Below are 72,089 nucleotides of genomic sequence, written 5' to 3' on the forward strand. Positions count from 1 at the left end.
GAAAGAACTAAACTCTTAGTTCATGCTGAATGCAACTGGTTAGGGATATGAGGTTGTGTGTGTGTGTGTGTGTGTGTGTGTGTGTGTGTGTGTGTGTGTGTCTCGCTCCACAGGTGTAATATGTCCTGTGCTGTATTGATCGGTTTCCTTCCAGACTGAATGAATGAATGAATCCATATCGATCTCAGCCATTACTCAATCAGTGTGTTGTTGTGAGTGTGTGTGTGTATGTTTCTGACTGTCCAAAACAAATCAATATAAAGCAGGATGAATGCGTCATGGCTAAGAGATTAACTGTCTCACACTTCATTTGACACAAAACACACTCCTTTAGCTCCAATGAGAATATAAACCAACATGGACATTTACAACCTCACGGCGGCTCATTGGGCACATCTCTTAAACAAGGTCATTTTTTTACAGCAATAATCGTGAAATATATTTAATGCTACCATGATCAAATAAAAGAACTGTTTGAAATGACATGCACTTATAGAGGCTTGAGTCATATCACCTCATGATGACCGTCATGTTGAAGCCCATGCATTAGCCTACTGTAATAAACATACAGTAAGAATACATAGCCATTATTAGATATATTTTTATACCATATTCTTCATTAAAATTGCTATTTTTCTCATCTTAGACATAATGGATGAATATTTTTCACATAGCTTGTCACATTCTGGGATTTCATCCCAAAATCATTGTATTTGATTATTTATTACTCATTTGGAACAGCTTTTGCGCTTATGATGCTCAGTTGTCTAGTTAGGGAGCTCATAGGGACTGGAACAGAAGTAGTTTATCACTGTTCATCTTTGTATTTGTCCCACAGTTAATGAGAGAGAGATGGAGGTCCACATAAATAGTCATTGATTGAGAGTTTTGAATGTTTTATTTCCTTGAGCAGGCCTGTTTTTCACTGCAGCTCACATGACTTATTCATAGAGACAGAAAACAAAAGACATTTGGCTGCCCAAAGAAAAAGAGAAAATCTTTACAAAATCACTATCACCAATAAGAGCGCAGAACACACACACACACACACACACAGTCTGCAGGGTTTATATTGTCCTGTCATTTCAGTTCAGGTTTTTAATGCCTCTTTTCTCTGTCTGAGTCTTTGTTTATTGCACATACTGACAATAAAACACAGAGAATTTAATTTCCAGTATATTCCCAGGGGAATGAAAGGCAGAACTGTGTGTGTGTGTGTGTGGTGGAATGGGGTCGAGTGTGAACCATCACCGCATCTGTCCGATGTGTTGCCCATGGCAACAGCTGAAGAAATCGTAGTAATTGAAAGCACCGCAGACACGAACACAACAAACACATTCACACACAGACTTTGACAAACCATTTGCTCATTTTGTTCAACATCAATTATTGAACACACACGCATTCCCGCTGCAAGACAAAACTGGAACACACACGTCATTAATCAACAAAGACTGCTACACTGCAAATGAGAGAGCTGCTTGTTTCACATGTAGTCCTAAAATCACTCAAATCTAAAGGAAATAGTGAATAATATTCTGTATGAAAAGAGGATTATGTCTCACGTGGAACGAAGAGCATTAAGTATAAATGGAGAAAAGTAGAGCACGCTTTATTTTTATGACAACAGTGCTAGGAAAGCCAGAAGAGAATTATACTGTAGCATTTTTAAGCCATGGTTTTCTTCAGAAACTGCAAGCCGAGGTTGTAAAAAAGGTCTGTGTTTAAAATTTAAAAATTTAAATTTAAAAAACATAAGTTAGAACCACAAAAATGGTCTGATTTATCTATCTATCTATCTATCTATCTATCTATCTATCTATCTATCTATCTATCTATCTATCTATCTATCTATCTATCTATCTATCTATCTATCTATCTATCTATCTATCTATCTATATATCTATCTATCTATCCATCTATATATCTATCTATATATCTATTATGTATTAAAATATACATTCAGAATTGCTATTGCTAAAAAATATACATTCAGAATTGCTATATATATACACACATATATATATATATATATATATATATATATATAGCAATTCTGAATGTATATTTTAATTAATATATTTATTATATAAAATTTTGTAAAATAAATAATTATTATTGGTATTATTAATTATTATTGATATACATGTAATTTAATGTTTTAAACTATTTATGTGGCAGTAATAGCAGATTACATGTAAGGGTAAATTATATATTTTTTGCATTTATTAATTATTTTATTACATATATTTATATATTATTTAAATAGTTATATAATTATACATTGTAAAGAAGGAAATATATATATATATATATATATATATATATATAAATATATATATATATATATATATATATATATACATACACACACATATATATATATATATATATATATATATATATATATACATACACACACATATATATATATATATATACACACACATATATATATATATATATATATATATATATATATATATATATATATATATATATATATATATATATATATATATACATATATATATATATGTATATATATATATACACACACATATATATATATATATATATATATATATACATGCATACATCATATATTTTAATTTATTTATACATTAATTACATTGTATAATATATTATATTATTTGATTAAAAAACAATAAAATCATGCTGCTTTATAGAAGCGAGAACTTGAGCTACAGCAGTAGGAACAGAGATGGGAAGAGAATCAGATCATCCAAAAATGAAACTGATGTTATTATTTTCTCACCATCATGTCGTTCCACACGCGAATGACTTTCATTCTTCTGTGGAACAGTTTCATTTTCATTTCTGGATGGACTGTCCCTTTAATTACATTTTCTTGCACTTACACAAACCTTTCTGCATTTTTAGATTTTCATTAACACGTTATTTATGCAGCTGTTTCCTCACTGGGACTTTGGCTGCTTTCCACAAGGGGAGTTATTTTAGGTTTCACTCTTGTTTGGGAACATTTGGTCTCCGGAATACAAAAGCTGACCTACACACACATCCAGCGTGCAGCAGTGTTTCGTCCTCATATCACTTGGCTCTCTGTACCTGAGAATCCCTTCAGATATGTTCTGACATCTCAACATGGAGACTTATTCACACAGACCCTCTCCGGCCCAGACGCTGAACAATCTGGCAACCTGTCCGCGAGGCTCTGTGAGGGTGTAATTAAGAGACGAGTGAAGACGGATCCCAAGCCCCCTGAGCACAGAGAGTGTCTTTACTCTCTACCATCAAACACGCGCACATCCACACACCAACACATGCTCCCCCTAAACCAAACCAGCGTAATGCCTGAGGGTGTTTACAATCTGTCCAAAAAGAAATAATTCAGCCACAAATTTAAATAAAGACATGTCACGGCAGGTTTATCATTTTCGATGCTCATTCAAATCACAACAATGGCATTTAAATGTTACAGCTGAAGACTTCCAGTAAGTTTGGCATTCTCCATGCACAAAAATCTACTTGGTTTGAAAGTGATTTTTTATTTTATTTTTTTGTCATCCCAGTCTCCATCCACATTTATTAATCTATAAAAGAGCAGCGTTAACATTCTCTATCCTTGACAAAAATGCGGACGCGGCCATTTACAATTTGAATGTGCAAGACTTCCACTCATTATGCTGCTTGATAATGCAAACTGGTGTTTTATCATAATATTTGAATGTATTGTCTTAATCATAAGCACACTGGATTGCAGCACAACTAGTTTTAAAGTTAACTACCTATACATATAGTGGCTAATGATTTAGATTTAGAAAAGGGTGTAGCCTTCTTTGGCAGAATAAGGTGGTGGATAACATCTTTTGTGTTGCACAGAGGAAAGTAAGTCTTATGGGTTTGGAATAACATGAAGGAGAGTGAAATTAGGCCATAATTTTCATTTTTGGCTTAAGTATTCCATTAAGGTTTCCTCGTCTTTTACAGTCTAGTGTTTTATTTCTTCCTGATCTCATTCTCTCTCCGTAACTGGGAAGCCATCAGTGACCTACATACACCCCGGGCATCAATACTGCATGTAGAAGAGTGTATCTCTCTCTCTCACACACACACACACACACACACACACACACACACACACACACACACACACACACACACACACACACACACACACACACACACACACACACACACACACACACACAAAGAGTTCTGTGGTTTTATATGGATCCAGCCCAGAGGAAAAGTTTATTGCACTTTTAGCTCATGAGACTTAATTAAGTTTCATCAACTTTGACTCTTAAAATCCTTCAGGAGGAAAAAATGGGCACATTTACATCCGCAGCTGTCATTAAATAAGAGTAAAGAGCTATAGAATAAATATGGAGCAGCTCAGATCACTTGGAGAATGTCATTAAATGTTTAATATGCAATCAAATATGGAAATCAGGATAAACATCTGAGAATCAGACTCCTCATTTGGTCTTCTCATGCTCCCCATTTAATCTCTAATGCAGTCCAGGAGAGCCGGTTGAGATATTAAAGCTCTCATTCTGATTTTCCCTCCTGTAGGAGATTGAAGTGTGTTGTAGAAAAAATGAATCACCTTCTGCATTTTCATCTAGAAGCTAATCACATATTCGTCTTTCCCAGCTCCTCCCTTCCACTCGTTCTGTGTAAAAGAGACGCGGTCAATCCAATCTTCAATCCATACATGCTGGAGATCTCCCAATTAGTATATAACTTTAATGACTATTGAACACCAACATCAAGTAAATTACCGGCGAGGGATTTCTAATCTGTGCCCGAGGGCAATCCCAGCCTCTGTCCAACACGAATGAACAATCATAAAGGTGTGCTAGAGTTCAGAGCCACCCAGAACAACCAGAACATTACAGCCTTCACTGCTTTAAACGAGTGTGGAGACTCTCCATAGCAAAGAAATGGAGAAAATGTGAGGAACTTTTACAAGACATGGCATGATGTTATATAGAGGCTAATTAGCCGTGGTTCAGTGTGAGACAGAAAAAAAAGCAATCATTGGTTTTTGTTCATGTTCTTAAGACATCTTGCATAATCATTTAAACCGAAGTTACATTTTGGAAAGTTTCACAAATAGTGCAGACATGGGTTTGTTGATTTGCTGACAATCGCCTCTGATTCTGAGTGTGATTCTGACGCTGATAAACACGTGCTCATCATGATGTTTGTTTGTGATTCACCAATAAAAATGAACTGTTGTTTCAAACTTTTTAATGACTGAACATTAAGAAAACATTAGCGAAAGAGTTGCGAAACTTACTCCCATGCAATATCTAAAAGTAACACTCAACAAGCACCAAATGCGAGTAAAAATGGACTTTGGTGAGCAAATAAAATGGAGTTACTGGACAGATGAAAAATTTACCATCAGCAGTAAAGCAGCAAACCAAGCGTTTTTCTTTTTCATTGCCATAACCACAGAGCACCATGTGCTGACACATTTGTGGCGCCAAAACAGAAATATAAGCAAGTAAATTGGGATGAGACTGGATATTTTTGTGACTGAGAAACTCACTAGTGACTGCGGGAGACATGATGACCTTTGCTGTTTGTTGCAAATATGCAAGCTCAATAAAAACAAAATCATTTCTTTGTCTGAAACAATATATTCCTAAAATATTACACTGATTTATTGTAACACAACAAAATGTAAAACATTGGGGATGTTAAAATTTGAGTTTAAAGTCTATTATGCTTACAAAGGCTGCATTAATTTGACAAAAAATACTGTGATATTGTGAAATATTATTATAATTCAAAATAACTGTTTTCTGTTTGAATATAGAGTAAAAGGAAATTTATTCCTGTGATGTAAAGCTGAATTTTCAGCATCATTACTCCTTTCTTCAGTGTCACATGATCCTTCAGAAATCATTTTAATATACTGATTTGCTGCTCAAGACATTTTTTTATTATTATCAATGGTGAAAACAGTGCCGCTTATATTTTTAGAAATTATATTACTTTATAAATGTCAATTGAATGCATTAATAAATAATGCAAAGTAGGCTTCACATGTGGTTTCCAATTGGAAAGGCAGAAAGAGAAGAAAGAAAGGAAACTGAAAAGATAATGAATATGGAATGGAGGAAACTGGTGGAAAGAGTAAAGGTGAAAAATGGGGAGGAAAAATTGGGAGATGGGAACAGCTAAAAATAGAGCGAGAAAAAAGGAAGAGAGTACGGTGAATGTAGGCCAGAGATTGACAAGTGGAAACGAGAAAGATAAAGAAGATTCCAAATTCCAGAATATACATCCAGATTCCAGATCTCATCCTTAACTCATGATAACTTTGCTTTGGTATTTTCACCTGACGCAATACGCTTGTAGTGTTGAGAGACACAGATGCATCATTTCTCACCGATGTCTTGGCCTGCATCCGTCTAGTTTGACGAGAGAAAGTTGGGCAAAAAATAGACATGGAACATTCTGGATCATTACGAATATGCATGAGGGCCACATGACATCAGGACGTGGGTGTCGGCATACAACTGTCAGTGACTGGCCCTTTTCCGTCCATAAATAACGGATCTCTCTGACTGCGTGTGTACATCTGAGTGTTTTCCCAGCGCTGTCAAGGTTCACATTACAGGGATCCTGACAAGGTGAACGGCCTCATTAAGATCTCGTCTGATGTGTTAAACTCCCCCAAGCCTCTTCTAATCAGCAAGGTCGAGTGCACTACGCTTAGACTGTTTAATGCCTTCTAATGATTGACAGATCTGGAGGCCAATCATGAGCATGAACATCAACATGAAGCGCACGAGCTCCAGCTCCAGCTCCAGCGGTGTATGCTGTAATATTTATCATCTGCTAAATCATAAATACAACTAGATTCTGGTGGAATTGTGGGTGGTGTTTGTCAACGCAAAAACTTGCCGCCACAGTGAGTGTTGTGGATGAGTCAAAAGAGTGGGCCTCAAACTTTCTGTGACATCCTGGGGAAAATCTGAAGAAAAGTCTTACGAAAAATTCTAGGAAGGTTCATAAAAGAGCAATACTTGAGAAATGTTCTGTAATATTTCTTATTTAATGAATAAAAAGACTTCAGGCTTTATTCTTTGATGATTTAAGACAAGTTTGGCGTTAACTAAGAGTTCTAATTCCAATCTTAAGAAAAAGAATTCATCAGTGTATGAATGAGATCGTATGAATTCACCATAACAGAAAAACATATCAATAAATCACCTGCTTTAAGCTGTCATTCATGTCTGTAGCAGGATTAGTTATGCACCAAAGTTTAGGATTGGTGGTTTGTTCAAATAACTAACCGTACATGAGCGATAGCAAAGGTGATGCTTGCGCTGGAAGTCAGGAGGAGCCTGTACGAAACGATTCAAATGATCTCTGACAGGCTGAGAATCCGTAAAGCTCAGCATAAATCTTTTCTAAGTTCAAAGCAAACCAACTTTTAGTTGAGTTATTATCCACACCTCCGTGTTTCACTGGTTTTGACAAGAATATCAGGTCTCGTAAAGAAGCGTAAATGTCAGAGCGCTGCCCGTCTGTCGGCCGGAGGACACTTAATCACACGGCAAGGCTGAGAATTACACAAGAATGGACTGAGCCACCAAATCACACATCATCTCCACACCTGCCTTTCCTGATGCATGATGGGTAGCAAAATATATGAACATATCCCCACCACTTTATCCCATAGCTTATTTTGTGATACCCAGTGCTGGGAAACTACTTTAAAACTGTAGTTTTAAGTTAAAGGTGAAGGAGGGGGATGTGATATGTACTCAAGAATGGTGTCCCTGAACTAATGGGCCTAATGGTTAGAGAGTCAGACTAGTAATCCAAAGGTCATGGGTTTGAGTCTACTGGCAGGGATTGTAGGTGGGGGGAGGGACTGACCAATACAGAGACTCGAACCTGTGGCCTTTGGGTTACAAGTCTGACTCATTAACCGTTAGGCCCATTGTGACGAGTGGGGCGGGGCCGAGGGACATGGGAGCGAGGCCGGTGGAGTGATTGGAGATGAGCTACACCTGTTCGACCCGCCGGTCTCGAGGCCCACGGAGGAGATGGAAGGATATAAAACTGGAGCGACGACAGTGAAGGACGAGAGAGGACCAGGCCTGGGCTTTTAGTTGTGTTTTGGTTTTTATTTGCGCGCACCAGTCGTCCGTGAGGGGCTGGTGCGCTGTTTTGTGTTTATTTTGCTTTATTAAAATGTTGTTTGATTGTCCACCGGTTCCCGCCTCCTTCTTCCCGATGATTAGCAAGGTTTAATTCATTACAGTGGTGTCACTGATTTGCCCAATCACTGCCGGCCTCACTCGTGTTCCCACGTCCCTCGGCCCCGCCCCACTCGCCACACCCATTTACATTAAGTGGTACTTCTGAATAAGTATTTACAAACAATACAATACTGCAATACTAACAAAAACAATACAAAAGAGCTACACTACAAGCAACTAACAAAACACTGCAGTGATTTATTATCTTTTAAAATATATGGTATGATGTAATTTATGATTTAAGAACAAAAAAGATTGGATATAACTGAACTGTAAACAGTGTTGAAAAGCAGGGTTTAACATGAAAAGACACAAAGACACTTCTGTGCAGAAACAGCGAATCATTTCTTTTTGAATTGGTTAGTTTACATATTGTCTAAACATCCGATTCACCATAACAAATATAAAAGAACTTTCCAATACTACAAATGCCATAGAGAGGACTTTTTAGGAGAATGCATTGAATTATTTATATATATAATTTAAATTTTTTTTTACAAAAAAATATCTCTCTCGATAAATAATTATAATGAATAATTAGTTTTCATTTATTAATAATTCATTATTAAAGTTGTGTGCAAAAATGCTATTTTAGGAGAAGGCATTACATTTATTATTTTAAAAATGACTAACTAGCTTTAATATTATTGATTAGTATTAGTATTTTTGATTAATAATTAATAATAGTTTTTTTTTAAAATAATGAATTAAACTGTGTGCTATGAAAACCAGAGGAAATTTTAGAAGAAAGTTAAATAATATAATATTAGTAATTCATATTTACAATTAGTTATTATCAGAAATAGTAATTAGAAAACTAATATTAATAATTAATAATTAGAATTAATAATTTGCTTCAATAATTATGATTGATTAATAATAATTATTAATGCAGTGTGCTACAAACGCCAGTCATGTGAAATTTAAATATAAAAAATAATTATCAAAATAATCAGTTAAATCAATTAAATTTGTTCATAATTGCTTTGTTTGTTATACAGATTTTGCCCTGTGTGTGGATGTTTGTATATTGATCTCCATATTGATCTGTTAATTGTGAGTGATAAGCTCTGGGATAAGAGTGTGTGTGTGTGTGTGTGTGTGTGTGTGTGTGTGTGTGTGTGTGTGCGCGCGTGCGAGATGAGTGCTGAAATTAGCTTTAATAGGCAGGACTGATCTTCTCTAAAAGGTCAGGACTCAAAACACTGCTCACACTTGATGCAATTAATCACTTTTTTCGTTCTCTTTCACGAGCGGGGGAACATTTGTCCTCTTACACAATGATTCTTCTGTTCCTCATTCTGTCCAGTTCTTCCGAAACCGATTTTTTTTTTCCTGTTGCGGCCCATTTAAAACGCAGATGTTAACACTAACTAGGTCACCCCATCTCATGATGTCTGTCAAACCATAATTAGAGATATTTTTAAATCTGAGGAAGTAAATTAAGCCCCTGACAGACACTGCTGAATCCGTAATGGATCTCTATAGGGAAATGCTTCTCACTTGTACAAAAACTTTTGATCTCTAGCACTGATGTAACCACATCAGAATAGAGAGGGACCAAATATAATCATTCAAAGTGATAGATCACCCAAAATATTTAATTCTGTCATCATTTATTCATCCTCATGTCATTCCAAACCAGTATGACTTTCATTCCTCTGTGGAACACACAATAAAAAAGGAATATGTTGAAATCAGTTTTGTTCATCCATAAAATGAAAGTCATTGGAGTCCAGTATTGTTTTGGACCCCACTGACTTTCACTGCTTGGACAAAAACAGCTGAAGCTTTCTTTAAAATGCCCTCTTACGTGTTCCACAGAAGAAGGAAGTCAGTACGGATTTGGAACATTTCTAAATGCATATCGGGTCTTGCATCATCATCCCTGATCTCTAGATGAACACCTCTGCTTTTCCCTCAATGCCTCAGACTCACAGACCCTCTCAGATTATATTATTCTGTATTTTCAACCAGATTTATGCCAAAAAATAATAAATAAAAAAAATCCTATTGAGCCCAATAATTTCTGAAGGATCATGTGACACTGAAGTAATGATGCTGAAAATTCCCCTTTCATCACAGGAATTAATTGCATTTTAAAATATATTGAGATAGAAAATGTTATTTGAAACTGAAATAATATTTTACAATATTACTGTTTTAATGATTTTTTTATCAAATAAATGGAGCCTTGGTGGGCAGAAGGGATTTTAAAAAACATTAAAAAAAAGAATCTTCCCAACCCTTTTAAATGGTAGCACAAATATCAGAAATGTTAAGATCATATTTAAAATCTATAGACTAGAAGCAGGTCATATGTCAGGCATTAGGTTAAAACTGACTTTGGGGCCCAAATGTACACATTTTTGTGCAAGGAAGCTCATAATAAACAACACTGACTGTCATGTCAACTGCAAAATCTACGGTGGCAGCCCTTGTGAACTCTAATGCAGAGACATCCTATAAAAATCATGCACAGTTAGACAAGCTTGCCTATGAAAACAGCAAACACCATGTAAGCTCAAGATCTTGAAGCAGATTTTCTCTCTTTTTGCCTCTGGCTAAACAGAAAATTAATGTTCAGACCTCTTTGAGAAGCAGCAGAGTGACACAGTTTGTGGGTGGCTATGTTTGTCTTTATCTGTGTGACCAATTCAGGATGGAATCAAAACACCCAAGTTACATAATGTCTGGCGGCTACAGTCCAAGCAAATCACAGAGAGTCTGAATAAGAATGAGAGAGAGTTGCAGAAAGCCTATAAACACTATGTGACTAACAGAGCATGCAACACACATGCACGCACACACACACACACACACACACACACACACACACACACACACACACACACACACACACACACACACACATACACACACACTCAACTTAAAAATGTTATATAAAGCATTCACTGCCATACATAGACATGTGAGCGAAGATAGAGCAAGCATTTGTGCCGCCTTTATTTCGTTTCATTAAAGCATCCTACAGTATATGCAGTTTCTCAGCTTGATCAATGCTCAGAACACAGCGTGCAAAAACACACACGCATAAAGATATTTTACGAGTGCTAATGTTCATAAACCAGCCGGCTGAGATGAAACCAATTAGGCTGTGCTCCCATGAGAAACATTCCCAGTGTGGAGATTGCCACATACACGCGGAGAGTCATAGAGTATAAATTTAAAAGCACCCAGACAAGTTCTGTTCCTTGTGTCAGGACAGAATAAACTGCAGCTACGCAGGAGGATCTGAGGTTTTCTGTATATGGAGTTCATATTGACATTTCTGTAGAGAAAAATCAGTTTTGGTAAATCTTTCACAGAGAGAGATCATTACAGATTTTCTGTAGCATGGTGAGACATTAGTAAAATAGTAAAAGCATCTTGTTTAGTCCAATTTATACGATAAATGTGCTCCAAAGTCATGCTTTCCAGAATTATAACTGCTGTAAATGTTAAATGGCGTGAATAAAACTGAACAAGGGTGTTTTAATAAATAAGGTAATGATGTCAAACCCAACCCTTCTGTGACATGAGGTTGCATTCACACTCCATGAATTGCTGATGAATTTCAGCTGGCCTTTAAAAGCAGAGACCAGATCCCTGTGCACCTCCGTGCAAATATAAAAGTGATTAAAGGAATAGTTCATCCAAAAATGAAAATTGCTGAACATTTACTCACCCTCAGGCCATCCAAGATGTAGCTTGTGTCTTTGTCAGAACAGATTTGGAGAAATTCATCATTACATCACTTGCTCCCCATTGGATCATCCTCAGTGAATGGATGCCGTCAGAACGAAAGTCTAAACAGCTGATAAAAACATCACAATAATCCATAAGTAATCAATACCACTCCAGCCCATCAATTAATGTCTTGTAAAAAGAAGTGAAAAGCTGTGTGTTTGTAAGAAAGAAATACAAGTTTTCTATCCATCATATTGCTTTCCCAAGTGAAAAAGTCAACTTCTCTGAATCGGGAGAGAAATACGCACAGATTAAGCACCGTTTACATGCAAAAAAATTTTTTTGATGAATTTTGATGTGAGAGGACAGCAGGGGATGGGTTTTTTTTTCACCGGAAGAAGCATTATAATTAATTATGGCCAGAAGTGATGGCTTAAAAACATGCATCTTTTTATTTTACAAGACATTAACTGATGGACTGGACTGGTGGGGATTACTTGTGGATTATTGTGATGTTTTTATCAGATGTTTGGACTCTCGTTCTGACGGCACCCATTCACTGCAGAGGATCCATTGGTGAACAAATGATGCATTGCTTAATTTCTCCAAACCTGATGAAGACTAAAACTCATCTAGATTTTGGATTGTCCTGAGGGTGAGGACATTTTCAGCAAATCATTTTTAGGTGAACCAATTCTTTAAACCTTCACACTGAATCACTGATAATTCATGTGAAAGGTCTATAAACCGCACTGGATATATTTTACCAGAGTTTATTAATGCAATATAAGGACAGGGATTTTCTTGGCTCCTAGTCTCAGTCTGGAAAGGCTCATCTTATGGTCAGTGGGTTCTTATCAGTCCACTGAGAAGCACAATCTTTTAAAAAGACAGTAGAGGGATATCATAAAACATTTCTGTGGACGAACTAATCATCATATTGATGTTTAGCATAAAATCTTTAAAAGAGGCACTTTGTAGCATGCAAACCAGAGATCCATGAACAGAATTGTATATTGTTTCTGTAAAATAATAATTAGTACTTATTACTTTTGGACAGTCTTTATATGTGTGTGTGTGTGTGTGTGTGTGTGTGTGTGTGTGTGTGTGTGTGTGTGTGTGTGTGTGTGTGTGTATATATATATATATATATATATATATATATATATACTATGTATATGTGCATGTGATAGGGATAAATGGCTTTGATATATTTAATAAGGGTATCCTTCTAATAAGGGTCGATCTTATAATACTCCATAACACAGTAAGAGATCTGCTACTGCATATTGCTTTCCCGATCTGGGCTCAGATCTACTCCACACTATCTTATCCTGAAGACAGCAGACATATAAATTGAAACTCATAACAGAGACACTTTTAATATATATCCCACTGTATGACTTCACAAACAAAACTGCAAACTGGACTAGTACTCAGAAACTTTTACAAGTATGCATTTTCATTCATTCATACAAAAATGATTTGTATTCGCCATTTTTCATTTTTTCATTTTAAGTATTACATTATGCTTCTGATGGCTAAACTGCATTATAATATGACTTCAGGATACACCACAGGAGATCAACTTCTCACCCTAAAGTTATGGATACATTGTGAATGAATGAAATGATAATTTTCTCATTGCACAACCAGTATCAATAGACCAGCAAGCTGACGTGTTGCTCGGCAACAGAACCTGTTAGAAATTTATTAATTAATCAAATAAATATGCTGCCAAATGTTTGAATGGTGATGTCACCCAACATTTTGGCAAACCGGCTCAGGCAAACAAAGCGGATAACCAGTCTTGTCTAATTGAAAACATTTTCTATTACAAAGTAGGAATTAAAACTTCCTTTGCAAACAGAGCCAATAGTTTTGTAATGCAGCTAGAGAAAGCATCCACTGAAGATTAATGGCAAAAGCTAAATTGCATATACAAAATAAGCTGCACTACATAAATTTACATGTGATTGTATTTTGTCATAACATAAACACATCAATACATGCTTTACTTTCTGCAAATCTTTGTTGGTCACAAAGATGTGAGTTTATTTAATAAGACAAAGATGTTAGAAAAGCACCTGCTATGATTTTATTCATAAGCACTGACACAAATTTCTAAACCAAACTGTATCATTAATGCTTCTACTGAATCGTAATATGTAGCCTTCTCATAATTATATTAAATCCTGTGCTGCTGATATGAATCATGTTAATATATTACCATATTTTTAAACACCTTACTATATTATCTCCATGGTTGCTAGTCTGTATGTCTTAAACATGCTGAGCACATTACTCGTCGATTCTGCAGTGAAATAAAGGCATATAAATTTGCCATAATAGATTCCAAACACCAATCAATAATGCACAGGACTGGAATAATGATGCTATTGATAATATAAATCTTGCAAACTGACCACAAACTTTCTACACACACACAGAGAGTAGACCTAATATATATTTGGATACTTAATATGTCTGAGTGTTATTGGAAAGATGATAAAATATCAATTTAAGTGGCATCTTGACAAATGCTGCAGCATCTTTTCAGGAATTACTTAAATTTTCTTCATTTTTGCTCAATGACTTGTAACTTTAGTTTTTAGAGGACCAGTACAGTAAATCTTACAACGTAAACTTCTTTGTGTTAAATGTTTTGCTTGAAAAGTGTTGTGTGCTCACTTTATTCAAGATAAATGACACTTAGTGTTATATTTTGTAACCTAATGCAGTTAAATCAATATATACTTTCCAGTAAGTGTGGCTTAAGTCACACTTAATAATCTCACAAAAGTGTAAAGGTCATTATACAGTACATATGCCATGCTCACCTAGGCTGCATTTATTTAATCAAAAATACAGTAAAACTGAATATTGTGAAATATTATTATAACAACAAAAAGCACCATAAAACTCCCAAGTCTTGTTTGGTCAAAAAGATCTTTTTTTTTCTTTTATGCCAAAAATAATTCGGATATTTAGTAAAGATCATGTTCCGTGGATATATTTTGTAAATCTCCAACCGTAAACATATCAAAACTTTTGAGACAGCTTTAAAGGCGATGTTCTCAATATTTAAGCTTATTAATTCGGCTTTCAGATGATGCATGATTCAAAACAACCCTTTCGGTTTTGTGGTCAAGAGTCAAATTTTTGTGGAAACTGTGATACAAGAATTACCAGATTATCTTTATATACCATCTGATTTCGTTTGAAATAGCCTACGTTGTAAAACGCCGTAGATAAAATGTCCTTACAAGTGTATTAAGACTGTTTTGACGCAGCAAGGTTCGACCAATTAGCTCAGTCGCGCTCTTCCTCCTTTTGCTCATCCCCGTTGAATTTCCCACGCGCGCCATATGTCACATCCGGTTTCAGCACCTAGGACAGCTCGCGCTCGCGCTCCCCAGTCTCTCCGCCTCACACAACCAGATACACACAAAGTTTTGGGCTAACCAGACCTCCCTGCGTGAAGCTAGACCTCCAGAGCCGCTCATTTAACGGGAACGGGAGTCGCAGGGACGCTCTGCGCGCGAGATGCCCATAGACGGCTGCGCGAGACCGAGTGCTGTTTCTCTGTCATTCTGTTGCTGAGAAGAGAGAGAGAGAGAGAGAGAGAGAGAGAGAGAGAGAGAGAGAGAGAGAGAGAGAGACAGCGAGAGACCGGGGACAGAGGAGAGAGCACCGAAGAGCGGGTCTTAACGAGGCACCGGACCGGATCTGCATGCGAGAGCGAGACCGAGCGAGCGGAGGCGCGAGATGCAGCGCGTGAACAAGCTCTTGAGTCTCATCGTGCTGGTGCTGATGGGCACGGAACTCACGCAAGTAGGTCTATCGCCATCTTTACCTCCCACTTTCTCTCTCTCTCTCTCTCTCTCTCTCTCTCTCGCTCTCTCAAACATACACACACAAATCTAACACAGATCCGACTGCGGTGAATTAGCCGAATTAATGGGCAGAAGAGATTAACGAATGGGATTACAAACCCAGAGATATGAAGAGTCCATGCTTATACTCAGTGAAAGCTCACAGCAAACAATCAACGCACGACCAAGTTGCACGAAAAGCGAGTTATTTACATATTTGCACCTTATGTATTATAGCAAACATTTATGTTACTGTGTATTCAGCCCTTTTGTACTGTTTAATCTGACTTTGCATTCTTTGTTTGGGGTCCCAGTGACTCCAATTCTGTAAGCATTCAAATAACAATAGCCTAGTGAAAATCTTAACCATATATTAAGGACATGTTAATATTACTACTTAAATGTATAATTACACTGTAGCAAGGACACCTTCAAATAAAGTGCAACCTAAGCTTTTTATATGTTCTTCTAATGAAATCAACCCCATCCAGCAGATATTATCCTAAATACAACATTCACTTTACAGAAATGTGACCAAATGCTTCTGTTTGGGGTCATTTTGAGCATTGAAAATATACATTTGCAGAGAAACACAAAACAAATCTAGCAGAAGTGTATTTTATGTTGCATTTCATTGCACGTATTCATGTTTCTGAGTCCTAAATTATGTTTTGAGTTTGTTATAACAAACTCACATGTATAATATATCAAGCTGATATAAGTACGTTTTTAAGCTATTGAAGGCCTTGGGAGAACCCAAACAGAACTTGAGAAGTGCTAAGTAATATTAATGCACTTCAGATTTTGTAGAGCTGTAATTGCACATTTCTATTATTAACACTAATAATTACATGAAAGAGAGTATTTTGTAAAAGTGCACATTAGGGCCTAATTATGATTATTTCGCAAAAAGAGAGGGAATGAAAATTGAAATTTCTCAAATTGGGGCTGACAAGTCACCACCTGTCATAATGGTTTCTATATACCTTGGGACATATGACATATTTAATTATGCATGAATGAAAATATGATATCGATGTATAGTGTTGAATGGGTTAAACTGTACCTCTATGTTTATTTTAATTGTTCAGCCAATGCAAAACTCAAATGAGACACACACACAAACACACACACACACACACACACACGCACGCACGCACGCACGCACGCACGCACACACACACACACACACACACACACACACACACACACACACAAACACACACACAAACACTGTGATAATTAAACATGCCAAAACAATAAAACCTGTAAATGTCCATTACTTTCATTCATGTCATATTAAATATGGCATCTCCCCCAAAGGTTTACATCCCTGGTGAAATGGACACTAATATGGTAAAGTGTTACAAAAAGAAACTAGAGCTCTGCACTAGAGAATTGAAGAGCATTTGGCCGCTCTTACTAACATTACCCAGAGCGCAGTGTTCTTGGCTCCTACATATGCAAACAGGGCTCTTCACGCTTCAGTTATTACTTTAACCAGCATCTCACTGTAGCATGTATTTTCATATTGATCAGAAAGGATGAGCATGTGAACCATACAGCCTGTGTAAATGTTGCATTAGGCTCGCAGCGGGGCAGCATGCTTACTCGGCATGTGCGCACAAGTAAATCTCAAACTGACTCTGCCAAACCCATCAATTACCGCCACGTGGCTCTGTTCATCTTCTCATCTCTGAGATTTACAGCCCATTGAATCGGTGACAATTTGGCATTTTCCTCAGCTTTAGCCAGTTTGAGAAGAAGACCTCGCAAAATATACACAAACACATCAAATGTATTCAAGTATTGGATTAAAGACATGTCATATACAATCATTTCATATCCAAAATCATAGCTGTCCCATAAATACACAAGGACAAAAACAGTAAAACCCCATTCTGTGATTAATTTACTGTCAGTGTTAAATTAAACACATAAAGTACCTTTGGAGCACAGGTGTGAGCAAACACAACAAAGTCATATGCTCATCTCTCACAAATGCAGTGATCTAGTTTCAGACTCAGGAAATTGTCATTGTTTGGTAATTGTGCTGTGGAAACTGAGTTGGCCTTCAATTTGTGTGTTTAGGAGGAGCTGAGATGAGTCACAGGGCCCATTTTCTGTTCTGAGCATGGCCTACATGCTTTATTACTGGATTCAATGTTTAGAAACCTAAGAGTTTTATGGATTAATGTCGAAGGAGAGTCTTCTTAAGTTCCTCAAAGAGCTTTTTATCTTTTAGCTCTTTAGAAAACCAGTCGTGTAGTGGTGCTTTAATGGATCATGAACCAAAGCACTTACCTCAAATATGTATGATGTGACTTCAATATCTTCCAAAGAACACTCTTAAAAATAAAGGTTCTTTATTGGCATCTACGGTTCCTTGAAGAACCTTCATGGATCAATTCTTAGAAAATGTTTCTGACAACAGAACTGTTCACTGAAAGATCATTTGGGGAAACAAAATGGTTATTCTTAAAAATAAAGGTTCTTTACTGGCATTGATTGTTCCATGAATAACATTTTACTTCCATGGAACCTTTCCATTGCAAAAAAAAACAAAAAAAAACCTTTCATTAAAATGTCCTTCATAGCTAGAAAAAAGGTTATTTTAAGACCTGATTACTGAAAGGTTCTTTGGGGAACCAAAAAATGTTTCTTCTGTGGCATCACAACAAAAAGAAAACCCATTTGGAACCCATTTTTTTAAGAGTGAAAGATAAGAACTCAAGAAAACTACACATAAAATCACATTGATGGTTCCATGAAGAACCTTAAACGTCCATGGAAAATTTATATTCCACAAAGGGTTCACAACAGTGGAAAAATGTTCTCTAGATTTTTAAAACGCTCCTCACACTAAGAAAAAAAAAAGGTTCTTTTAAGAACTGATCACTGAAAATTTATTTGGGGAACCAAAGATGGTTCTTCTATGGTATCACTGCAAAATCACGCTTTTGGAATCTTTATTTTTAAGAGTGTATCAATTGTTTTTTTCTTATCAAGTTGAGAAAAAAAACCTATTTAAAATCTTTATTTTAAAGTGTGTACAGACCACATCCTAACACCACCTTCAAAAAAACAACACTCATTACCCTAAATGCAAACAAATACAGTACATGGACCATGGTTCCTAAAACACTACTTACTGAACACCATCCACAAACATCTCCTAAAATGTAAATACTCATCACAGTACACCCCTAAACACACACAAAGCACTGCTTAAAACTGCTTACAGCAGCTGAACCAAAACTCAAAAGCTCAATAAGTACACCTACACAACCCACAAAACATGGAAATGGAAATACCACTCACTGGACACCAGTAAGAAAAAAAGCCCATAACACCACCCACAGAACAGCTGATGGATCTCATACTACAGATTTCCATCATTTCACCCACTCATTATCAACTAGTTTCCAACCTGAAACCGTTTGACAGAATAAGGTCTAAACTGATCTCATTTGAAAATCAGTAACATTATTTAGGTCAGAATGCAAGCTGGAACAAAATATTTCCCCTGACCAAGTTATGCACCAACCATTGATTGGATTCAAATTGATCCATACAGCAGTTTTTCTAAAGGGCTTAATAGACCTAAAATGACTGTATTAAAGCATTGAGTTGGTCAGATTACACAAGATGACCCCTCACTGTGTGATCATGCAAAGCACCACTGATTTGAGTTTGTTTGACAGGAACTTTCAGATAGATAGTGAGAATAGAGATGAGAATCCGATCTTCCTAGCCAGGATGGATGCTGCACACTAGTGATGGATGAGGAGATACTCCCTGTCTATGTAAAGCGCTTTGAGTGCCTAGAAAAGCGCTATATAAATGTAATGAATTATTATTATTATAGGAGCACCATGCACCACTTAAAGTCCTAGAAGACGTAAGACCAAAGAATTGTCCTCATTTCTAATAAATGAATAGCTCTTTATTTGTATGTTAGATATGTCCCACCCAAATGTCCTGTTTTCAATAGAAAAATCACAACTAAACTTGACAGCCAGGGATCATCATGAATTTTTCTGTATTGAAAATGGTCTTGTGACATGAAGCCATAATGACAGAATGTACTTTTCAGAATGACATAAGTGCAACATTATTTTTTAAACTTCTAGTAATATTTATTTGTATTTGCATTTATATATATATATATATATATATATATATATATATATATATATATATATATATATATACACACACAATTTTAATACATAATAAAAAAATAGTTTAATTGGAATTCATTTAAAAGAATCTTAATTAAAATAAATTATATATACACGTTATATAAAGCTGTATAACACTTAGCTAATAATTCTGGCACATGCACATTTAGTTTCAGTTGGCATGATGCTTCTTTTCCCAGCGGTGCTTATGCTGTATTTTCAATTTGTATTAATGTCCTAATCGTATTTCAGTATGTAGCCCAAGTCCAAATGTAGAATCCATTCAAACTTCCATTAACGAGAGAGAGAGAGAGAGAGAGAGAGAGAGAGAGAGAGAGAGAGAGAGACAGAGAATGGGGATAATGTCTCCTTCTTCACCAGCTATAGAATGAATGAGATTAGTTTTTGATTACCACGGTACAGATACACATCTTCTATGGTCTTATCACCTTCATGGAGATAAAGGTCATCACTACGCTCTCATAAAAGAGAATAATCTAGCCTGTGGATGAGAAGAATTATCATATTAGTAATGGCTCTTCCTTTTAATCGATTGTGTCTGGTTTTGACTATGAAAGGGAGATAAAAGGAAAGTGTGTTCCTTGCGTTTAAAAGGAAACACAAGCTGTTGTTTATATGATGGCATTTCACCAGCAGTGACACTCATTGTTTCTCTCTAGTAACCCATAAATCACATGCACACACGTTTTTTTGAAATCACCAATCGATAGCAAGACCAATCTATCATCAGCATGTGCTCAATCTTTATACTTGTGCTGTCCATCATATAATTTTGTAGCATGTGAACTGTGAAAGGGCAAGTGTGTGTGTCTACTGTTTTGTAAAGAAAGAGACAGACAGCAGGAGGATACAGAGACACATGGAGTTAACCACCCTAGCAATTGCAAAAAAACTAAAACAAATTACTAAGCAGACTTTAATAGGATAGCAACGCCCAGGCAACCACCAAAAACACCTTATCAACCATCTGCAACACACAAACAACTATTCAAAACACCTTAGCAACTGCAAAGCAACATAATATCACTAAACACACTTTAGTAGCATTATACCACCCTGGCAACCACCCAAAACACCCTTGAAACTCGCCTGTAAAATTTGCACAGCCGAGCACCACTCATTTTCTTCAAGGAAATGTAAAATCTACCATCTGTTCACACACAAACACACATCGCTCTCCTTCCCTTTACCAAGATATAAAATAGTATTTTCCCCAATCACAAAATAAACCTCTATGTTCTGAAGTTTCTGAAGCAGATATTCTGTAAACTATCACTGAAAACAGCAGGAAGAACAGACTGCTTGGAGAGGCAGAGGAGGAGGTGCAGGGGTAGGGGAGAGTAAGTGTTCAAACAGCAGGGCTCCGTTCCAAACACCTCTGCAGTATCACGGGCACCACCAGGCAGACCATTTGAAGTTGTGCAGAATAAAACTTTGAAAAACATGGGCTTTACTTCTTCCTCCTCTTCCTATCCACACTGCAGAACCATTGGGGAGGTCTTCAGCACAGACGATTGATAAATCACTCATATCGCATTGGACTGTTTTTTTACGCTCAGCCTCAAGCTGAAGGCTTTACAGACCATTACAGATGAGTTACTGCTGCCACAGTCTCCTTCTGTCCACCAGCTCAGATGGTTTCTGCTGGTACAATCTGAACCAATCATCATCCAGCACTCCTGATCTCCAGGATATTATCGTTTTGCTGGGGGCTGCAGAAATCGCACAGCCTACACATGAATTAATAAAAGATGATAAAAAGCAGAAAGAACAGTGTTAAAGGGAATCCCAGCTCAAGATTACGGTTTTGCTGCTCTCACATTGATGAAAGTAAAATTGATCGCTGTTGTCTTCGAGAACGCAGCTATAAAAAATGTATATTAGATGTTTACTGCATATCTTGTTTTAGAATTAATAGCAATATTGACCAATACCTGACCAAACAGATCAGCACTTTTGTAAAACTAAAGCTGTTCACCCACAAATAAAAAAATGATGTATTTGCCCTCATGACGTTTGTTGGACACAAAAGCAGAAACTGACTGTTAACACATGCTGTCAAATGACAAAAAAATTACATTAGGGTGAGTACCAGAAAATAAAAAATAGAAAAAAGAGTTTATATGTCGCAGTTCTGAATCTATAACATACAACTGCAAGTTATAACCTCATAATTGTATGAATATAATCTTTTTTTTTTTTGTATTGGACTTTGTATCACATAATTGCAAGTTTACATTTCACAATTCTGACATCTTTTTTTTCAGAATTGCAGGATATAAACTTATAATTGCAAGTTATAAACTCAGAATTGTGGGATAAAAATTTGCAGTTGCTAGAAATAAAGTCAGATTTGCAAAATATAAACTAGTATATAAGTTATAAAGCCCAATAATGAGAATAAAACATTACTTTCTTACAATTTAAAGTTTATGTCTAATAATTGTGTGTTTTGAATAAAAATAAATGTTAGCAGATGCTGTAAAGGTTCCAAAATGACAGAATAACAACATGAGGGTGAGTACATGATGACAGTGTTTAACAATCCCTTTAAGGTTTAGCTTTAACCTCATTGGCTGAGGTTGTATGTTGATTAGTTGATCAGTTTGCAGCTTAATTTACCACAATACAAGCTTAATTTTCAATTTGTTGTCTTAACTCCATGATCCAACTCATAGAAACCTTTTCATTTTTATTCTAGTGTTAATGTGTATAGAGAAATAGCGGATAAACTCAGTGAAGTCCCTGGTGTTGCATAAATTAATCAGAATAGACATTTGGCATTAAGTTTAATTGTTTGATTCATTAGCCAAAAACTGTTTTATTGGAAAGTATTATTTATCACAGCTTTTTAATTAATAGATCGTCAGCTTTTATCAAAAGCCAGAAAGTAATCTAGGTTTGAAAGAAGTATTTAATTAACACAGTCAAGTTCAGAGAGTTTAGAGAGAACTAACGAGACCAAATGTTACATCAAAAATCAAAAACAACCTCCCAAGGCCACTGATTTGTAAATAAGTGTCTATTTGCCGGTTACAAGTCAGAGGCCATGACACAAGGTCAGTCCAACATTGAGAGCATTCTAAAAGTCTTTACTGCACTATTTTCATGCAAAACACAGTCCTAGCACGTGAACTGATATGCTACTCATTAATCTCTGAAATAAAAACAAGCCAGTGTGATTCAAGTTGTATTGTTCATTGGCAAACACGCTGAGGGATCTCAAGGCCAAACAAATTCAAGCCCAGAGTGATTTGTGCTGAAGTAACCTTATTTCTATGGCTCTATCTTTCATTCACTCCATCTCTCTTTTATGTCTCTCTCCATCTCCTCTCACATAAAAATGCGACCAAAGTGCAGGATGGTAACCATGTTCCCTATAGGGATGACATGTTCAAAAGATGTTTTATAAGATCAGTTTGCCTAAAAATGAAAATTCATAATTTACTCACCCTCATGTTGGTCCAACCTCTGATTTCTTCCATCGAGCACCAAAGGAGACGTTTAGCAGAATGACAAAGCTGCTCACTTTCATTCAGCAAAAGTTAAACTGTAAAAATGAAGGAAATACATTAAAGGAATATATCACAAATGTGAATTTGCTGAAAAGGTACTCACCCTCAGGCAATCCACGATGTAAATAAGTTTGTGTCTTCAATAAATTAGGAGAAATGTAGCATTGCATCACTTGCTCATCAATGGATCATCTGCAGTGAATGGGTGCCGTCAGAATGAGAATCCAAACAGCTGATAAAACAACAAGCCACAAGTAATCCACACCACTCCAGTGAGCAAGTGATGTAATGCTAAAGAACTCCATATCTGTGCTAATGAAGAAACAAACTTATCTACATCTTGCCCTGAGGGTAAGTTCTTATTTTGGGTGAACTATTCCTTTACAAAAGTATACTTCAAGTCGTGCATTAAATTTCAAGTCACATCATAGCTCTGTGAGAAGAACAGTCTGAAATTTCAGTCTTAACATTTCAAACTTCACTGACAGCTGTGGTCACCATTCACTTGCACTGTAAGGAAAAGAACACCTTGGACATTCCGTTATAAATAACTATTTTTGTGTTCTTTGGGAAACCATACAGAAAATCATACAGATTTAAGGACTATGCAGTTCTAGTCCTTTAATGCCAGTACAGAAAGATCGGATCATTGTGGATCCACAAGCAAACCAAAAAAGTGTGCATGGGTTTGTATGTAATAGACAGTGACAGGCCCGGAAAGAATATCTGCCCTAGATTCAGTGTTTTAGATGTTTTCTGTGTGATGTTTTATTAAAGTGAGGTTGGATATGCTGACAGAGACACAACTGGATGCCTGACACTCCCCAAATATCTCTCAGCCTGTTTCTCTCTCACTCAAAGGTCAGTCTATGTAAAGTGACACACCTTTGACATATTCATGCCCCCCCCCAAAATAGCTGTTTACTTTGGAATTATAAACTGGTTAATTTATAGGGTTTTTGTCTGTTCTTTAAATTCAGCTTCTCTTCTCTTTTAAAGGGGGAACACACACTCGCTGCATATATATATATATATATATATATATATATATATATATATATATATATATATATATATATATATATATATAAAACTTGATTTCCCTGTTCAGCAAAACTTCATATTTAAAACTCAAGTTTTAAAAAGCAGGTTCCCATTGTGACAATTTACCCCATTTAGTATGACAAAATACAAGTGCAGGGGACAAAGTTAAACGTACAAACTGAACTGTATCTATTTTTCCCTGGGCAATAACAGTATAATTATTTAAAACTTTTATGTAGCCTGAACTTACAAAAAAATTGTCTTTTAAAATACCTGCCCTGAGAAGGTGGGGAAGAAGTGTGACACGTAGTCCCGGTTTCCCCAGATTATTTATATTATATGGTTATTTTTGGTTTCACGATTCATCCACATCTAACTATGACGTGTTTTTCACCTCTTACTGTGTCACGACTTCTCACTGACATGTCTAGTGACATGTCTGTGAATAATATGTGTTAAACAAGTGATGCATGAGACAGCACTACTCGTTCTGTTATAGTACCAGATAGTGGTCGGGTGGAATAGCTTGACAGCACCGCCGATCACAGCACGGGGGCGCTCGAGTCATTCTAATGCTAACTGAATTAATGTACTTACGGCACTGAATGTGTAAGATGCATGTTTTTGATGCACCCTTTCCGGGACCCCCTTATATATATATAATCCATCTACACAAGTGCATATCAGATATTTGCATATGTTTAAGGTTGCAATAAAGAGATTCCAAGCAAATATGCCACTTATGTTTCCATTTATTTCACAGGCGCTTCTCTTGACACATCTTGTGAGTCCTTTAATGGTACTATTTCTGGAAAAAAAGCACTGATAAAAAGTGATTTATGACAGGGTGCTTGTTAAAATAACACTTTAGCTGTGTGTATTTAAAGTCAAAACAACGTTTCAGTAACAACAAGTGACATTACAAGTCAGAAAACACCAAGTCGCGTTCGCCTGAAGCTGTATCCATAGCAACAGTATCCTGCTTGCGTTTTTTCTTTTTTTAAATTCAGAATAGAACAGAAAACTATAAAACTGTCCTTTTAACCTAATTTTAGATTTTCAAATTACATTTTTAAACACACACACACACACAAACGCAAATATTTTGTTTAAAACGTCTTCTTAGACGGTTACCCGTTTGGCACCAAAGAGAAAACTTTGAAAAGAACCTCAGGAGAATTTGCTGGAAAAAAAAATATATATATATACTGACCGAAAATTTGGTGACATTTAAAAATGATTTCAACAGAGCAACAGTAAGAAAGGGCCCGCGGGATCATTCACTCGCATTGACCCGGACTGGGGCGTGACATTGGGATGCTCGGTTTACAACCGTCCCGGGCGCGTGGCTATGACAATATCGGGCCATTAACGCGATCCGTTGCCAAGTGCAAATCCCGGGTGGCGTGTCTCGTGAGCAGAGGGGCGCTTGACGCGTTCACGCGCTCCCTTATATAGGAACGTGTTGCGCCGCCTCCTTTCTCATCCGCGGAGAGCAGTCGGTGTGTGCAGTTGTAATCTATCCTGAGTAATTCACTTGCGTGGGGAGGCGGACCAATAAGGGCGTGAACGCACACAAAAAAGGCACGGATAACGGAAAAGACACCAGACGAGACGAGAGCAGACGAGACGAGGGTCACAACCGCTCAGTTTTGATCACTTTAACAACATCGGACTCCATTTAATCACTGGCAATCAAGATGAGCACAGTGAAACAGTCCGAACCGGGACCGTCAGAGGTGATGATGCGGATGATGGTGATGCACGAGGCGCTCACGGGCAGCGATGCTCGCCGTTATGGTTCCCCGGTGGCTTGTGTAGAATGAGAGTTTGGGTCAGTGCGCAGAGATGTCGGTGCCTTTGCTGAAGATCGGTGTGGTGCTCAGCACCATGGCAATGATCACCAACTGGATGTCCCAGACACTGCCATCACTAGTGGGACTCAACACCACCAAACTGACCGCGGCGCAGGGCGGCTATCCTGACAGGAGTATAGGAGTAAGTCTCGGGTTATTTCCCCTCAAAATTCAAACGAAAAGTTCAGATATTAAGCCTTTAATATGTAAAACAATGTCCACTATTGCAGCGCGCCACAACTCCCGTTTTCCACATTTAAAGCGATTTTGTATACAAATACTGTTTTGCATTCTTTTCCATTCATTCTTTAACCATTTCCAATGCAGAACCGTGCGTGCACGCCTCCTTGCGCCTTCTCGGTTTAAAAAAGTGGCGTTCTCGGACCTGCTGATTGTGATGTCATGGAATTTCGAACGCTCAGCGCATTAATATTACAATTCGCAATGTTTTCTCCTTCTAACTAGCTCTAATCATTCATTTATATATATATAAAACACAATTGCTGCAATAAGTCAATTGATTTTATTTGAATGAGCATGAAAAACCCACTGAAATAAACAAAGGGGTTTTATGGCATGAAGCGTTTTCTTTCGAACTCAAGAACGTGTTTTGAGCACATTTTAACTTATGTTAAAAAAAGAATAAAGAATGAAACAAATAAGCTACAACACTAAACACACTGTAGATGTAACGCTGTTGTGAAGCTCTTTCGTGGTTCAGCTATCACTTTCATGGACAATTTTAATATTAATATCACTTTGAATATTAACAAAAATCTATGGGGTTTAAATCGGGCGAGATTAAAAATGGAACATAACACGAAAGGCTGCAAAGCAGGCAGAATCAAAGTCTTTTGTAGTGTTGTAATGTTCCACTGGTGTGGAGACATGCATCATTGGATGCTCATCAGTCCTCCATCTGTCCCTCACTCTCATCAACTCCAGACAGACTGTGATTGGATCTGTAACTCAACAGTAGTTCAAGAATGACACAGCTGAGCAGGATAGATCGCCTCTCTCAAACAGCTGTCAGTTAAATAGACTACAAAACTGTGCGAGTGAATGAGGCTGATGTAAAGCTGCTGCGTTTTGATTGGTGGGTGGGGATGTTGGCGTGGTCTGACGTGGTACGAGCAGATGGGATTTTGCGTAATTTTGTGTCATGTGATTGTAATGACAATAAGTCTGGGATTATAAATAAAAATATGAAGTTTAGATGTAATATATTTTTCATTGCAGGTTTTACCTGCTAACCCAGAGGAGTCCTGGCAGGTGTACAGCTCGGCTCAGGACAGCGAGGGCAGGTGTGTGTGTACGGTCGTCGCACCTCAGCAGACCATGTGCTCAAGGGACGCCCGCACCAAACAACTCCGCCAGTTACTGGAGAAGGTGACCTCCTGACCCATAATGCTCTATTGCTTTGCCCTTGGGCATCATGTTACCTATCTGGAGTTGCCACAGAATCCATGACAACCAGAGCTTTCCTCCAGAGATCAAAGAGACCTAGAGGCATGAGCCTAACAACAACATTATTCGCATACAAACACTCCGAGTTAATGAGTTCCTCTGGAACACTGCTGGCGCAAAGGCAAACAGCCTTTCCTCAGAAAGACAATGATGCAACTCCTCGGACACATCAAATCATTAGAAGACGTGGTATAGCTGCAGAACTCGCTAGTTTAATTTGCTGAAGGTCACTAAATTTGTTATATATTGATGTTTAGAGTTGATAAATTTAAACGTTTCTTCAAAATCAGATCATTTAAGTTCAAGAAAAAGTTCTTTTTTGGTAAAAAAGGATAACAAATTAAATATCAAATTATAAAAAAAAAACGTGATATCTTGTGAAATATGTAGTTATATTAATCATCGCATGTTTTCATAAAAATAATACAAATATTTTTTTGAAATTAAAGAAAATTATAAAAATTAAAACATTGCATTTTTGTTAAAGAGGATAACAAACTGAATATATATAATACATTCATTATCATTTTATATTTATTTTATATATTTGTTTTCAAAGTATATACTTAACATATAACAAATAAAAAATTCTAAACTAAAAAAATAAACTCTGTGTATAAAAAATATATATTCTGTGTATATATGTATATATACTCTTCTTATTCTGTGTGTGTTTTAAGGTGCAAAACATGACGCAATCAATCCAAGTATTGGACCAGCGGACCCAGAGGGACCTGCAGTACGTTGTAAAGATGGAAGATCAGCTCCGTGGCCTGGAGACCAAATTCAGACAGGTGGAGGAGAACCACAAACAAAACATCGCCAAGCAATACAAGGTGAACACACAATTAAATGCAAGCAGTGCACATATTTCACACGAATGCACACATCGTTCCACACTTTCATACACAAACACTGCAGATTGCATGCACACTTATAAATACTTGTGTGATTTTTGCCAAATGTGCAGACCTCTCTGATTCGATCCAAACAATTAGTGAACTTTTATTAGTTTTGTATTTTTACGTTTGAGAACAGAAGAATGCAAAACTGAATGAATTATGAATTATTAAATAAAAAATAAAATAGAAATAAACATTACATATTAATTATAAATAACGGATCTGCACATTTCGTTTTTTCTATAATGTACCAATCAAAGAATCCCATGACACACTATATGACCTGACACATGCATGGACTGTAATTTTGTTTGCACTTTGTAACACAAGCGTGAGTGTGCGAGTGCATGAGATGTGCGTGTGTGTTTGTGAGAGCACGTGAATGTGTTAGCTAGGTTAGTGAGTTAGCTCCCTGTGCTGAGTGTGTTGTTTCTTGCTTGCAGGGCTAACTATAAAGACATGATAGGAGAGCCAGAGGCCAGAAGAGGCAGGTCTAACCCACGATTGGCTGAAGTGGGCGTCAGTCACGCTGTTTATGTCACGATTCTCATATTCTATTCGACATTAGCTGTAAGAAACACTTCTCCCCCCTCCCTTATCCAACCACCAATTAGATCTCCTCCTGCATGCTACTCTAAAGAATTGTTACCTTTTATTACGTTTCATTGCTATATTGCTATTATTATTACTACCATTATTATTCTCATCTTTGCTAGTATTGCTTAAGTTTTTTATTATTATTATTATTATTACTCTTATTAATTGTCACTATGAGTCTTTGGTTTTTGAAGTAATATGCGTTTTTGGAAGTCAAAAATGTAATCTTAACATCACATTGTTGTATGTGAGTTGTAATTTCAGCATGTGTCCCTTTCTGCTGTTGCATTCTAAACGACAACTAATAAAGTCTTTTCCCAATTGTTTACCGTGTTCAGAGCGTTTGATTTCGGCGATAAATGTTTGTAGATATATATTTTTTTTACGGATACGAGTAGTTTTACTGCATCTTGGCCTCTGGTCTCTCACTGGCTCTACAAGCATACACACACACAAACATAACCTGCTAAAAATAAACTTTTTATTGGTTTACTGATCTCTGCATCCTTGTTCCACCATCCGGAAAAACTTTCCCAGAACTGTAGAAACTGTAATAGAAGCAAAACAAAGATGAAATGCTCATTCACACCATAATCAATAGTTATAAAGATGACAATAACGTTTAGCATCTACACCTATGCAGAATAACCTTTTCTTTATTATAAGCTCACTGCAGTTTTGTTGTCCGCTTGTGCTCTTTAAAGTCAGGTGAATTATAAAATAAACAATTATTATTATAAATGTGGTGTGGCCTCTGCCATTCTTTTACATTGAGAACGATATCTTTATCGCTATAGTTTTAATCTTGATGTGAATAGGTCTCAACTCATCATAAATGATTTAGAAAATTTGAAGCAGATTGGTGTGGCGTTTAGATGTCCACATACTTTGAGGCAGATGTGGTTTTCTATAAGAACTCCAATGGCTGTAAAACCCTTTGAGACTTTTATTTTAAGAGTGTCCAGATGAACAAACACACTATACACAACAGTATTCGACACCTAGATTGTTCAAATTAGCAGCAAGGGTTCAGACAGGTTACAGAACGCACAGTAGGCAATACTTTCCAACGTTTCAACGTTACATACTTACAGGCCATAAAGGCAAAAATGGCGGAGCTGCGTCCGCTGATTCCCGTACTGGAGGAGTACAAAGCGGATGCGCGGCTGGTTCAGCAGTTTAAGGAGGAGGTGCAGAACTTGACGTCCAGCCTCAGCCTCCTCCAGCAGGAGATGGGAGCCTATGACTATGAAGACCTGCACTCCCGCGTGATTAGTCTTGAGGAGCGGCTACGTGCGTGCATGCAGAAGCTTGGTAAGACACACAACAAATACATGTTTATCTTTCTCAAAAAAGTTTACCCAAGACATGATAGTGGCTCAACATCGTTTGAATTTCAGGTACAGTATAAAATAAGCTCAATTTCTGGCATAATGTTGATCACCCCAAAATTTCCACTTGTTCCAAGTAAAATAAAATTATGGTGCTTTTAATGAAAGTGAATGTAGCCAAACTGTAAATGTTGAAATACTCACTGTTTCAATATTACAGCCACAAGATGTAAACCATAGGCATTCTTTTTTGTGTAGATTCCAATTTTACCACTTTAGTATAAAAAAATAAGTTTGATATTTTATTTGTTAAACATAACCATACATTCGACGTGCAGTGAAATGCTTTTTCGACTTCCTGCACAAATAAAATAAAATAATAATAAAAAACATAAAATTACATAAATGAACATATATTAGAAATATATTAGGATTTACAACACCATGTAGTTAAAAAAAGTTTTAAAAAAGTTTACAAATTGTAAACCTTTACAGCTGAAACAATACACATTTTAACAGAACAAATTTTATAAAATAATAATCTCACTGTTAATACTCCAGAAATCAAAATTGACCTGTTAACTTCCATTGTACGTGTGTTGTTATCACATATAATTGTCAAATTATTTTTATGCCAATTAAAAGTATGCCACATGTTTGAACCAAAGTTGTAGAATTAATTTAATAAAAGCTTTCATTTTAGAATTAAAACAAGCAGTATTTACTTAATTTATGAATCATTTTTTTCTTTGAGGACATTGCCGAGAGAAGAAGACAACTTTGTCTGATTTGTCACAGACTAAACATGAGTCACAAAGTGTCCCAGTAGACGCTGGACTTTCTAACACAAGTCAAAAAGTCATGGGTATGAGCCGCCATGTGTCACAATCAACTGACGATTAATCAAGGGTGCAATGGTAATTAATTAATAATTAACGCTTTTAAAAATAAAGGTTCTTAGCAGCATCTCAGGTTCAAAGAACTTCCTGATCAAGAATTATTTTGGCCAGTTCCAAATTTTCCGTGTAGTTCTTTGGAAAATGAACAAAGTTTTTTTTATATTAACACATAAAAAGAAACAAACCTTTATTGGCATCCATGGATCCATTAAGAACCTTTAACATCCATAGAACCTTTCTATTTCAGGTTTTATATAGTGGAAAGAGTTCTTCACACTAAAAAAAATGTAACTGTTCACTGAAAGGAAAACGGTTCTTCTATGACATCATTGCAAAAAAAAAAAAACCTTCTCTAGGTTATGCATGTAACCATGGTTCCTCGAGGGAACGAGACGCTGTGTCAAATAATTCTATAGGGAACGCGTTTAGCGTGAGCGACTCTGAATATCGTGTGTAATCTGTCCAATGGAAGAGCGTGACGTCACAGCCGGGGTGACGTAAGCGACCAGGAAGCTATAAAGGCACGTGCCTTACAGCCAGCGTCAGCTTCGATTACCAGCAAGCACTGGCAGGGGTGCCGGGGGTATGGCATCGAGACGCAGTGTCTCGTTCCCTCGAGGAACCATGGTTACATGCATAACCTAGAGACGTTCCTCTTTGGCAACTCGAGGTGCGTCGAAAAACACTATGGGGAATGAGATGCCCACACTGACAGACAACCAAATCCCTCCCTAGTGTGTATCCGAAGAGCACATTTTAGGACGAGAGAACTGAAGCGCCTGGAGTGACTGGCATATCCAGGCCATAAAATCTTACAAAGGTTGAGGGCGTGGACCACCCCACAGCGTTGCAGATGTCCAGCATAGACACCCCTGCTAGGAAGGCCTTGGAGGCCGCCATACCCCAAGTAGAGTGAGCCTTGGCTCCCAACAGCGGGGGAAGACCAGAGGACTCATAGGTGGCATTGATAGTCTCAACTATCCAACGAATAATAGTCTGCTTAGATGCAGGAAAGCCCCTTTTGGGGGGACTGTAGCACACTAGCAATTGGTCTGATTTTCTCCACAGGGCAACTCTGTGGACGTATGTGTCCAGCACTCGAACTGGACACATACAGTTTATTTTCTCTTGGTCGGGTTCCCGAAAGGGAGGAGGGCAGAAGACCTGCAGCACTACAGGTTGTGGTGTGACAGAGGGAAACTTAGGAACATATCCCGCTCGAGGGTATATGAACGCTTTGGCCATGCTGGGTGCAAAGTCAAGATAAGTAGGGGCCAATGAGAGGGCCTGAAGATCTCCGACTCTCCTCAGAGAGGTGATAGCCAACAGAAAGGTAGTTTTGAGGGTCAAATGTCTGTCTGATATGTCTTGTATTGGCTCAAATGGAGCTTTACAAAGGGCCTCTAACACCACGACCATGTCCCACGGGGGAATATGGGACCGTACTGGAGGTCTCAGCCAAAGGGCACCCCTTAGGGGCCACACCCACAGCTTCCACAACTCCAGGCGAGGGTGAATTATCGTGCCCTGCGCCTGTGAGAGTAGGTCTGTCCTGATCTGTATCTCCCATGGAGAGCTGTCGAGGAGCGGGACCAGATCTGCAAACCATACTCAGCCCGGCCTGAACGGGGCTACTAACAACAGACGGACGCCGTCCCGGGGTACTCTCGCCAGAACTCCCGGGAGCAGAGCAATAGGGGGAAATGCGTACAGATGAAGCCTCGGAAGGGTCTGCGCCAATGCATCCAGTCCCAGAGGAGCTGGATGAACTAGAGAGAACCAAAGGGGACATTGCGATGTCTCTTGAGTCACAAGGAGGTCCACTTGAGCTTTGCCAAAAATTTTCCATATCTGCTTCACCACCTTGGGGTGAAGTTTCCATTCCCCGGGCCTCGGCCCCTGCCTCAACAGTATGCCTGCTCCCATATTTAATTTCCCAGGAATATACACTGCTCTGAGTGAGAGGAGTTTGCCCTGGGACCACACAAGGATCTGGTGTGCCAGCTTGTACAGGGGGCGTGAACGCACACCTCCCTGGTGGTTGATATAAGAGACCACCGAAGTGTTGTCGTTGCGCACCAACACATGGTGACCTCTTGGTCTTGAGTCACCACTGTAGGGGTCTCGTGTACAGCAGGCAAAGAGGTATCATGTTGGACGCAGCTGCCATCAGACCCAACAATCTCTGAAATTGTTTGACAGTGATTGACTGGCCTTCTTTGACTCTCTCGACTGACTTGAGAATCGACTCTATTCGGTTCTCTGGACTGAAGAAAGTACACTCTTCTTGGCGTTCAGTCTCAAACCAAGCTCCCCCATGTGTGTGAGAACGACATCTCGCTGTCGAACCGCCATCTGCTCTGACTGAGCTAAAATCTACCAATCGTCGATATAATTCAGTATGCGGATGCCCTGCATATGCAGAGGAACCAGAGCCGCATCTACACATTTCTTGAACGTGCGGGGATGAGAGTGCAAGGCCGAAGGGAAGTACTCAATATTGGTAAGCTTCACCCCCGAAAGCAAACCTCAGAAACTTCCTGTGTTGTGGAAGGATGGAGATGTGGAAGTATGCATCTTTGAGATCTATTGTGACAAACCAGTTCTCGGCTCTGATTTGAGGTACAATATGCGTGATCGTGAGCATTTTGAACTTCAGCGTCATGAACTGACCGATTTAAGACCCGCAGATCTATGATCGGACGCAACCCCCATCCTTCTTTGGAACTATGAAATACCGGCTGTAAAATCCAGACTCCCTGTCTTGAGGTGGGACCACCTCGATGGCCTCCTTCCTTAATAGGGTATTCACTTCTTGTTCCATAACCAGAGCCTGCTTGGGGCCGACTAACGTCGGTATAACCCTGTTGAATCTCGGCGGTGGAGAGCCAAACTGAATATGGTAGCATTTTTCTACTGTGCGCAGGACCCATTGAGATACATTTGGCAGTAGTTTGCATGCTGCTAAATAATCTCTCGAGACTGACGTCTGGTGTAAGAGGCCCCCGAAGGGGTGGCGAGCATCTCAGCTCCGCTACGCATGTCATACTAAGGACATTGCTCGCTAGAGGCCGCTGCGCCCTGGAACTCTGGTAGGGTTGGCAGACCAGCCCCCAGAGGGCACTGAGGTGAGACGGGCACCGCGTAATGTGGTGTACGCCGCTCTACACCAGTAGGGGCTGCCCTCTGAATTCCGGGCCCTCTGGTGTCAGGACTTCTTGGCCGAGGACTTCTTAGCTTTGATTACTGCCCTAAGGTCTTGTTTGGGCTTAGAAGTCCCTGATCGAGAGTGTTCCCGATGCGGAGGAGCACGAGAGGGGACCCTCTGCTTTTTGCCTCCCTGTATGAGGAGCTGGCATGCTGTTGGGGCGTATCCCGCTCAGATGCCCCAAGAGAGTGACCAGGGAGGAACTTATGGAACGCCGCCTCTTGCTTACATGCCTCGTGGAACCTGTCGACGTTTTCTTTTCATACAGAGTCAGCCATAAGTGTCTCTCCGCAGCCACCAATGCTGCCATGGACCGCCCAATCGCTCGGGCGGTCTCCTTGGTGGCACGGAGGGAGAGATCAGCAGTCCGTCTTAATTCAGAGATGTTTTTGGACTTGATTTCCTCTCCCTTGTCTAGCTTTTTTATCAGGTCTGCTTGGTACGCCTATAACACCGCCATGGTGTGCAGACACGCAAAAGCCTGACCTGCTGCTGCACACCCTTTGCCCACGAAAGCCGAGGTTGTTCTAAGAGTCTTGGAGGACAACGACGGGGCCTTCAGAGACGATGCAGCAACAGGGGACAGATAGCTCGTGAGCGTCTGTTCCACCCGTGGCATCACTCTGTAGCCACGCTCTCCCATCCCCACCAAATTGCCATAGTAGTCAGAGTGTGCTTCCAAACCCAGGGATTGGGCGCCGAATCTGGCCGAAGTGGAAGGAGATAGGAGATAAGGTCTCCATTCCCTCTGCCAGATCCATTTGTGAACCCCACGAGTGTAGCTGCCGCTCTGCCTCGGCGAATGCTCCCTCCTCAAAGAGAGCCCTGTGTGTATCCCCACCCGTTACTATCGCGGGCAGGGAGGAACAAACAGACTGAAACATGATCCGGAATCGCCTTTTAGATGTTTAGTTTTCGCCTTGCTCTTTGACATACTTGGAGCTTATACTGGTACAGACAACAGTAAATAAGACTCACAAGACAAACTGAAGACATTCACACACAGAGCGCTTGCTGAAAGACGCGAAGCTGATGCCGGTTGTGTGGCACCTGCCTTTATAGCTTCCTGGACGCTTACGTCACCCCGCCCGAGACGTCATGCTCTTCCATTGGACAGATTATACACGATATTCAGAGTCGCTCTCGCGTTCCCCATAGCATTTTTCGACACAGCTCGAGTTCCCGAAGAGGAACCTTTATTTTTAAATGTGAACTAAAGAATGATTTAAATAGATCGGGTACAAATTAAGGCATTTATAATAAGAGATATGAAGTCAAAATCCGAATCTAATCTCACCTGTCTCTGATGCACTCTTATCTGATTTCTCAAACACGTTTTCTGCCATTTCCTAATGATGAAGAACAATTTCAAACAAGATCTCTTTAAATTGACTGTTTCTTCTTGATGAAATGGAGAGCAACACAAGACTTCTGCTACTTCTACTAAGATCAAATGTTCTGAGCTGCTCTACACATTAATTTTACAGCTCTGTACTCTATACTGCATGTCGACTATTCTTTCATTTGGGTCTGTTTTTATTTTAGCAGAAACATCTGAGATGTACTGTAGCTGATACTTAAATGAAGCATTACTCAGAACTCAGTTCAAGTCTCCTGAGCTATAAAAGAGTAAAAATATGCATTCAACATCACAGCCTCCATTTCCCAGCATCTACAGTATGCACACCAGTATCTTTTCTCTGGTGTGTATCATCTTTCTTTCTCCTTCACGCCGAGTTTCTGGAAGAGAAATCTGGGCCAGTTTCACTGTACGATCAATATGACTTTAAAACAACTGATTGATCTCTCCTTTCTCACACACACTTGAACTTCATCTTCTGATGAATATGAAACATTTACAGGAAAACCATATGAATTTCACATATTCCGATACACATTTCATCCCAAATGTGACATGAATGAGTTTGTGCTTTGTGAAGGAAAGATGTATTACTATTACTGTTCAAATCCATCAGATTTACAGCAAAAACCACATTTTCATCAGAAACATAAAAATGTAGTTCACTATTTCACTTGTTCAAACATAAATTGTCAAATGACATTTAGTTTTTAATTTATGTTTTGTTTTTCCTGTATGGTGACAAAAAAGTTGCTAGTAAATTTCACAAATAATGAAAAAGAAACAGCAAGTAAAATCAAATTAAACATGAAATAGAAGTAGAACGACTGAAATCCTATTCTCTATTCTATTCTCTATCTATTCTTATAATCTGTAATGTAGTGACTACATCGAAAAAAGAAAAATAAACTTTTTACAGTGTATATTGACAATAATGAATCAGTGATCTCATACGTTGCTTCATTACATTGTGTGAGAGGGTTGTGTGTTTTTTGCAGATGTGTGTCTGCAGTGTGAGAGAATTAGGGCTTTAGTCTAAAGATAGTAGCGTAATAATTTAGTCCTGTATCTCCCCCCAGACAACTGATTACAGCTCAGTGTGTTAATCTCAATCGTGTGTGTGTGTGTGTGTTGAATGGGCAAGGCAGAGTAGGAAAACACACAAAAAACCCACGGTTATTACTCACTATCACCACACAACATCAAAAGCAATAATTTGTTTATCTTATGATTTATCTATGTATTATATTCTCTCTCCCTGTCAAACACATGAAAAACATTTGTATGTTTTCCTCTATTATTAATGAAGACTTTCTCTCTCTTCATCATAAAAACTCATAATGAAGCTCAGTGTGACTCAATTAAAGTCATTTAATCATAACGTTCACACCAAGATATAAGATTACCACAGTAATTATGACTGAATCAGACTCATCATAACATTACAGCATTAAATCTCTAAACTCATTAAACTTGTGTGTGTGACAATAGGCTTCTCGTAAGAAAGTGTTTGTCTGTGTGAGTGAGTGCAATTATATATGTGTGTGTAATTAAATGTGTGTGTTGTGCATCCTGCAGCGTGTGGTAAGCTGACCGGCATTAGTGATGCAATCACTATTAAAACATCCGGGTCTCGGTTCGGATCCTGGATGACAGACCCTCTCGCTCCTGAAGGAGACACAAGGGTGAGTGTAAACGCAAAAACATATACATATTCAATCATTTTAAATATATGTAGATGCAATCAGACAAATGATACCATTCAAACATTTTGGGGAAATGAAAGACTTCATGTCAAATGAAGACTTTTGCTCACCAAGGCTGCATTTATTTGACAAAAAATATGGTAAAAATCACTAATATTGTGAAATATTATTACAATTTATCATAGCTGTGTTCTATTTAAATATATTGTAAAATGACATTTATTCCTTTGATCAAAGCTGTATTTTCAGCATCGTTACTCCAGTCTTCAGTGTCACATGATCCTTCAGAAATCACTATAATTTGCTGGTTTGCTGCTTAAGAAACATTTCTTCTTATTATTAATGTATAAAACAGTCGTACTGCTTGATATTTTTGTGGAATTTTTATAAATAAAAAAAAACAGCATTTATTCAAAATAAAAATCTTTTGGAATATTATAAATCTCATGTTTGATCCATTTAATGTGCATTCCTTGCATTTCTGCATTTCTTAGTATTTGTACAACAGTAAATTCCTTCTGTAGGACAAACAGGATTCATTTCTGAGATTCATTAACATGCAGGTGGTGGAGGATAGCTGCTTATTTTATTCCGGCAGTAAAAACCCACAAGCACATAGCTGCCGGCAACCGCTTTATAACTATGTTGCTTTATAACCATAAGAAAAACAAACCTCAAGGCTGAGCCGTCATACACAAATTCTGAAGTACACAGAGAAAAGTTAAAACACACAATGAAGTTCATTACCCTCATGCCCTTTCAGAAAATACATCATCTAAATATTAAGTCCATCACCAGGATCTGTGAGTCCATTGAAACAAGAATCAATTCACAATAAACATTTGTTTGCGAGTTTACTTTTACACTGTTTCATCATTTGAAAATGTCCCTAGGTTACGAATGTAACCCTAGTTCCTCGAGGGAACGAGACGCTGCGTCGAGCGCTTTTGGGGAACGCCTTTGGCAAGAACAACTCTGAATATCGTGTGTAATCAGTCCAATGGAAGAGCGTGACGTCACAGGCGGGGTGACGTAGCGACCAGGAAGCTATAAAAGCACGTGCCGTGCAGCTGGCTTCAGCTTCGAGTAGGGAAGCAAGCGCCGGCAGGGGTGCCGGGAGTATGGCTCTGCGACGCAGCGTCTCATTCCCTCGAGGAACTAGGGTTACATTCATAACCTAGGGACATTCGTCTTCGGGAACTCGAGCTGCGTCGAGCGCTTTTGGGGAACGGTGTGCCAACGCTGCCAGACTACCAAACCCCTGCCTAGTGTGTATCCGAAGAGCACAGCTAAGGCGAGAGGACAGAAGAGCCAGGAGCAGCTCGCATATCAAGATTGTAAAATCTGGCAAATGTAGAGGGCGTGGACCATCCCGCAGCGTTGCAGATGTCCAAGAGGGACACACCTGCTAGAAAGGCCTTAGAGGCAGCCATACTCCGTGTAAGGTGAGCCTTGGCTCCCAAAGGAAGGGGAAGACCAGAGGACTCATATGAGACGTTGATAGCCTCGACTATCCAACGACTAAGGGTCTGCTTAGAGGCAGGGGAACCCTTTTTAGGAGGACCGTAGCAAACAAGCAATTGGTCAGATTTTCTCCACAGGGCAGCTCTGTGGACGTACGCGTCCAGTGCTCGCACTGGACACATACAGTTTAGCTTTTCCTGGTCTGGCTCCCGAAAGGGAGGAGGACAGAAGGCCTGCAGTATGATAGGTTGTGGTGTAACAGAGGGAACTTTAGGAACATAACCCGCTCGAGGGTATAAGAATGCTTTGGCCATACCAGGGGCAAAGTCTAGGTAGTTAGGGGCCACCGAAAGGGCCTGAAGGTCTCCAACTCTCTTTAGAGACGTAATCGCCAGTAACAGGGCAGTCTTAAGGGTCAGATGTCTATCTGAAATATCTTGAATTGGCTCGAATGGAGCTTTACAGAGAGCCTCTAATACCACAACCAAGTCCCACAGGGGAATACAGGACCGTACTAGAGGTCTCAGCCTCAGTGCACCGCGGAGGAAACGTGTAACTAGGGGGTGCCTACCCACTGACTGACCATCGAAAGGGACGTGGTAAGCAGCTATGGCTGCCACGTACACCTTTAGGGTGGAGTGAGTTAACCCTGCAGAGAGCCTAGCTTGTAGAAACTCCAGAACTGTACCAACTGGGCAGTTAACAGGGTCAAGCTGGCGGTCTCTGCACCATGAAGTGAAGAGTTTCCACTTCAGGGCATACAGTTTCCTCGTAGAGGGAGCTCTGGATTGGGGGAGGGTCTCAACAACCTCGGTTGAGAGACCGGAAGCTAGGAACTGTGCCCCCTCAGGGGCCACACCCACAACTTCCACAGCTCCGGGCGAGGGTGGATTATTTTGCCCTGCGCCTGAGAGAGTAGATCTGTCCTGGTCGGAATCTCCCATGGAGAGCCATCGAGGAGAGAGATCAGATCTGCGAACCATACTCGGCCCGGCCAGAACGGGGCTACTAATAGCAGACGGACCCCGTCCCGGCGTACTCTCGCCAGAACTCCCGGGAGCAGAGTGATGGGGGGAAAGGAGTACAGACGAAGCCTCTGCCAAGTCTGTGTCATGGCATCTAGTCCCAGTGGAGCTGGGTGAACTAGAGAGAACCAGAGGGGACATTGCGATGTCTCTCGAGTCGCGAAGAGGTCCCCCTGAGCTTTGCCAAATATCTGCCATATCTGCTTCACCACCTCGGGGTGGCATCCATTCCCCGGGCCTCGGCCCCTGTCTCAACAGCATGTCTGCTCCCACATTCAATCTCCCAGGAATATACACTGCTCTTAATGAGAGGAGTTTGCCCTGGGACCACAGGAGGATCTGGTATACCAGCTTGTACAAGGGGCGTGAACGCAGACCCCCCTGGTGATTGATATAAGAGACCACCGCTGTGTTGTCTGTGCGCACTAACACATGACAGCCTCTCAGATCTGGGAGGAAATATTTCAATGCTCGATACACTGCTAGCATTTCTAGACAATTGATGTGCCATGTCAGATGGCGACCACTCCACAGACCACGGCCAGGGTGGCCACTCATGACCGCACCCCAACCGGTGAGGGACGCGTCTGTTACACGGCGACCAAGAGCTCCCAACACCGGGCCCTGATTCAAGAACCAAGGTTTCTTCCATATGTCTAAGGCAGGAAGGCATCGCCGTGTGACCTTGATAGTTCGCAATGGATTTCCCCTCGGGGAAAACCCCTTGGTCTTGAGCCACCACTGTAGGGGCCTCATGTGCAGGAGGCCAAAAGGTATCACGTTGGATGCAGCTGCCATGAGCCCTAACAGTCTCTGAAACTGTTTAATTGACTTAAGTCTAAGATCGGGCACAACCCCCCATCCTTCTTTGGAACTATGAAATACAAAAAAAAAAAAAAAAAACGGCTGTAAAACCCGGATTCCCTGTCTAGAGGAGGGACCAACTCGATGGCCTCCTTCCTTAATAGGGTATTCACTTCTTGTTCCATCACCAGAGCCTGCTCAGGGCCGACGACTGTCGGTGTAACCCCATTGAACCTCGGCGGTTGACGGCCGAACTGAATACAATAGCCTCTTTCTACTGTGTGCAGGACCCATTGAGATACATTTGGCAGTAGTTTCCACGCCGCTAGATAATGTACTAAGGGAATCAGTCTCTCGAGACTGATCTCTGGTGTAAGAGGCCCCCGAAGGGGTGGCGAGCTTCCCAGCTCGCGGGCGGACATAACTGGGAGTGACGCTCGCGGGAGACCGCTGCGCCCTGAAACACTGTCAGGGTTGGCAGACCGGCCTCCAGAGGGCACCGGGGTGAGACGGGCACCGTATAATGAGGTGGACACCGCTCTACCCCAGTAAGGGCTACCCTCAGGGTCACTGCGACTCTGGCGTCAGGACCTCTTCGTCGAGGACTTCCTGGCTTCGATAATTGCACGAAGATCTGACTTTGGCTTGGAAGTTCCCGACTCAGAGCGTCACTTAGACCCTCGGTCCCGGCGTGGGGGAGCACGAGTGGCGACGCTCTGTTTTTGAGCCTCGCGGCATTAACTGATATGCTTGGAGGATGGCCATAGTGTGAAGGCACGCCACATAACCCTTGCCCATTAACGTAGATGTCATTTTTAACGGTTTTGTGGGCAAGGCCAGAGCCTTCAGAGACGACGCCGAACCGGGTGACAGATAGCTCGCGAGTGTCTGTTCAACCCGGGGCATCGCTCTGTACCCTCGCTCATCGAAGCGAGGGGCCGAAGAGACGGGTCGAAAAAGGGGGTTTCCACGACCTCGCTATTTCTTCGTGGAGGTCGGGAAAAAAGGGAAGGCTCCGGGCTGGAGGTGGCTGTCTCAGCCACAGAAACCGCTCATCTAGTTTACTTTTCTGCGGTTCATGTTTTTTCTCTGCAGGCCACTCGATTTTTAATTTATTAACTGCGCGAGTTACCACCTCCAACAGCTCCTCATACTGGGGCGATAGGGATGGCGAATCCCTACTAATCGTCTCCACATCCGCCTCATCGGATGAAAAGAGGTGGAGTGTCGACCCCTCGCCCTGGGGGGAAGAAACCGACAAGCGTGCTTCCGAACCCAGGGTTTGGGCGCTGGATCTGGCAGATGAGGAATGAGATAAGGACTGGCCCATCTCCATACCCTCCGCCACATCCACCTGCGAACCCCACGAGTGCAGCAGCCGTTCTGCCTCGGCAGAAGCGGGGCCAGCACCGCGGGGAACGCTGGTGAAGGCTCCCTCCTCGAAGAGAGCCCTCCGGGATTTGATCACAATGCGGACAGTCGGCTCCCTCGAGAGCCGACTCAGCGTGCTTCGACCCCAGGTAAACCACGCATAAATCATGTGTATCCCCAGCCGTGATGTAGCGTTGGCAGGGAGGAACACACAATTTATAGCGCAATTTGGATTCGCCCTTCACGTGTCTAGTCTTTGCTTTGCACTTTGGCATTATGTCTTTATTGGGACGGACAACAGTAAATAAGACTTACAAGACAGACTTTTGAAACTTACACACACAGAGCGCTTGCTGAAAGACGCGAAGCTGAAGCCAGCTGCACGGCACGTGCTTTTATAGCTTCCTGGTCGCTACGTCACCCCGTCTGTGACGTCACGCTCTTCCATTGGACTGATTACACACGATATTCAGAGTTGTTCTTGCCAAAGGCGTTCCCCAAAAGCGCTCGACGCAGCTCGAGTTCCCGAAGAGGAACATTTGTTAATCACTTGGGAACAAAAGAATAAAAAAACAAGCAGTTTGTAATAATCATTCATTTGCTAGTTTTCTTCTATGTTGTTTATCATTCCAACAACTTTTACAGAGAATTTTGAATCACTTGGGATAATAATAAAAATAAATTCAGTTCTCATTTGCGAGTTTACTTTTAAAGCGGTTTATTATTCAATCAACATTTATGAACAGTTTGTGAATCACTTGAAACCAAAAGAATAAATAATAACAATAATTAAAAAAACTATCTGAAAGAACCATTTTTCAAGTTTACTTTTACACTATTATTCAAACAACATTTCCAAACAGTTTGTGGGTCCACTGGAACAAAAGAAACAAACAAGAACAAGTTGGCAATAATTGGTTCGTGAGTTTACGTTTACACTGTTGATCAATTAAAACACATCATGAATCACTTGGAAAACGATCCAGTTTAAAACAGCAATTCGTTTTCAAGTTGGACATCCGCGGAGTTGAAGTCAGGTTACTAACACTCGTGACGAGGGGACAATAAGTGAGGCCAACTAATTTTCCACTCGTCCAGATGTGAAGTGCTCCAGCAGGGCTCGTAATGAAGGCCGCCGAGGGGCTTGTGATAACGGGTGGAGGTTAAGAAACAGCAGACTGTGGAGGATGAATAATGGCAGCTGGAAATGAGTGTGAGACAGTCCTGATAGCCCGTGTGAATAAGCCGATTCTTTGCCTAATCGTTTCTCAGACATTTGTGAGAGTGTGAAGAAGGTTTGTGGTGATGTTGTATGCATGGCAGATGTGTGCTATGACGTGACATATTTATTTGTCAGATTGCATGCCATTGTGGTTAAAGATCTGGGCCGTTTACCAAACGTTATAGTATCACACCCACAAGGGTTGATCTGATGGCCAGGACCTTATCCCCAGGTTGCAAGTGTCTGTTTCCTGTTATAAATTCCCTGCACACTGCTTTGCATTAAAGTGTGGCTATATGACAAACTGGCAATAAGCAGTTGGCATCCCAGAGCTGCATATGCTTTAACTGCTGCGTTTGTGAGAAGTTTCTCAGCAAGCAGCTTTCCAGTTCTCACTGATGGGAACAAAACTTAAAGTGAATTGAGCTGAATAATGACAGTATTGTCTTCAGTGGAGCTGCTTTACAGCAGAATTACAATTTTTCTCATATTTGACGGAGTTTGTAGCGGAGTTAGTAGCTACATCATCATGCACCAATATTTCATAAGAAAATAACCATTATTGCTATATACCTGAAATATAATTTGAAATTACATTAGATTTGCTAAAGATTGCATTCAACAATTTGTTTTTTAATTATTATTATTATTATTATTATTTTTACAAAACTAGATGAACTAAGATAACCGGAAAGTAAACATATAGGGAAAATAAACAAACATATAATTAAAAATAAATTAATATATATATATATATATATATATATATATATATATATATATATATATATTCGTGGTTGGTGAACATTGATATATATCAATGTTCACCAACCACCAATTTCACAGTGTACAGCAGACTGGAATATACAAAAGAACAACAAATACTCCAATACAAAACCCTAAAATATTAGATCCCAATGCAAACACTCATACTAGACCTTTGATTTAGAAACAACACACATTCACCTCAAAATACACAATTACGAACCCAAAAAGCCATTAAGGGGATGCCTTGCGCAAGCTAGTCCCTTCAATCACCATAAACGCAGCAGAGCAATTATAAATCAGGCTGGTGAACATATAACCTTCATTCACACCCACAGACCCGGTTTTAGTGTGTCCCCCTCCCTCTTATTCTGTTTTTCTCACTTTGGATTGGAGGCTCTTGTTCTCAAAGATTGATGAGACTGTAGGCTGTATGTGTGAGACAGACAGAGCGTGGAGAGAACGTGTGTGTGTGTGTGTGGGAGTGAACAATAAGCAATATTTCACAGCGAGCGAGTTTTTGGCTCTTCAAAGATAAAAGCTTTGGCAGCGTGTTGCTCTCAGAGATAGCAAGGAGAGATGGAGCAGCATTCAAGCTTTGCATGAGCATTAAGTTAAAGCTGAACAAATACCCTGTGAACGACCAGAATATGGTCAAATATTAATGCTGTGTTCTATATTCTGATCATATTCCTATTTGATTTCCAACTTCTGGAAATCAAATCAACAACTTATTGTGGCCTGAAGATGATGCATAAAATTGCAATGCTACAAGAAGCTTTACAAATCAACAAAAAATGTCCCAAGGCATCCAAATTGCTCAGGATAAGCTAATATTTATTCTGAATGAATATGATTATCAAAAAGGATTATTTACTGTGTTTTACACACTTGTCGTGGCAAAGGAGTTTTAGCAGCGTATAATGATTGACAGCTGACTCACTAAAGCAACTTATTTGCATACACAGTAAACATCACATTTAAAAACTTAAAATGAATAAATATTTTTTGTACTGTTTATTATATAATTGTGTTGCCTAATACATTATTTTTGGTTTAGGACACATTAATTTGATCAAAGGTGAAAGTAAAGACATGTATAATGTTTTCTATTTCAAATATATGCTATTATTTTGTTCTTTCTATTTATTAAAAGCATTGTTATTGTAGTTAATTAAAACTAAAAACTAAAATTAAAACCATTAAAAAACATGTTGTTACTTATAAAATAATTGCTAAATGAAATAAAATAAATAAAATATATTTAAAAAAGATTTCAGCTGCTAGTTGTTCTCATTTTTATTTAGTTTAACTTGATGCACTGAACTAATAAATAAAAAATACAAATAAAAATAATAAAAACTATTGGCAAACACACAAAAAAAAAGAAAAACACATGACCAAATTACTAAACCTATTACTAAACTTAAAATGAAAAATATATAAATCAAACCTGATTTAATAGCAGCTCAATACTAAAATAACACTGCATCAAAGAATTTACAGAAAAAATGATCACAAAGGATCATGTGACACTTAAGCCTGGAGTAATGATGTTTAAAGTTCAGCTTGACATCACAGGAATAAATTACATTTATATATTTGAATAGAAAACACTTATTTTATTTTAAATTAAAAGAATATTTCACAATATTACTGTTTAACTGAGGGAAAATTGTTTTTTCATGGTGTTATTTTGGTGATGCGCAAAGGATGAGCTCCCTCAGCTGATTCTTGGCACTTCCTTCTACTTTTGGGGATTTTATAGTTGCCACTTATGCCCAGGACCCACTCACTGAGAGTATTGCCACACTGCTCTGTGTAAAGCTGCTTTGGAACAGTTTATATTTGTGAAGAATGCTGTTAAAACACAACAAAATATAATCAAATGTTATTGCTGCAGCCTTACAGTGAACAACTGTGGGTTTCAAAAGAGATAAAGGTTGTGCAGTATGTTCAAACATGCAGAAAGGGTGGGTTCCTATGTTAATATATACAGTACATGTTGTTTACTGCCTCGTGCCTCCTATAGAGAGCACACAGACGTCCTGCTGGGCCGCGAGCCTCTGGAATATTCCATAAGCGTGATTGCTCTACCTTTCCATTCGCTCACCAAGAGACAGAAGCTCCAGCCATGCTGGGAAATCTCCACAGAGAGTCGCTTTTATCCGGAATTATCTGGAATTATCCCCATAGGGTTCATAATGCCTGGCACACAGCAACTTCCTGGCTGTCAGTTTTCACCGCCTGCGTTCTGCCACAGTCAGGAGGGGATGGACACCTTCAGTCTGGAATTTAATTAAGACCTCGCTGAACACGTCCTGCTGTGCTGGCAAATTCATGCCAGAACAAAAAAATCAAATGCAAGCACAGACAAAATAAAGAACAACTTGACCTACTTTCATGGATCGTTGAAAGGATGAGTCTGTGGTTTAACCTTCTGTACTCAAGTTTTGATTCTGTGAATGTCAAGCCTGAATTCTGACCATCTATCTATCTATCTATCTATCTATCTATCTATCTATCTATCTATCTATCTATCTATCTATCTATCTATCTATCTATCTATCTATCTATCTATCTATCTATCTATCTATCTATCTATCTATCTATCACCAACCATCACTATATACATCCATACATCCATCCATCTATCTACCCATTCACCCAACTATCTATCGATCCATCCAACCACCTATTAATCCATCCATCCATCCATCCATCCATCCATCCATCAGTCCATCTCTCTGTCTGTCCATTTATCCGCTTATCTATCCATCCATCTGTCCATCAATCCCTCCATTAATCAATCTGTCCGTTCTCCCTTCCATCCATTCAGCCAACATTCAAGATTCAAAATAAATCTGAATTTCCACTGAAGCTCCTGTTAGCTACCTCTCATTTAAAAATGGTGCACAACCCTGATGAACATCTTAAAAAGATTGCGTTCAGTATAGATTCTGACAAACATCTGCTGCATGTTGCGCAAACATCCGACAGGGAATGTTTCGGCAGACTTACTCTAGTTGAGCAAAAGCTAAAAACGACATCCTCCAGATGAAAACTAATGCACATCTGCTCAACTTACTCTAAAGCTACAGGGATGTGTCTCATTAACTCAATTCCTTGTATTGTTATGTCATTTATATTAATCACTTACTCTCTCACTTCTGTTCAGGTGTGGTACATGGACGGCTATCATAACAACCGTTTTGTGCGGGAATATAAATCTATGGCGGACTTCATGACGTCGGATAACTTCACGTCTCACCGCCTGCCGCACCCTTGGTCCGGGACGGGTCAGGTGGTCTACAACGGCTCCATCTATTTCAACAAGTTCCAGAGCAACATGATCATCAAGTTTGACTTCAAGACGTCCACCATAAGTAAATCTCAGCGTCTGGACAATGCAGGCTACAGTAACACCTACCACTATGCCTGGGGTGGACACTCCGACATCGACCTCATGGTGGATGAGGGCGGGCTCTGGGCCGTCTACGCCACCAATCAGAACGCGGGGAACATAGTCATCAGCAAGCTCCACCCCCTGACCCTGCATATAATCCAGAGCTGGACGACCAATCACCCGAGACGCAGTGCCGGGGAGTCATTTATGATTTGTGGGACGCTCTACGTGACCAACGGCTACTCGGGAGGGACGAAAGTCTACTATGCCTACCACACCAACTCCTCGACGTATGAGTACATTGATATCGTTCTGCAAAACAAGTACTCGCACATCTCCATGCTGGACTACAACCCTCGAGATCGAGCGCTGTACGCCTGGAATAACGGACATCAGGTCCTATACAACGTTACGCTTTTCCACGTCATCCGCTCGGAGCAACTGTAACCTTGGAGGATTTGAGTGGGAGTATCTGAAGACAATCTTTAGCAATGTTCTTCGACAGATTGTTATTAAAAAAAAATGCTATGCTGAATGAAAACTAAACATGAACAATAGACATGTGAATGGAAAATAGAACACAAAATCATGAACAGATGCCAAAAAAATAAAAAATAAATAAACAATGCCACGCCTTTCTTTTTTTTTTTTTTACTAGAGGACTTTACTTTCTAGGGCACTGTCTGATCAGATGTTTTCCAGTAGCACTAAAAAGACATTTCTCCATGCTTTTCTGCACACTGAAATGTAGGGAACGTTGGGATTAGTCACGAACTAGTAGCCCACACTCAACCTCATAAACTGAGCGTGTGCAGGAAAACTGATGGTGCTTCACTTGGCAAACTAACACAGATGGTTTACCAGTCTGTGCAATATCCTAAGTCCAACCTGTGTGCTTTGCAAAGCTAATTTCTTTAGGTAATACGAAAAAATGTGATTGGGTGAAGGCGTTGACTGTTGAAAGCTCGTTCAAAGGATTCTCGTGAGATTTTACTTGAACTTACATGCGATTAAGTTGCTGTGATGCGGACCATATCATGGTATTTTATAATGACCTACATGTATGTAGCACCTGAGAACAGACCAAAGCGTGCTATTAAAGTCAACATGAAATCACACATTCCCTTACACACTTAATATGCATAATTACCATAACTTGCTCCACCTCTGAAACGACCTTCACTTTTGGATCAAGAAAACTTATCCATCATTCTGGTCATATTTACCAGTGCAATCAGTTCCCAATGGATAAAATCAAGTCTCGTACAGCGTTTTTCTTGTTGAATATCCTAATAACACAGAAACATAATTTCATATTGACTTTAAACCTTCTCTGGTGAGTTTATCACCCTTCAGGCTACTGATACACATGTTGTTGTGCTTGTAAATGGATGTCAGCTGCATCTGCATCATGATTGCTACGATACACCAACTCTGCAAAACAGATGTGCCAGTTTTACTAGCAGATGGTTCAGGTACAATCTTACTCCGATTTAGTCTCCGTGCTGGTGAATTCTTGTAAAATGACCCTTTAGTTTTGCATGAGCAGTTTTTACATGCGCAGGTGTGCTCAAAGGAATGTTTACCTGTGTGATGCTGTACATGACTGATTTGCTATCGGGAGGGGGGGAGGTTGGGGTTGGGAGTCTCTAGAAACCTGGGAATTTAAAAAAAAAGAAAAAAAGATGCTTGTTTCTATCTTGTTTGTTTCGAGTGGATTGTTTCTTAATGCCCATGCTTGATTTTTGTAGATTTACAGTTTGATGTTTTTTGTAATTTACAGTAGTACCGTTTGCTTGGGTGATGCTTCAGTGTCTTTGTTTTAGTTCGTTGGCATTAGAAATCCACATTTCTGTCATGAAAAAGATTGATATCAGAATGTAAAATGTCTCATTTGGAGGACATCTAAAATATGACTATGAATCATTGAGCAGTCTAATATATAATGTACTCATTTTATCAAGGCTCATACTGTCTTATGAAGCTAATTAGCTAAAGCTATTTCCAGCTGTCATTCTTTTTGCGCTTAGCTGGATGTGTGTTGTACCTACAATACAATGATTCTTATCAATAAAAGAGGATTTATGTCCTGATGTCATCATTTGGTATTAATCTCTGAGTTTGTTTCATTATGAGGTCAAGGTTTCATCCCAAATGTTGAAAGAAAGTAGCACAAAAACTGGCTTCGGGAGGCTGGTTTTTGTTGTAATCTAACCAACAAGACTAATTAACTAGATGTTAGTTAGACAAGCTTCATTAGCTGTTATACATGTGGAGGATAGGAAAGTTCATGAACAGATTCTGCATAAAACTGCTAAAAGGTTTTCATGGCATCCAGTTATGTAACATGACTGATCAAAGATTATTGCTTTCTGTTTCCTATTTTTAAGTCCTGTATAAAAAAATATTCTAATGATTATTACTTTTATTATACAGTACAAACTACAGTCAAAGCCCAGCAGGAACAAAACATTTGTACAAAGTTGCATTTTAGTTGCAATTTAAAAAAAAAAAATATATATATATATATATTCTAAAAATGTTGTAGCATCCACTAATTATATAACATGACAAATGTAAAAAAAAAAAAAAAAAAAGGTAAGAGCTTTCTAGTTCCTATTTTAAAGCACGTCTGACATATATTGTAATCATTTTGGCTGTTATCATACAGAACAACATACTGCACTTACAAGCCCACATGGGCATAATGTAGCAATGGCTAGCTCAACTAAAACACTGCCTGTTGAGGGCTCCAATTATATTAAAATTATATTCTTTGCAGACACTTTCTGACCAAAATGTAGTGGTAGTATACACAAATCACTTTACTGCCATCTACTAGGACGGGGGCTAATAATGACACAATATTAAACTTGCTAAGCTAGTTTTATAAGGGTAAAAGGGCAGGAGTGAACACCGTTTTGACTTTTTTACTGTATTTCTAAGTTTAATATTATTGATGTTTTGTGGAGTGGAATGGAAGGAGCAGATACTAACACTAAAGAAACAGCAATGATTTTAGAAGAGACACTAAAAAAAAATATTGATTTAAACTTTTATTGAAAACAACACTGCTATTCCATCCCAAATGAAGATGGTACACACACACACACACACACACACACACACATACACACACACACACACACACACACACATATAAGTGCTGTCAAACAATTAATTGTGATTAATTGCATACAAAAAAGAGGTTTTTGTTTACATAATATGTGTGTGTGTGCTGTGAATATTCATTATGTATTATAAAGACATACACATACAGCATATATATTGAAAATATCTATTTTCATGTATACATTTATATTATAATATAAATTATATCATATATAAGTATATTTAATACATAAACGTAACATTTATCTTAAATATATACATGTATGTATGTGTATTAATATATACACAATAAATATACACAGTACACACACATATTATGCAAGCAAAGTCTTATTTTGGATGTTATTAATTGTGATTAATCGTTTGACAGCACTAGTTTATATATATATATATATATATATATATATATGTGTGTGTGTGTGTGTGTGTGTGTGTGTGTGTGTGTGTCTACTGTATGTTTGTATTAACATATATTATTTAAATTCAATTAGAATGTTATCATTTATTAAAATACAAAATAAAACCTGACATAACACAACATAAAATAAAAGACATTGTTATTTTAAATATATAATATTAACATTTTATTGTGAAATAAAAATATATGTATATATTTTGACCATACAAATAATTCTTAGTGGAGAAATACAGTACCTGCCATAGTTTTCTTACTGCTTCACCACTAAGAAATACCTGGAGCCAATGAGTATCAAAAGCAGTTTTATGTTGATTTAAAACACACACACACACACACACACACACACACACACACACACACACACACACACACACACACACACACACACACAGAGAGAGGAACCGTTTCATCAAAAAATTCAGAGGAAGCTCTTCACCTTCTAAGTTAATAATGGAACTGAAATGAACAGATACAGCTGCAGCTGCACATGAATATAAGAGACCTGAGGCAGTGACCCCACGTGTCCTGATGAAAATATGATGGGATTTAAGCAAAAAGCATTAGACGTGTCGAATGAGAAACTATCATCCCTCTATCTCTCTGGAAACGGCCCTGAAAAGTCAAACGCTTCCTTCTGAATCTCTTTTTCTCTCTCTTTCTCCATTTAGTGTTCTTATCTCTCTCATGTGTGTTTTTACAGTCTCTCTCAGTAAAGCTCAACGATAAATCTTCAATCTGCTAATTCCTCCCTTCCCCCTTCTCTCATCCTTCCTGTTTCTCCTGCCCTCCGTAAACTCGCTTTCTTTTTCTATCTTTCTCTTTCCTTCTGGAAGCTGCCCGTCCTGTCATCCTCTCCTCTCCCCCTTCTCTTTCTCTCTCATTTGATGTTTCAATCGATAAATTAATGATTGTTTCTATTCTGAGCCGCGAGGTCTGGGAGAAACGGAGACACTGAACAAAATACAGAGTGAATAACAGAGTCTCTCTGTGTGAAACAATGCGCCGTCATTTGGACTGAATCAATCTACATCCTAAACAGGGCAGAGATTCTTCTCTCTAGCTCAGCTCTTCTCCTCACATCTGTCATCTTCCACCTCTTCATCAATCACTTTTTCTCTCATCTTTTTCTCTCTCTGCCAGCCGGTTACACCATGGATGCTCCACTTGTGGCCAAAAATGCACCGCCAATCATTTTTATACAGTCACACACCAAAGCGCTCTATGTGGAAAAACTCAACAGTTGTCACTGAGCGGAGAGCGGCACAAAACGTGACCATGTTTAAGGTCTGTCATGCAAAGGTTCAGATAGATTATCATACATGTAACGATGTCATAATTTCAATCTAAAAATCACCCTGAAATTCGAAGTAGGTCTGGCTCCTTGAAAAGTCAAATACTTGACATGGACCAAATTCCAATCTGCATATCATCCACCCTATGAAGTGTGTTAGATTAACATTAGCATGTCCCAAATCATACTACTCTGAAAATTTTTTTTAAAAAAGAAAATGTCTGAATTTTCACTCTGAAATTGCTAGTCGATTTCACCATAAATGATAAAGAAACAGCTCGTAATACATTGAATAATACATGAAATTATGAAGTAAAAAGACTTATTTTATACAAATAAATACACATATCATACAAATCTTACTTTTTAAAATCTTTTACTTTTTTTTTCATTTTTTTTTTTTTTTTGGTGACATTTCATAATGTTGCATAAATGCTGGAAATTAAACCAAAAAGTAATTTAGATGAAATTATGTGGAAATACCTATTTTTAAGTGAATTAAATATATTACAGATTAATGTGCTTCATCTTCATTACTTTATCTTTGAGAAAATTTTGCAAAAAAAACTAAAATCTAAGTATTAAAAAAAAAAAAAAAAAAAAAAAAAAAATATATATATATACAGTACAGACCAAAAGTTTGGACACACCTTCTCATTCAAAGAGTTTTCTTTATTTTCATGACTATGAAAATTGTAGAGTCACACTGAAGGCATCAAGGGCTATTTGACCAAGAAGGAGAGTGATGGGGTGCTGCACCAGATGACCTGGCCTCCACAGTCACCGGACCTGAACCCAATCGAGATGGTTTAGGGATGAGCTGGACCGCAGACAGAAGGCAAAAGGTTTAAAGAAGCCAACAATTGCTAAGCATCTCTCGGAGAAGGTGTGTCCAATATACTGTACTATATATATATATATATATATATATATATATATATATATATATATATATATATATACATACATATATATATATATATAAAATAAATAAATAATTTATGAGCTTAAAGACAAAAGACTCAAAGTATATCATGAAATACAGTAAATTATAAAAATACATCACATCATAGTGCATGTCTGATGCATATCATGAATTTTTTATAAGCAGCTTCCCAGTAATATAAAGGAAAAAAAAACTAAATGCTAAATTATTTAAATATTATACAAAATTAAAATCTGAAAAGTACACAGTGTCATTATTCAGCTCAAGCCAGTTCAGTTCAATAAGCGTCTGTGTTGCAAAATTAATCCGATTCTGAAATTAATTTGATTCATCTATAAAGCTGCTCCACAGAAGTGTCATGTTCACTTAAATTCACTTCGAGGTTTGTATTGTTCTCATCCCACAGCGTCATTGCCATCAAATTAATATTATTACTGAGTATAGTTGTTTTTAAAGCCCAACTAAGCACAAAAAGAAAAAAAGGCTACAGTGGCAAGGAACCCTAAACTCCATCAGGTGACAGAAATGGAGATGAGAAAAACCCTATATAAAATTGGCAATCAGGATGGCTAAACAATCAAACTCTTCTTTGTGTTGCCCCTTATTTCATACTTCTAAAAACAGTACATATTTTTCCTTTGTAGAATTATGTAAATTGGGATTCAAGGCTCACACATGTGCAGGTTGACAGATTTGAGAGTGTGATGTCAGGCAGATTAATCTGGGCATTATGATTTTTGCCAGACTGCTGCCTGAGTAACACCTGCTCTCCTCATTATTCAAGCAGCCTCCAGAATGAGTCTCTGCTCTCACGCACTTGTTGAGCGGGATTTCTGGCTCCAATCACACAGCAGATGAGAGAGAGAGCTGCTGAAATGAGCTGATGTTTATGCCACATCTGGATAAAAGCCATGGCCTGAGATGACACTGAAACACACACACACACACCTGTCAGCCATGAAGATTAACCTTTACATTTAAAACAGAGGTGTTCAATAAGGAGTGAATTACAACAGTCAAGTAAAATTAGTAAAATTAACTTTTCAAACCTGTATCTAGACTTTTGTGACCCGTTGTATTCCTTGGTGCTAAAAATAAGTAAAAAGTAATAAAATTAATTACTTAAAAATAAAATAAAATAATGCAACGTGTATACACACACACTCACCCACTGTTGTTCAAAAGAGTAACTCAGGCTTTTTAAAGTATAATAATACTTTTATTCAGCAAGGATGTAAAAAAATATGGGAAAAAAACAGTAAAGATGTGTATAATATTAGAAAAGTTTTCCAAGAAATAATTCTGAATTTTTTTTTTGTATGGTTTACACAAAAATATGAATCAGAATTACTGTTCTCAACATTAATAATATTAAGAAATGTTTCTGGAGCACCAAATCTGCATATTAACATGATTTAATGGAGTAATGATGCTGAAAAGTTAATTCCATTTTAAAATGCATGAAAATAGAAAACAGTTATTTTAAAATTTGTCATAATATTTTACATTATTACTGTTTTCACTTTCACAATATTACAGTTTCTTCAGCAAAAAATTACAAAATCCTGGGAAAAAATGCATTGTATAACCCTGAGCAATAATAAAATAATAACTGAAATGAATGTTTATTTGTACAACTCTGAGACTTTATATACTTTAGTCTAATTAAATGAATATTTAAAAACCTATTGTGGGAGTAAAAGTATTTGAATCTTTCATAATGGCAGTTTAATTGTTACAAATTTGGTATTTATCAAATAAAATTGTATCTTTCAATCTTCTAACTATGTGTTGGTATATTCCCCATCTGTCCTTTTCTTATTGATGGTGTATTTCATCTAAAATCTCATCACTTCACCAAGGGATTGCTCTGCATCTAAACACACACACACACACACAAGTCTCTTTCTCCCTCTTAATGTGACAGACGCATCCATCGGCAGCTATGAATAATCAATGAACTCCATCTGTTCATGTGAGACCTGAGGAACAGAATCAGCTCTCACACACCTAATGTCTACACTTCTCTGTACAGATGTGTGTTTGTGTGTGTGTGTGTGAGAGAGAGAGAGAGAGAGAGAGAGAGAGAGAGAGAGAGAGAGAGAGGCTGTAGGCCACATCCTTGTCAAAGCAACTCTATTAGTCATAAAGACAAGCTGACAACATTAATTGATGAGAATATGATCAAATTTCCATTTCCTGCAAATGATCTTATTAATCTACAGAGGAAGCAAACATTTACACCTTATTTTCATATGCAAAATGTCTTGTGTGATGATGTTTGTGTGTAAATGGACCACCTTGGTTATTTGAAGTCTCTCTCTCTCTCTCTGTGTGTGTGTGTGTGTGTGTGTGTCGTGCCCTGGGGTGATGCAATGGCCACTGAGTTTCAAATGGAAATCAGTTTCCACTTTCAACAACTTACAGTATTTTCTTTGAGACTGTTGCATAGGCTATGTGGTGCATGCATGTGTGCTGGGTGCAAAGCACGCAACCATGATTCCGTGACCAAAACATAGAATGAAAAACATATGTCAAACCCACTTGCCGGCATACTGTCGTCTGATTTACCACACCCTTATGACATTTACAAATTTATTTCTTAATTAACAAATTAAATTAAACAAAACACAAACAAATAATATTTGATCATAAATAATATAAAATTAAAAAATACACATTCTTAACCCTTAGGGTACTAAGCCCTTTTTGGTCCGTTTTCTCTATTTTTACATTTCGGCTTATAAACCATATGTAATGATGATGGACCACCATGTATTTGGTATCGATGGATTCAGAAGACCCTAAGCTACCATAAGCATGCATGCAATATGTTTATGAAGGAAGTATGAGTGAAAAATTGTACAATAAACTAGAGAATTTCAAAAACGAAAATAAGATTTTTGTCATTTATTACTGAAAATCCTACCTCACACAACAAAAGTGAAAAGTTTTTGACCCAAAAATATATTTTTCAAACCCTTTGCTTGACAGAAATGGGTTAATGTTCAATCAAATGTGTAAAGAACAATTCAATAATTAACTTTATTTACAAACAGTCCTAGGCGGTTTTTTTTATTTTTGGGACTAAGCCCTTTTTGGTCTGTTTTCTCTATTTTTACATTTCGGCTTATAAACCATATGTAATGATGATGGACCACCATGTATTTGGTATCGATGGATTCAGAAGACCCTAAGCTACCATAAGCATGCATGCAATATGTTTATGAAGGAAGTATGAGTGAAAAATTGTACAATAAACTAGAGAATTTCAAAAACGAAAATAAGATTTTTGTCATTTATTACTGAAAATCCTACCTCACACAACAAAAGTGAAAAGTTTTTGACCCAAAAATATATTTTTCAAACCCTTTGCTTGACAGAAATGGGTTAATGTTCAATCAAATGTGTAAAGAACAATTCAATAATTAACTTTATTTACAAACAGTCCTAGGCGTTTTTTTTTTATTTTTGGGACTAAGCCCTTTTTGGTCTGTTTTCTCTATTTTTACATTTCGGCTTATAAACCATATGTAATGATGATGGACCACCATGTATTTGGTATCGATGGATTCAGAAGACCCTAAGCTACCATAAGCATGCATGCAATGTGTTTATAAAGGAAGTATGAGTGAAAAATTGTACAATAAACTAGAGAATTTCAAAAACGAAAATTAGATTTTTTTTTTGTCATTTATTACTGAAAAACACACAAAATAGAACAGTTTTTGAAAAAAAAATTTTTTTTCAAACTCTTTGCTTGACAGAAATGTGTTATTGTTTAATCAAATGTGTAAAGAACAATTAAATAATTAACTTTTTTTACAAACAGTCCTAGGCATGCCAGTGAGCAAAGCAAGGCCAGGAGGTCTTGTTGTACACTTTGCTTGCCTTGCAGTGCTCACAGTACTTTCTGACATCTGCAGGCTTGTGTGCAGGGTTTGCTGGGTCCAAGGGACAATGGGTAGGGGTGTGCGGCGAGTTGTCCTGTCTGCATCCTGCATCAGAGCAAATACACAATCAAACTGGAAGCTTTTTTTGTGTCAAAATTCAATGTAGAAAAAATAACTCCTATAAACTCATGTAACCCTATGAAACTCCACTGTACACTAAAAACACATTTCACCTCTCTTGACCTGAGCAGTTTACTTAGTTGAGTAAGTCAGTCTATTGAAACAAATTGCACACCACTCTTGAACTGAGTTTACAGGGAAAGAGTAGTATGGTACACTAAAACAAATATTTCATGCCTCAATCGCTATCTGACTAAAAATCCAAAACATATACATACTCAAGATGTATGATATAATAAATTATAATGATAAAGAGGTTATTTGAAGTTACATACCAGTCCTCAAATGGATCTTCCCCATCCTGGTAAAATACTTCGTCATCTGTGTAAAAGCAGTCTGCTCCAGATTTCCCCTCGTCACTTTCCAGTAATTGTTCCAGAGCTTGTTCTGCCCTAAATCTTTTACTGCTTGCAATTTTGATAAAACAATTCTGTAATAATGCTATATCTCTCTCGAATTTATCTCTTTGTGCTCGCTAATACTCCGATCGTTCTCTGTAACACTCCGATCGCTTTCTGCTTTCTCCACCTCATGCTGATTCTCCGATCGGTTATTGATTACACCTGGCTGGAGGTCGTTTTACTATAGTCCAGCCCAGCTTTTACAAGGCTACAGCAGAGCTACAGAGTCCTCTGAATGGCTAGAATAAATCATGGTAACCTTCCTCTGATTGGGTTAGAAAAATATTCCTCCCAGCGGTTTTTACATTGGTTGTTGCGTGTTGAATCTGCCTAACATAATAGTTTTCATTGGCCTGTTTACGCAGTGGTATTGCGCAATAAGGGAAGCGTGTTTAATATACAAACTGGATACCGCTGTTTTCAGTGGAATCTGAGGAAGACGGCAAAAAAAACCGCATCTCTCTAGCATTAATAGTTTTTGAGATAACTACACATTTGTAAAAGTATGCCATTTTGGGCGGTACCGCCCAATCCGTCCCCAGAGGGTTAAATGGCTACAACAGGCCTGTTCACACATGATCTCTTTATGGCACTTTACCGGTTATTTTCCAGTGAAGTCTGTATGTGTGAAAGGGGCTAATGATAACAGGGACACGTCAGAACACCCATCAGCTGAAGCTGCTGGACACAGATGGTTCATTATGACTCTTGAGCATCACGGTCTGACAACAACCCCAAATCATCCATCCTCGTCTTTTAATGGACCTGCGATTGCTGAACTATTTGGACGACTGGCTGATTCTGGCTCAATCACGATCAGAGCTCGTGGAACACAGGGCCATTTTAGTCGATCACCTCGAGAAACTCGGTCTCAGTGTCAACTGGACGAAGAGTTCGGTGAACCCCAGTCAGACGATGCTGTTTTTGGGTGTAGCTCTGGACTCACGCTCCATGATGGCGTGGCTGTCGCCACAGCGCGCGTTGGGCATTCAGCGCGCAGCGAGCTCTCTCACCGCTGCGGCGCGACCTTCTCGCTCAGAGAATTTCAGAAGATGCTAGGTCTCATGGCCTTAGCATTACCAGTTCTTCAGTTGGGCCTGCTCCGCATGCGCCCCTTGCAGTTCTGGCTGAAAGCGCGACTACCGCGCAGAGCGTGGATATCCGGTCAGTTGCGTCTCAGGGTCAATCAGAGCTGTGTTACAGCCTTGAAACCCTGGACAGCAAACGACTGGTACCAATCAGGTGTAAGCCTGGGGACTTCCTCGAAAGTGAAAGTGGTGTCGACGGACGCCTCCACATCGGGATGGGGAGCGCTGCTCGAGGCCAGACCGTTCTTTGGCCTGTGGTCAGAACGGGAAAAGCTCCAACATATCAACTGTCTGGAAATGCTGGCAGTGGAGAACGCGCTGACGCGCTTTTGTCCCGGAAACAAGGGCCACCACGTCTTAGTCCGTTCGGACAACATGTCTGTGGTGTCCTACATAAATCGCCAGGGCGGTCTCAGGTCCCGAAACCTGTACAGGTTGGCGGAACGCCTCCTGGTTTGGGCTCAGCGCAACTTGTGCTCGCTGAGAGCAGTTCATGTGCCTGGGCTACAGAATCTGGGTCCAGACAGACTGTCCAGAAACAACATTCCCACGGGCGAATGGTCTCTACACCCACAGACAGTCCAGCTGCTGTGGGAGAGGTTTGGCAGGGCGGAAGTGGACCTCTTCGCGTCCCACGAAAACGCTCACTGCCCCGCGTTCTTTTCCAAGAACGAAAGCGCGCTGTCACAAAGGTGGCCGTGCTGCCCGCTCTATGCTTTTCCCCCCGTCTCCCTCCTTCCGCAGGTGATAGAACGGGTGAGGGAAACAAGATGCTCAGTACTGCTTGTAGCACCACTTTGGAAGTACCAACCATGGTTTCCAGATTTGATGCAGTCAGCAGACACTGCCCCGTGGCCAGTGCCGTTGAGGAGGGACCTCCTCTCGCAGGCCAGGGGCTCGATTTGGCACCCTCAACCGGAGTTGTGGTCCCTCCATGTGTGGGCGCTCAACGGTTACCCGCTGATCTCTCAGTGGGAGTGCTAAATACTATCTATACTATAGCTCGACGGCTATATGCCTCGAAGTGGTCAGTATTCTCCAGCTGGTGCACAGCTCGGGGACGTTCATCCCTTAGTTGTGAGGTGACGGAGGTTCTCTCCTTCCTACAGGAGCTGTTGGATAAGGGCAGAGCCCCCTCCACGCTCAAAGTTTACGTGGTGGCTATCGCAGCGTTTTCTGAGACAACGCTCGATCAGTCAATAGGAAGGAACGATTTGGTCATCCGCTTCCTTAGAGGAGCTAGGAGGCTGAATCCTCCCAGACCTCCGTCAATCCCTGTATGGGAACTCTCAACGGTTTTGGAGGCCATGAAAGGTTCCCCTTTCGAGCCTATCCAAACGATTAGCCTCAAACATCTGTCATTCAAGACAGTGTTCTTGTTGGCTCTCGCTTCAGTGAAGCATGTGGGTGACCTGCACGCGCTCTCGGTGGGCCCGACGTGCTTGGAGTTTGGGCCTAATGACTCAAGAGTCATACTCAAACCTAGGCACGGTTATGTACCAAAATCCCTCAACACACCGTTTCGGGCTCAGGTTATTTCCCTGTCTGCCCTGTCGGTGTCAGAAGAGGATGGAGACTCAAGTTTTCTTTGCCCCGTTAGGGTTTTAAGAACTTATGTGTCTCGCTCTGCTGTCTTCAGACAGACTGAGCAGCTGTTTGTCTCGTTCAGTGGATGTTCCAAGGGAATGGCTGTTTCGAAACAGAGCCTATCCAGATGGATAGTTGACGCTATTGTGTTAGCTTACACTTCCAGGGGCCTTCAGTGCCCACTGGGTGTCAGAGCACACTCCACAAGAGGCGTCGCCTCATCGTGGGCGTGGTCTAGTGGGATTTCCTTACAGGATATATGTATGGTGGCAGGATGGGCCTCGCCGTCTACATTTATCAGGTTCTATAACCTAGTGGTTCCCGCTCTGCAAGCAAAGCTGTTGTCGGTATAGTTGAATCAGTGTCCTGATTGGAACTCTGAGATCGCAAGCGCGATGCGCTGCCGACTGTTATATGGGCAGTATTGCGTAAGACCCACTTTCCCACATTGGTCAGGCCTTGCCTTGAATATGTGATGTCATATTGCCACGTCTACGGACGCTGCTAGATATGGGACGGAGGGTTTCCCCCTTCTGTTCTAGGACTCTCTGTGAGTCCCTCTGGTGATTGTGCACTGTAAATCCTGGGCGTCGCTTCCAGGTTTATTGGTGTGTGATCTCTGCACGCACGGCGTTTTACATTGGGTTACCGTAGCGTCTTAGCTAAGACGCAGTACGAGAGAACTCTCATAAGAGAACGTACTCGGTTACTAATGTAACCTCGGTGCTCTCTAGAAGAGGGAACGAGTACTGCGTTCTCTGCCGTGCGTACGATTCACTCTGGTTCGCTTCGGCGATGAAATAAATCAGGTGAGTCAGCCTTTTCGAGCTCCCGTTATAGGGCTAGGCCACACCCGTTTCGGCGGGAAGTGGCATGGAGGGTGCGAGCGCCCTCATTGGTCTGATGTTGCATCAGCCTGCGCTCGATAGGTTTATGCAGTTGCCGCAGAGCAGCCAATGAGCGAGCGAGCCGTCTCGCCTATGGCTGTGTGCTGCTGCAAATGCGCTTTACAATAATTCAAAATGAAGGATAATTTTTTGCTTCAGTGTATCGTGAAAAGAGACTTTTCCCGTAGCGTCTTAGCTAAGATGCAGTACTCGTTCCCTCTTCTAGTAACCGAGTACGTTTTATATATATATAGTATTTTATAAATAAACATTATCATTCTTATCCAGCTATTGTCTTCTGAAAATACTGGATTTGCTCACATGCCATTGATTAGAACGTACTTTGCCAATTCTGTATTAAATTAAATTATATTGACTTCATGTACTTCACATCATGCTCAAATATGTGCACACAAAACCAGCAATGAGTGAATCACTCAGTTGCACTTTCATCTGTTTGTATATTGATTTCGGCTAATGTTGTATTTTTTACAAGCTCTCATTGTCTTTCTGCAGTGGAAAGAGATTTCAGCTTTCACAGGTGCACTGAAACAGTGAAATACACATAACTTGAATAACACTTAACTAATATTTTATAAATCATAACTCCCGCACGAATCAGTGTGAATGGAATTAAAAGGAGTTTCAGAAATGCAGGTTGTAGCTCATTGGTTACAGCCCTCTCTTCACTCCATCTCTATCCAGCAATGTCTATTTATTCCACCATGACCTTTGACTTCTGTCTGCACTGTTCCGGAGGAACTGCTGAAGTCCTTCAGCTCTCTGCAGGAGGTCAGGCCTGTCCCATAATGCACTGCAGCACTGCCAAATTGTTAGCATGCAGTGGTCTGGCTGGCTGTCTGGACAGGTTTCTTAAACTAGAGCCAGAGCAGGAAATCCAAAACTATGAGCCATATATAAATAAATAAAACACACCTATTCATCTTGTGGCTCTGGTTATGGATGAATGTCTATCTATTATAACAAATTATAATACAGCATCAGTTTCTCGTTCTTTGACTTTTCAACTTCTGTCTTCACCTTTCTCTTCTCATTTTTTTTAAAATAGCTGTTAGTGGCATTTCACCAGTTTGGTCCCATTTTCCCCTTTTCTTTTATCATTCATTCTCTTCGGTGACATGAACTGCTCTGTTTAAAAAAAAAAAAAAAAAAAAATATATATATATATATTCTAAATCATTTTATTCTTTACAAGTACTCTGTTTAGTACGATCCTCTGCAGTGAATGGGTGCCGACAGAATGAGAGTCCAAACTGATAAAAACAACACAATAATACACAAGTAATCCACACCACTCCAGTCCATTAATTAATGTCTTGTGAAGTGAAAAGCTGCATGTTTATAAGAAACAACCCCAGCATTAAAACATTTTAACATTAATATGTCACTTCTGGACAAAATCCATAACTCATAATAAATCTTTTCCCCCACTGAAGAAGTTCACCCATAATCTCACATCAAAATCCATCCTCACTTTTGACTTCTAAATGACAACATGACTTTTGCACTAGAGAAAGCAATATTATAAAAGGACTCATATTTTGGCCAGAATTAACAGTTTGAGACTTGAAACTTCTTATTGAACTTTTCAATTCACAAGAAGAAATAACTGATGGACTGGAGTGGTGTGGAAAACGTTTGGATTATTGTGATATTATTATCAGCTGTTTGGACTCATTCTGACGGCACCCATTCACTGCAGAGGTTTCATTGGTGAGCAAGTGATGTAATGCTACATTTCTCCAAATCTGTTGTAATGAAGAAACAAACTTATTTACACCTTGGATGGCCTGAGTGTGAGTAAATGATCTAGAATGTATAGGTACTATTTAAGCTTAAATAATAAGAGAAGTATGGAAGTATGTTATTTTGAACGGCCCATGTGGTTTATATTTTCTTGCCTTTTATTCCTTTACCCATGATCCTCTTGTACTGACCTTTCTTGCTATTGTGAGAGCAGATTTAATGTTATACAACATGTATTTCTGTAAACCATGGCAGGTTGACAAGAACAAAAAACAAGCTTTGTTAATCGATTGAAAATATTTTTGTCGCTACAGTATTTGAATGTACATCATGTGAAAACAAAAGAAAACTGAAATCACTGGAAATATCTGGACATCTGGTGATTTAGTGAACCCTGAACCTGTTTGAACAGGAGACCAACAGGAAAGATTTTAAATTATGCACAAGACTGCAATTGATTAATATATTAAAGTGTTTCACCTCCAACCTCAAGTCTGCAAATGGACAACTTCAGTTCACAAAATGTTTCACTGAGAGATACTGTAGAAGGATGAAATTTCCATTCTCTGTTTGAAGCATTAAAACATATTGCACAGAACGAGTGAAGTTTTAATAACGGTGCTTGAAGGAGAAGAGTAGTCTTGCAAGAACAAAAGAGCAGGACAGACAATGAGTCTGTAGAAAGTCTTACTATCCGGAGGTCTTTTCACAGCTGTAACAAGGACATATAAAATCCCAGGCTTCTCGTTCTCTCTCAGATGGATTTTTAATAAGCGGTGGAGCTGTAAGTGTGTGACACAACTGCTGATGGTCACGCAGAGGTTAACAGGCACAATCTGGGAAACTGAGGGAAGACCGCTGAAGCGAATTGAATGCATCTCAAATGCACCTCCTGTGAGCACATGTGATCAGATGTTGTGATTCATAAAGTGAACAGCCCCCGAAAACATTCAGACACTTAAAAACACAGTTTACAGGAATGTCTTTGCATTAAATAAAATCAGTGTGGTATTTGTTTCGCAGCAGATGCAGAATTTTTTTATAAATTTATATAAATAAATAATGTGATAGGAATGTTCTTTTAAATTTTTTGTTTCCCAGAATGTTGCATGGAAGTTCTTTATAGTTTTTTTTTTTATACTGCGAACGTCTCGGTTACTTACGTAACCCTCGTTCCCTGATTGAGGGAACAGAGACGTTATGTCGAACGACATATGTGGTCTCACTTGGGAGGCCAATCATCTCTGAGTTTAAGAGAAAACGCCAATGAAAATTGGCTAGTGGATTTAACATACCTGAGCCACTCCCCGTGCCAACGGGTATAAATAGGGCAACAGGTGCAGGTTTTACGCTGAGGAGCCGAGAACGTGTCACGGCAACAGCGACCGGTTCAAGGTTGTGGCATGGGGACATAACGTCTCCATTCCCTCCATCAGGGAACGAGGGTTACGTATGTAACCGAGACGTTCCCTATCTGTAGGTCACTACGAGTTATGTCGAACGACATATGGGGTCCTATGGAAAATGCCACAACCTGAACACAGTCACAACCCTGTGGCGCTGCAATTGTCGGCAAGTCGTGGCGTGCCACAAAAGCTACGCTTAAGGTCATAACCTTCCCAAAGCCCCAGCGCAAATTCACTGACATTGGTACCGAAGGGGCCAAAGGGTGAGTACATCGCTGCTGGAGAAGCCCACGCTGCTGTTCCGCCCACATAAAGTTAAATGGAAGGGATTTCAACCTTCAGAGAAAGATTGCTTCAAATCTTCCCTATTTGTTCTTTCAGCTTGGCAAGACAATGGGGAAGCGAGCCTTAGGAAAAGGTTGCTACGGAGACATCCCTTAGGGAGGTGATATGTTGAGATACTGATATGGACCTACCCAGGGGGCAGTACTACATATGGAAGGGGTCTCTGAGGCAGGTCCTACCTTAGAGTAGGGATGGAATGGCTGCCAGAAGAGACTGACAGAACGGGTCTGTCAAGGTAAGACACGGGTTTGCCAAGAGGGAAACCTTACCATGGAAAAATACACATATGGGATTACCTGTAGGGAATTAAGCCATATGGACACCTAGCCCAGTACAGGGGCTGACCGGAGCTCCGGGCATGCTAACACCAGTACTGGGCCTGGCGACAGACTGCTCCGCCAAGTCTGACTGCCGAGGGTGCTGGAGGATGCTCAACCAGGATGCGCCAACCGGGGAACTCTACTGGGAGAAGAAAGGCGCTCACATCCCTGAGTTAGGGGGAATGTCTTAGCAAGCGTGACACCCAGCCAGCCCTTCCCGCCAATTTACCTGTTACCCAACACACGGGAAGAAACTGGCTCTACACGAAAGTTGCAAAACCTTGCGAAGGTGTTAGGTGTCGCCCAGCCCGCAGCTCGACAGATGTCTGCCAGAGAGGCGCCGTGCGTCAGCGCATAGGAGGAGGCCACACTCCGTGTGGAGTGGGCCTTCACCCCCAGGGGGCACGGTTCACCTTGGGAATGGTACGCCAAGGCGATGGCATCCACTATCCAGTGGGCCAACCTCTGCTTGGAGACAGTCTTCCCCTTCTGCTGACCTCCAAAGCAGACCAGGAGCTGCTCAGAGCTTCTGAAGCTCTGGGTGCGGTCCACGTATATGCGAAGCGCTCTTACGGGACACAGCAATGCCAAGGCTTGATCTGCCTCCTCCAGGGGCAGCGCTTGCAGGTTCACCACCGATGCGAATCGTCCGTGATTTGCTCTTTTAGGAAATCTGCTCTCTTAGTTGAAGCACCCAGGGGAATCGCTGAAAGGGACATCACTGTTTGCGCCGTACCGCCAACCAGAACAGCTTCCCGACACAGCAGATGAATGGCTTTGTGAAGTATAACAGCTTTCATACAACCACTCGGCTCCGAAGCAAAAATCTAATGAGTGGATGCCCCTGTCGCTCTATTTATACCCGTGGGCACGGGGAGTGGCTCAGGTATGTTAAATCCACTAGCCAATTTTCATTGGCGTTTTCTCTTAACTCAGAGATGATTGGCCTCCCAAGTGAGACCCCATATGTCGTTCGACATAACTCGTAGTGACCGACAGATAGGGAATGCATTATACAGAACGTTCCCTAAAGGTTATTTTTAGGTTTTATTTTTACAAACAAAAATAAATCCCTAAAAGTTACCTTTAGTGAACATTCTGAAATTCTAGAAAGAAAAGACTAGTTCAGTAAATAAAGTTTTGCTTCACCAAAAAAAAAAAAAATGTACGTAAAACTGTTTTTTTTTTCTTTTTTTTTTTTTATGTTCTGAGAACGTTCTCGGAACCAAAAAGCTAACATTCCAAGAACATTCATGGAAGTTTTTCAAATGTATTTATTTATTTATTCATTATTTTTAAATATATTATAGAGTTTCCCTAAAGTTTATTATTAGGTTTTATTTTCACAACCATATAGCTTCTCCAGAATGTTCCATAACAGACAGTATATTAATATTTCACAGCCATAAAATAATTTACACAAAACATTTCTAAGAAGATATTTTTAGGGGAACATTCTGTGAATCTAAAAATAACACGCTTTTCCCAAATGCACCTCCTGTGAGCACATGTGATCAGATGTTGTGATTCATAAAGTGAACAGCCCCCAAAAACATTCAGACACTTAAAAACACAGTTTACAGGAATGTCTTTGCAGTAAATAAAATCAGTGTGGTATTTGTTTCGCAGCAGATGCAGAATTTTTTTATAAATTTATATAAATAAATAATGTGATAGGAATGTTCTTTTAAATTTTATGTTTCCCAGAATGTTGTATGGAAGTTCTTTATAGTTTTTTTTTATACTGAGAACGTCTTGGTTACGTACGTAACCCTCGTTCCCTGATGGAGGGAACAGAGACGTTATGTCGAACGACATATGGGGTCTCACTCGGGAGGCCAATCATCTCTGAGTTTAAGAGAAAACGCCAATGAAAATTGGCTAGTGGATTTAACATACCTGAGCCACTCCCCGTACCAACGGGTATAAATAGGGCGACAGATGCATCCACTCATTAGGTTTTACACTGAGGAGCCGAGAACGTGTCGCGGCAACAGCGACCGGTTCAAGGTTGTGGCATGGGGACATAACGTCTCCGTTCCCTCCATCAGGGAACGAGGGTAACGTACGTAACCGAGACGTCCCCTATCTGTAGGTCACTACGAGTTATGTCGAATGACATATGGGGTCCTATGGAAAATGCTACAACCTGAACACAGTCACAACCCTGTGGCGCTGCAATTGTCGGCAAGTCGTGGCGTGCCACAAAAGCTACGCTTAAGGTCATAAACTTCCCAAAGCCCCAGCGCAAATTCACTGACATTGGTACCGAAGGGGCCAAAGGGTGAGTAAATCGCTGCTGGAGAAGCCCACGCTGCTGTTCCGCCCACATAAAGTTAATGGAAGGGATTTCAACCTTCAGAGAAAGATTGCTTCAAATCTTCCCTATTTGTTCTTTCAGCTTGGCAAGACAATGGGGAAGCGAGCCTTAGGAAAAGGTCGCTACGGAGACATCCCTTAGGGAGGTGATATGTTGAGATACTGATATGGACCTACCCAGGGGGCAGTACTACATATGGAAGGGGTCTCTGAGGCAGGTCCTACCTTAGAGTAGGGATGGAATGGCCAGAAGAGACTGACAGAACGGGTCTGTCAAGGTAAGACACGGGTTTGCCAAGAGGGAAACCTTACCGTGGAAAAATACACATATGGGATTACCTGTAGGGAATTAAGCCATATGGACACCTAGCCCAGTACAGGGGCTGACCGGAGCTCCGGAAATGCTAACACCAGTACTGGGCCTGGCGACAGACTGCTCCGCCAAGTCTGACTGCCGAGGGTGCTGGAGGATGCTCAACCAGGATGCGCCAACCGGGGAACTCTACTGGGAGAAGAAAGGCGCTCGCATCCCTGAGTTAGGGGGAATGGCGCAGCAAGCGTGACACCCAGCCAGCCCTTCCCGCCAATTTACCTGTTACCCAACACACGGGAAGAAACTGGCTCTACACGAAAGTTGCAAAACCTTGCGAAGGTGTTAGGTGTCGCCCAGCCCGCAGCTCAACAGATGTCTGCAAGAGAGGCGCCGTGCGTCAGCGCATAGGAGGAGGCCACACTCCGTGTGGAGTGGGCCTTCACCCCCAGGGGGCACGGTTCGCCTTGGGAATGGTACGCCAAGGCGATGGCATCCACTATCCAGTGGGCCAACCTCTGCTTGGAGACAGTCTTCCCATTCTGCTGACCTCCAAAGCAGACCAGGAGCTGCTCAGAGCTTCTGAAGCTCTGGGTGCGGTCCACGTATATACGAAGCGCTCTTACGTGACACAGCAATGCCAAGGCTTGATCTGCCTCCTCCAGGGGCAGCGCTTGCAGGTTCACCACCGATGCGAATCGTCCGTGATTTGCTCTTTTAGGAAATCTGCTCTCTTAGTTGAAGAACCCAGGGGAATCGCTGAAAGGGACATCACTGTTTGCGCCGTACCGCCAACCAGAACAGCTTCCCGACACAGCAGATGAATGGCTTTGTGAAGTATAACAGCTTTCATACAACCACTTGGCTCCGAAGCAAAAATCTAATGAGTGGATGCCCCTGTCGCTCTATTTATACCCGTGGGCACGGGGAGTGGCTCAGGTATGTTAAATCCACTAGCCAATTTTCATTGGCGTTTTCTCTTAAACTCAGAGATGATTGGCCTCCCAAGTGAGACCCCATATGTCGTTCGACATAACTCGTAGTGACCGACAGATAGGGAATGCATTATACAGAACGTTCCCTAAAGGTTATTTTTAGGTTTTATTTTTACAAACAAAAATAAATCCCTAAAAGTTACCTTTAGTGAACATTCTGAAATTCTAGAAAGAAAAGACTAGTTCAGTTAATAAAGTTTTGCTTCACCAAAAAAAAAAAAAAAATGTACGTAAAACTGTTTTTTTTTTTCTTTTTTTTTTTTTTTTATGTTCTGAGAACGTTCTCGGAACCAAAAAGCTAACATTCCAAGAACATTCAGGGAAGTTTTTCAAATGTATTTATTTATTTATTCATTATTTTTAAATATATTATAGAGTTTCCCTAAAGTTTATTATTAGGTTTTATTTTCACAACCATATAGCTTCTCCAGAATGTTCCATAACAGACAGTATATTAATATTTCACAGCCATAAAATAATTTACACAAAACATTTCTTAGTAGATATTTTTAGGGGAACATTCTGTGAATCTAAAAATAACACGCTTTTTCCTTAAATAAATATTTCTTATCTCAAAATTTATGAATTTATGAATGTCCTGAAAACATTTTAGGAACGGAAAATTGTTAGCTGGTTTTAAAGAAAGATAGCACAAGAAAAACACTCACAAAAAGTTTGTAAGATTTGAAATAAAAAATAAATAAATATATTGCAAAAATGAGAAGAAGTGACTTTATAAAATGGCTAAAAATGACCAAATCACCAGTTGATTCACTGCTTCACTATTTAGTATCTAATGCACTGACACTCGACATTTTTATGTGTCCAACTCTAAAAGTCATGTCATTTTTAGCAGTTAAATCACTCTGTCCAGAGCAGCGGTCAGCTGAAGGCCATTCTGTTCATTTTCAGAGCTGCATTTTATTTAACTTTTACGATATTCAGTCATAAACAACCCAAAAACAATGCAGGGCTTTCATACGCAGGCTTATAAAGGAGGTAATTCATTATTTTGCACACAGAACAACCTTCACTGAGTGTTAATTGAAAACCCTGCCTACATATGCATTCACTTCCTGTCTCTCTCTCACACACACACACACACACACACACGCACACACACGCACACACAAACGGAAAGAATATAAATGTCATCCTCTGCTAATACTTCCGGTCCATCCAACTCTCAGGGTATTATGCTCCAATACACCTCTAAATTCGCATGGCGCAGGTGCACTCAGGGCGTGTCCAAATCCACTTTTGCTATTTTAACGAAGGAAAAATGGTCTGTGCGCCGGGGTGCATTTTTGGAATGGGTTGTCTCTATTCTCTTAATGAGTAATGGGCGTAACGTTTAATGAACCAACCAGAGGGTCATCTCCCATTCCTTTTAAGAGCGAGATGCGCTCGCGCCAGGGCGGATCGCTATTTACATGGCGGAATTTGTTGGCGGAAAAGCTGAACGCTTCTTAAGGGAAGAAACCGATCTGCTCGTGCGTGAAGTCAAAGCGTGCGAGCAGATCATCTACGGGACAAGCAGGAATCCACCAAAGCTTCCTGACATGAAGAAGGCGTGGGATGAAGTAGAATTTCATTCATCATTATAAGTAGTAATACGCTGAATTTGCAAATAGGTAGCCTAATTCTAATACACGCAAAGACTATTAGGTCTGTGCAAAAAATTGAATGCGATTTTCATGCGCATCTCATCAGTAAAGGCGCTCCTGTAATTAGAAGTATATCTCCAGCACGTGCGTTCAGATCAGGGTTGCCAGGTTCTCACAGCAAATCCTGCCCAGTTGCTTCTCAAAACTAGTCCAAAACTAGCCCAAGCGCGTTTCCAGGAGGGTCCCCGATAAAAAGTGCTTCCCGGGTTTTTTGGCAGGATTGCCTTGGTAAAATTCGCATTTTAGGTGGAGCGGCATTTACTACACAGAGCCGTAGTCTACCGACAACTAACACAAAATCACTTTCCAAATCGACAAAGAATCCCCTGCGATTTTAAAACCGATTTTGTGTAGATTGTCAGTGAATTACGGCTCTGTGTAGTAAATGTCAACCAGTGTTGCCAAGTCTATGGTTGTTTTTCATGTCCGTGGGTCGAATTGACAATACCAATAACGTGATATTTAGCCCCTAAAATGCCAATTTTACCAAGGCAACCCTGCCAAAAAACTGTCATGATACAAGAAGCAGAAGCAATAATGCAAGTAAACTCTTTATTAGGAGTAGAACAAAACACAGAGAAGTACTGGAGCTCGGGTGGACTGGTGGTGCAGGGACTAGATGGTCAGCGTGCTGGTGAAGACAGGTGACGGTGAACATCCAGACGAAAAGACGAATACCACAAGGACAGCGAACAGGAACTGGGAACCGGAACAGGACTGGAACGGCACACAACGAAAACACTGTGGACACCAAAACAACGATCTGACAAAGAGAGGAGAGTGCGATCAGTCCTTATAGGTGAGTGGGTTGGCAGCAGCTGGTGTCATGAATGAGATCAGCTGGCGTGCTGATCAGTGGAACGAGCGGTCACGCCCACTCACATACACAGAACAACAAATACACGGGACACGAAGAAACCAGTGAATTCATGAACCGTGACAAAAACGTATATTTTAACCCGGGGAAGCAATTTTTATCGGGGAACGTCCTGGAAATGCGATCGGGCTAGTTTTGAGAAGCAACTGGGCAGGATTTGTTGTGAAAACCTGGCAACCCTGACCTGAACGCATGTGCTGGAGATATACTTCTAATTACAGCAACGCCTTTACTGATGAAATGCGCATGAAAATCCCATTTGATTTTTTGAA

At 39.7% G+C, this 72,089-nt stretch overlaps 1 protein-coding gene across 2 annotated transcripts; it reads left to right on the top strand.

Moving 5' to 3' along the window:
* Positions 1–15,326: 15,326 nt before the first annotated feature.
* On the top strand, positions 15,327–49,625 carry olfm1b (olfactomedin 1b). Of its 2 annotated transcripts, none has more exons than XM_059525909.1 (6): positions 15,327–15,800; positions 27,701–27,850; positions 28,609–28,764; positions 30,522–30,741; positions 37,804–37,910; positions 47,761–49,625. In XM_059525909.1, exons 1-6 carry the CDS (start codon positions 15,735–15,737, stop codon positions 48,433–48,435), a joined length of 1,374 nt encoding a protein of 457 aa, XP_059381892.1. In that variant the 5' UTR covers positions 15,327–15,734; the 3' UTR covers positions 48,436–49,625. The 2 variants fall into 2 exon arrangements, with proteins under 2 accessions (XP_059381892.1, XP_059381891.1); XM_059525908.1 differs by lacking the exon at positions 15,327–15,800 and adding an exon at positions 25,929–26,603.
* Positions 49,626–72,089: the final 22,464 nt, after the last annotated feature.

This window comes from Carassius carassius, chromosome 36 (genome assembly GCF_963082965.1).
Source record: "Carassius carassius chromosome 36, fCarCar2.1, whole genome shotgun sequence".
In the NCBI taxonomy this organism is placed as follows: domain Eukaryota; kingdom Metazoa; phylum Chordata; class Actinopteri; order Cypriniformes; family Cyprinidae; genus Carassius; species Carassius carassius.

Bases quoted from the DNA above. Each gene is read 5' to 3' on its own strand.
- olfm1b (XM_059525908.1), top strand. From the start codon at position 26,454: ATGTCGGTGCCTTTGCTGAAGATCGGTGTGGTGCTCAGCACCATGGCA. The intron at 28,765-30,521 runs GTGAACACACAA...ACATACTTACAG, and splicing joins ACATCGCCAAGCAATACAAG to GCCATAAAGGCAAAAATGGC. The intron at 30,742-37,803 runs GTAAGACACACA...TGCATCCTGCAG, and splicing joins TGCGTGCATGCAGAAGCTTG to CGTGTGGTAAGCTGACCGGC.